Source organism: Gavia stellata, chromosome 1, assembly GCF_030936135.1.
Source record: "Gavia stellata isolate bGavSte3 chromosome 1, bGavSte3.hap2, whole genome shotgun sequence".
In the NCBI taxonomy this organism is placed as follows: Eukaryota; Metazoa; Chordata; class Aves; order Gaviiformes; family Gaviidae; genus Gavia; species Gavia stellata.
In genome coordinates, this window is record NC_082594.1 from 84,858,802 (window position 1) to 84,930,741 (window position 71,940).

Genomic DNA, 71,940 nt, shown 5'->3' on the forward strand with positions numbered 1-71,940 from the left:
GAAGCATGTCTGGTTACTTACCAGCGCACTGCCAAGCAACAGCAGCCACATCAGGCCCTCAGTCCATGTGCTGGATCTGGAGTCTAGTTGTATGATTACAGTGTCGAGAACAACACTAATAATGGTCGGGGTTTCGACTCGGCAGAAGTTTCGAAGAAAGAGGTACTGTATGGCATGATACTATATGTCGTAGTAAGCGCTGACTGGTATGTTTATAAAAACAACCGCATAGTAGCCTAGCCTTAAATGATGTTATACATACTACATTTTTGTCCCGTGCTACTAAATTTTTTTTTCCTTTGTTTTAAACATCAGGATTTTTTTTTAGATCAGTGTTCCAATTTTTTAAACAAAATGGTAACAGTGAATTAATTTCTTGCTATATTTTCTTTGCATTATATTGAAGTTAATTATTTCAGAAAATAACAATTCCTACAAAACATCAGAAGATGTGCATGGCTTCATTTTCTTCTCAGTATAGCCCAGTATTGGCTCTCTATATGTACATATGAAGACCATGCATATATAGAAATGCAAAATCACATCTACTAGTGTGTCCAAATACATTTAAAAAATCACAATGTACTTTTCCTTTTCAGATGTTACTTTTCAGTAGATACCATTGTGAGAGGACGAGCAACCAAAATAATTATCATTAGTTTGTCACTCTATCATTTTTAATGAGACAGCGCTCTGTAGAAATTAGCTTGAAGAATCAATCACTTGCTTCATTTCATAAAAGCCTGGTTTTCATTACGGCACAGGTTGGGAACATTTTCCTTTGCTAATTCAGGGATTCATGAAGCTATGACAAACCTCTCCAGATACACTTGGGAGGTATGCTTAATCCAAAACTACATGGGCAGAAACTTTCCTTTTCCTCAGTGGAAGTGGTCCTGACAAAGTAGGGAAAGACAGAAGAAAAATGCAGTGGGTTAAGGATTATATGTAAAATTAAAAGAATAAAAATTTGATGCCTGCTTTGATATACGATGCTCTAAAGAAAACAATGTTCAGTGTGGGGTTTTTTTAATTGTATGCATGCATAAAACCTTACTGCTGCAGTTGCTTTGATTTATTTGTTCTCTTAGCTATGGTTTCCATACTCAAACATGAAGGTTTCAGAGCCAGATAAAGCTACTGTTTCTCTGCGTTTCCTATCCTTCCCGAGGAGAAATGAGCCAGATTTACCTCACAGTCCAATAGATTGATTACACCCAGCTTCTTGTCCCATTTATTTCAGAAATGTTTTAATGCTGGCCATGGGCCCTTTTGTGACTTTGATGCCTTCAATTTAAACATCAAACAGTTTTGCTTCTGCTGTATCATCACTGCCGCGCATCCTGTACCACGTGTAACAAGACTTTCAAGCCCATCATGTGTTGGGTGGATGAAAAGTGCTGCTGTAAGAGCATTACTGAGGTGGAGAGGAGCCTCTGCAGACATTTAGTATGGATGTGGAAACAACACTCTCTCTTGGTGGGATGTGGTGTCAAAGAATTAGTGGGCCTGTGAATGAAAAAGCTGAAACCATTGCCTAAGCAGGCAAAAATACTGGCGCATAGGATCTTTCAGGTGGAGAAACTGGTGTATCAGACACTCTTCGGGTCTCTCTGGCTAGGGATATACTAATCAACGGATGTGTCCGAGCATGTGTTGAAAACTGAATGCCTATAAACGGTTAGAAAGACCCCTAAAAACGTTTCCCCTGAGCCAGCTAGCAATCTCTCCATCGGCTCCTGGCCAACGAGTTATTCCCAGTGGAGCTGGCGAGCAAGCCAGCTTTGAAGGCTGAGCGCGGAGGGGTACAGTAAGGAATGGTCTGCATCCCCTTGGTCTGGATGCCAGAGGACAATGGCCAGCAGATTTAACTCATGACCACAAGCACAGCCTCTGGCTTGGGTGTCCTGCCTCCAGTCCTGGCTGGGGTAAACAAGGACACGAGCAGCTTTAGGGTAAGCAGCGCCAGGTTCATCGGAGCCCTCCACTGACCACCTGCCTCATCAGGGTGAGCCAAGGCTCGCCTTCAGACCCTGGTGGCTGGTAGCCGAATTCTCTTTCAAAGTACGTTTGCATGAACCTGTCACTGGCAATTGTACTTATCCATACAAATGTCCAGTTCCTTTTTTAATCTAGTTCATTACTTCGTTGGTATTGTGGGGTAATTAATTTCTTGATGTGTGAAGGAGAAAACCTTTTTCTTGGTTTTGAATTTGCCGCTTTGCAATTTAGCTGAACAGTGTGTGACATAGGAAAACAGAAGAACCTGACTTTGCTGCCTTTTCATCACGTCCCACGTGTTGTTTTCCTGAGCCAAACAAGTTATTTCAGACTTTTCACTCTTGTCACATTTTAATGGGGGCATTTTTCCATATACCCAGTAACTTGTGACAGCTTTCCTGAGAGCTCTTTTACCTTTGGAGTTCATTTCCTAGGAGGGAGGTGTGACATGTGCAACAAGCACGTAGGAGAACACACCACCCAGCTGACACATACTGGTTTCATTTTCTTTATCACTCCTCATCCCATTCCATGTGTACTCAGTGTCTTGTTTGGTTTTTATTTGTAGGTGTATGTTCAGCCAGTATGTGTTTGCAATATTGTCCGCATTGGGCCCCAGGCAATTTCCCTAGTAGCCGTCATTTAATTTTAGGATCCTGTAAAGTAGAAGAGTGGTGAGTTGGGTCTTTCTTTTGGTTTGTTTGTATTTTTCTGTTTCTCTCCTGCATTCATTTTCATTTTTGATTGGTCATTCTGTGAAAAGTAACATTGGAAGTATTACAGTTCATACTCAGTACGAGGGGGAAGTGTTCCAAGAAAAATTCTGGTAGTCCAGAGCTTCTTAAAAATTTTGCTGAAAGCAATCATGATAGTAATCATGATGAAAAGGACAAAATTAAATTTGGTGCTGCATTTCAATAGTTTCCTGACTGCCTTGTATGTTGTAACAATGCTGTAAGAAAAGAAATACTATCTTTATTTCATAGTTTCTCAGTTGTCATTGTTTAGAGTTCTAAACATCTTATTCTAGTTGTCTCCAGTATTCTTACTGATGTGTTAAAAAAAAAAATATCGAAGGAACACTTTTTTCACCAAGTTGCCCAGAAGTCCCCACCCCAATGAAGGCAATGAAGTACTCAAGAGAGGTATCAAACTGACCGGTTAGGAGTACAGGGTTCATGAAGTTAGACTACTCTTGAGTATGGTAATAACCACATAACTTGGATGTAATTTGTAAAAACAGATTACCCTGAAAATTTATAAAAAGTTGATGACTAGAGATTTTTACCAATGGATGCTTAGTTATATTGTAAATAATAATAACAAAAAAGAACTAATTTTCCTAAAATTTCAGCTTCTTGCCTGTCAAAACATGAGGCCACTACTTTTTGTGCCCAATAATTAAGCAACTTCTTGGCAATGGCCATTTGGGTGGAATATCTATTTGGCTGCTCCTAGTGTATAGTCCATGATGGTTCCTCCCTTGAATGAGCAATCTCCAGAAGGATCATTAACAGGGCACAACTGCAGATATGTTCTCATCCTCCTGTCAGTACGTGCATTTACTTGCAGGAGTAGAATATGAATTTCCAATGCTGTTGATATGCACTTTGCTGGTAAGTGCATTTTTCAAGGAAAACAATTCACCAAAACCAACAGAGAGACATAAGGAGAGAACCATAAATGTAATTGAAAATACTAAAAAGTAGTTATTTTGTTTGATTTCACATTTGTGTTCTTCAGAGGACAATAGCACAGCAAGGAATCGGTGCACCGCAGAACTGTGACTGAGTTTGGAAGCTGATGGTACTTCTCTCACTACGCCTGCAGCAGCTATCCTCAAAAAACCCTAAACTTCTGTAAAAACTGACTTAGTAGGAAGCAGTATCTTTCTTCACAAAACTATTAGAATTGCTCTGTGTCACTGTGTCAGCGCAAAAAAAAAACCCTGTCAGTTCAAGTGTGAAAAGAATTACTGCTGGAAATATATTCTCTAACATCTGGTAGTTTTTGAAGAAAACTTTGTCCCCCTTGACAGAACGGCCTCATGCCCGCTTCTGCTGCACAATATGTGCTAACCTCTCTGGCACCCAAATTCACCAAAACAGGCCTTATAATGAAGTTTATTATAGTAGAGGCTTACAGCCAGCAAGAGCTCTGGGCTTCTTTATTCCGTTCTCTCTCAAAGTAGCTCATATTTGTAATTAATCATCCTTCTACTCCAAAAAGTGCCTATCTGGGGGAGGGGAAGGACGGCACAAGAGTAATTTATGTTTTACTACATATATATACTTTCAAACAATGCTTGGGAGAAATTAAAAGTAGTCTTAAAAGCGCTTTTCAAGGATTACACGAGCCCTCCTGGGATCAACCGTAGCCTATTTGTATGGATCTCTTGCTACTCTCAACTGGAAGGGATGCATGGGACAAATCTTACAGCATCTAAATTCCGCTGAGGGAGAGGAGGGGCCCTTTTTTCTTTTTGCAAGAATTGTATCGGTATTATGCATGTTTGTAAAAGAACAAGTGTTATTTTGAGGGAGAAAAACTCCATCTAAAGATCAGGACGATACCCAAAAATGTAATTTTTTTTTTTTTTTTTGTCTTGAAATTAGCTATTGAATAGTTCTGGTAAGTATAGATTTAGGATGTAAGGACAAAATAAGCAGGTACTGCCTCACAGAAGCTACTTTATTCAACACAAATATCCACTCTACCTATTCTCTGAAGTAGTAAGTGTTCAGGGAGGTTTAGAGTGATACTTTTATTCAGTAACTACATGAAAGAACTTCAAGGTTCCCGTTCTATTATGAAGAGGTTAAGTATATTTCCCTGGAAAGCAGGAACATACATATTTCCAAGATGTTTGCTTGCGTCAGCTTTAAGTTACTCTACAGCAGTCCACCAGAAGACCAAAGCCCGTGAAACTGATTGTGGGTTCAAATGATTGCATGTATGCCTCGGCACCTTCATTCTTTCCTTCAGCATATGTTGTCATCCTTTCTTTCGAGGAGCAGGTGTTCAAAAAACGTGTAGATGTGGCACTTCGGGACATGGTTTAGTGGGCATGGTGGTGTCGGGTTGATGGTTGGACTTGATGATCTTACAGGTCTTGTCCAACCTGAATGATTCTGCGTGTGTGAAACCCACAGCAGCCTTCCCGCCAGCAGGAGCCATGTGGAGAGGAGAAGGGCTTGGTTACGGTGAGCGCTGTAGCACTCCACCGTGTTCACAAGATGGGCTCAAGACTCCAAGTGGTTTCTCCAGCCGTGCCGGCCTAGGAAGATACTCCATCTGCAGTCCCGGCCTCAGCTACACGTGCAAAGCAATTTGTGGCAAAGCGGCCTTGTGCAACGCTGTTTCCCGACAGACAGACGTCCTACTTTTTCTTCAGGAAGCGTGTCCGCCGACCACAGCCGCCAGCCCCGGAGGGCCCGCGGGCACCACCTCACGCTCGGCCCCCTGTCACGGCCACGCCGCTGAGCTGGCCGCGTCTTCAGAGCGATGACAAATGCACTAATAGCTACAAGGAAGGCGAAGCAAAGCTCGAGGCAGGGAGGGGGCAAAGTTTCCTTCGGTGACCGGCCGTTAATGACGCTGCATGGCTGTGGCCGCTCCCGCACCTCCCGCCGCCCCTCGGCCCCAGCCGGCGGGACTACATCTCCCGGCAGCCCCCGCGGCAGACCTGACTGCCGCTCCCGGCAGGCCCTGCTCAAGCCTGAGCGCAGGGGAGCCGCGCAGTGCATGCTGGGGCCGGGCGGCTGCGTCGCTGCGCAGAGCGCGCTGGGAAGCGCAGTCCGCCTCTCTCCGGGGAGCCCACGAGTGACTCCGCCACCCCGCCCGCCCCGGCAGCGCCTGGGGGAACGGCGGGCTGGACGGGTGCAAACCTCCCACGTGGGCCAGAGGGCTGCACTGCGATTGGCTGTTGTCGGGAGAAGGGGCGGGCCCGCAGGAAGAGCTTCCGGTGTCCCTCCGTTCGGCAGCTTGTTTGGATGCTGCCGTCACATCATGGCGACGCGCGGAGCGGAGGCAGCGCGCGGAGGAGGCAGTAGCGGCAGCGCGGCGGCGGCGGGACGGAGCCGGCGCCAGAGCAGCGAGGAGGCGGCGGCGGCCCCGAGCGGCAGCTCGGAGGTGAGGGCGGCGCGCAGACGGGCCCGGGGGGAGCGCGCTCCCCCTCCCCGCCCCGCCGGCTTGTGGCGCCTCGTTCCCCTCCTCCCCCGTCCCCATGCGGCCTCCGCGCTCCGGGGCCGGCCCGCGCGGGCGCTCGGGGCTGGGCCGGGCAGCGCCCCCGCCGCTCCCCCGCTTTCGGGAGCCTGCGCCGGGCAGGCCGAGCTCCGCTTCGCTTCCCCCGGGACCGGCCCCGTCGCTGCAGCCGCGGGTGTGTGTCGGGGGGCGTCTCGGCATCGCCCCCGGGGAGCCGCGCTCGCTTCGCGGGGGTCGGGGGTGGCTCTCGGCTCCTCCGCCGGCCCGCGGGGAGTGCGGCGGGGGCGGGGCGGCCCCTGCATCGCGCGCGCGGCGGGCCGTTGGGGGTGGTGGCACGTGGCGGGGCCCGGGGTGGGGGGTCGCCCTGCCTCCGCGCCCGCCGCTGCGCGGGCCGGGGCCTGGCCGGCCCTTGCCGGCCTCCCCGGGAGGCTCCGCCGGGCGGCCTCGCGTGTCCCCCGCCGGCGGAGGGGCCGCGGCCCGGCGGTGTCGGGCGGCCCCGGCGCCGCTGCCGGCACTTGGCGCTCGCCGGTGCGAGCGGCGTGGCTGAGGTGCGAGGCGCGCCTGGCGGGAGCGGAGGCTTTGCCTGCCGGCCTGCCTCCCTGCCTGCGGCGCGGGGGGGGTGTTTCCTTACCCTCCGAAACAGATAAAAACGGCCTTCTCTTTCTTTTCCTCTGCCGAAACAAGACTGAAAGCAACGGTGTCCTGGTGTCCTCGGTGACTTTACAGTAATTTCTGGTTCCATGTCCGTGTAGGAAAAGCCTAAAATACGTGTACTTGCGCACCAAACAGCAAAGACTTAAAACCTGCTGTAATTCAGCTACTGTATGTGGTATCACCAACAGTGTTTTATGTGACAGAACTGTCTTGGTGATCTCATGTGTCACTTTAGTGGCTCATCCTGTGTCCTTACATAAATTCAGATGGCTTTCTTGGGGTAACTTTTTTCTGTGGTATAAAGATAATAACATTCCAGAAGTAGTAACTGTGGTGGTGGTTGTTTATTTTGGCTGTTGGAGAGTGATTTAGGAGGCTATGGAGCTAGTTTTTCCTCAATGAAAAACCATCTCTTTTGCAGTGTGTTTTTTACTAGGAAGTGGCTTGTAAGTAACTTTAGTGTCTGCTATGAAAGCAGATGATGATGATGTTTTTTTTTAAAAAAAAAAAACACCACCCAAACAAACTAGCATCTCCATATTATTTCATATACCCACAGTCAAATGGAATTTAATTTTTAAAAAAGGTCAAATATGGCAGGGAGTATTAAGCAAATTTTACTTTGAACTTTTTTTGTGAATTAAAATTTCTTCAGCAGTCTCTTGCAGATTTCCCTCCCCCTGCCTTGGTACACGGGAGCTCCTTTATTTTTAGGTTCCTTGTGACCTGTTTGCATTGGGAATTCAGAACTTGTCTACCCTGCTTTTTCCAGAAATGTACTGTGGATGACTAGAAGACTATTAGGTTTATAATAAAGAGGAAGTGAAACCTCATTGGTGGAAGTGATTCATGCTATATTAAATGTTTTCTTAATTAGCACCTGTCTCAGATGCTTGCATTAAAAAAGGGATGGTGAAATGCGCAGCGCTTTGTCCTGCATGTAAATGCACTGAAAGTTTCCACTTAAGATTTGGGTTCCTCCAGTGAAATTTTTGCTAGAATTACAGGAAGTGGGTTTTTAATATTTTAAGCTAAAACAGGGAAGAGATCTTTCTAATCTTTTTTTCAGAGCACAGAGAAGAAAAATGATATAAACCCAACCTCTTTTTTTTTTTTTTTTTCCTTTGAGCTTATGTTTGAGGTAAATAAAAAAACCTGTTTTTAAAAGCAGGAGTGTCTTCTGTGTCATGAGGCCACTGAAAGGCAGAGCAAGAAGCATAGAAACAGTAACAGAAAAAAGTAAGGACCATAAGCAGGGGTCATGTGAGAATATAAGTGTCTGAACCAGTATCAAAGACTGTGTCTTGAATGTAAGGTCAGCAGTATTAATAGTGGTATTCTATTAACATTGACTCTGTATTGACTTGTATAAAGATAAAATACAGATTTCCAAAGCAGATATTTCTTAATCGTCCTCCTGCTGTGTTAGGACTTAACCTTGCAATGCTTTGAAACTAATGATGAGCAATACTGCAGGTGCCTCATTCCAGTATTTTGAAAGTCGACAGATGAGTGCATAGAACATAATTTTTAATGTAGACACAGGGTGAAATGTTTGTTTGAAATTACTTTCTGATCTCACAACTAAGATCTTAGTTCAGTGGGGAAGCCACCTCAGAGACCATCAGGGTTTCAGAAAGGTATAATTAGACTGCATGATCATTTAGGTCAGTGAGCACAGTATAGAGAAGTATTGCATGGAGAAATAACGTTAATAATCTAGCCTTGTGGTCACAAGCACCTGAATTATTTTGTCTAGACCAGTGGATGAAAGTGCACCTGCTATAAAATTCAAATCCAAATTTTGTGACATCCTAAAATGCTAGGTTTTATGGAGAAGTCATGAATAAAATTACTACCAAGAATGACTGATTTTTTTTCAGCACAATACAGTTGTGTTAAATGAAGTCTTCTTGAGTATCTGTGCTGAGGAAAAGTATATTACACCCATGTTTTCAAAATAAGTTTTCCTGTGTTACCAGGTAAAAGTAAATTGCTGGGATGCAGAAAGCTAAAAATCTGTTATAAACCATAAACATTTATGATAAACATGAGATACTTTTTGCTAAGTTTGAAAGTGTAGTCAGCTGAACGATGTTATTAAAATGGTCTTTTCTGGAGCCTGATGCTGAGCAAATGATTATGTATTTGCTTGTATATTTAGGTTGTCTTACAGCTGTGAAAATCTGTTTTATGTACATATGTTTGTTCCAAAGCTTCCAGGATATTTTTTGAAAGTATTAGCAATTCCCAAGGCTACGGTTGTAAGAGTCTTGCCACAGTACAGGCCAGCTGCTACTGTGGGCGATGTAGGAGGTATTTTGATAGATTAATGCTAGTGCTTACTGGTTTTTAGGGTGATTTGCTAACATCTAGGAGAAAAAGGATATTGGTGTAGCTACTAATTATGGTTTGTTTTAATTAGAGGTACAGAGAGGTGTTTTAGGGAAAGATTGAGTATGTGTATGCGCAGGAGTATAAAAGACAGGTACTTTAGTACACATAGTACCAATAAAAAGCACAGTATTTTAGGTAGCACTGTATGTTACAGACTTTTGTAGGTACTAGAACAAGAAAATAAGTCCGTTCGTGATACCTTTTGGCATGGTAGGTTAAGTTTTGCCTAGGTGTCTGTTTTGTCCTTATGTGCAGCACATGTTACTGAAGCAGTGCTGTTTGAAGTAAAGTTGGCTTAGGCTCTTGTGATCATAGCCAGTTTCATAAATAGGATGCCTGTCTTGTACTCTCATCTTTTAGGTATGAATTACTTCATACCTAACGGGTAGAGTTTTCCTGATGTGCACCTTTTTTGATCAAGGTACAAGCTGAGAGAACAGAGGAGAAGACTGAACAAAAACTTTAGGGTGAGCAGGAGCGATGTTACCAATAATTTTCCTTGAGGCATCCTCAAGTTGTTTGGGCTGTAACTCTTACCTTAAATAGTTTGAAGTTGATAGGCTTATTGAGAGATGTCAGTGTCTTTTAACAGCTGGTTTCACAGCTAGGTAGGTAGCAAGTATCTTTTTTTTAATGGTAGAGTTTTGAATTTTGATAAATAATTTTGTGATCTTATGAAGTGGCACATTATCTGTGCAACGTACTCTTCTTGTCTCTTGCCGAAAATCTTTCTAGGTATGTCACAATCTTAATTGTGGTCAGTGGGGTGGATTGAAAACTGGCTGATAGATAGAGCTCAGAGGGTTAGTGGCACAGAGTCTAGCTGGAGGTGTGTAACAAGTGGTGTTCCCCAGGGGTCAGTACTTAGTCCAGTCCTGTTCAATATATTCATCAGTGACCTGGATGAAGGGATAGGGTGTGCCCTCAGCAAGTTTGCTGATGACACAAAACCGGGAGGAGTGGCTGACACACTGGAAGGCTGTGCTGCCATTCATCGTGACCTGAACGGCTGGAGAATTGGGCAGAGACGAACATTATGAAATTCAACAAAGGCAAGTGTAGGGTACTGCACCTGGGGAGGAATAACAGTTAGGGGCTGACCTGCTGGAGAGCAGCTCTGTGGAAAGGGACCTGGGAGTCTGGTGGACAACAGGATGACTATGAGCCAGCAATGTGCCCTTGTGGCCAAGAAGGCCAATGGCATCCTGGGGTGCATCCAGAAGTGTGGCAAGCAGGTCGAGGGAGGTTATCCTCCCCCTCTACTCTGCCCTGCTGAGGCTGCATCTGGAGTACTGTGTCCAGTTCTGGGCTCCCCGGTTCAAGAAGGACAGGGAACTGCTGGAGAGGGGACAGCAAAGGGCTACAAAGATGATTAAGGGACTGGAACATCTTTCTTATGAGGAAAGGCTGAGGGACTTGGGTCTTTTTAGTCTGGGGAAGAGAAGACTGAGGGGGGGGTCTTACTAATGCTTATAAATACTTAAGGGGTGGGTGCCAGGAGGATGGGGCCAGTCTTCTTTCAGTGGTGCCCAGTGACAGGACAAGAGGTAACGGGCACAAACTTGGTCGTAGGAAGTTCATTTAAACATGAGGAGGAACTTCTTGACTTTGAGGGTGGCAGAGCACTGGAACAAGCTGCCCGGAGAAGGTTGTGGAGTCTTCTTCTCTGGAGATATTCAAAACTCACCTGGATGCATTCCTGTGCAATCTGCTCTAGGTGAACCTGCCCTGGCAGGGGGGTTGGACTAGATGATCTCCAGAGGTCCCTTCCAACCCCTGTCATTCTGTGTGATCTGTGTCTGGGTGGTCTGTCAGATTATAAGTCACCTATCATTAAAGCTGGTTGGAAGCCAGCCGGAAGCTGCTAGAGCATGGTAGCAGCTAGAAAAGGTAGTGGTGATTTCAGTAGAAGGTCTCTAGTGGGGGGTTTTGTTTTGTTTTTATTCAGTCAGTACTGAATCAGCACTATTACACAATGTGCTGTTGGAAGTGCTCTGTTCTGGCTGGAATGTTAAACTGAGAAGTTCACTTGTCTGATGCATTTGAAAAGATAGAGGTAATAATTGGGGTTGTTCTGACCATTGTCTGGGGTTGGGGGGGGGGGGGGGCGGGACACGACACAATTTCAGTGGTACTAATATGGTTTAGTACTTAACATTCTCAATGTGACGTTTATTATTGCTATACTCACAGTTGAAGCTTGATACAGATCAAATCTGAAACTATATGTAGTTAAAGTGTTTTCAGAATAAAATTGAGTGTAAGAAGGGTATTTAGACTTCTGGTTATGTTTTTAATATCTAAAGTGAGAGCTAATGTAGTCATAATCAGGAAGTCATCTAGCTATTAATGTTTGTGGCCCCTGTGAGGCAATAGCAAACTTCTCTGTTTATAATGAAAAAGAAATGCTTTATAATCTAGGTTAAATACATTAGAATTTTAGTATGTCGTGCCACTACTGTCAGTTTTGCTAGAATTTATGGACTACAACTTGACAGAATTTAACTATTTTTTTTTTAGTTATTTTTTGTATGTTATCAGGTTGTTCTAGGTACTGGTAGAACCACTTCTTTAAATACAGTATTGTAGCCTGTGGTCACCAATTTTTAATTGTATTTAAGCTAAGAAAATAAGATATTATTACAAAAGCAGTCTACTGCCACACTGAGCTTTGGTTTTGCAGGGATTATGCTTGCTTGTCAGTAAGCTTGGATTTGTTCCATATTAACAGGAAAACCAAAATAACATTGACAAGTTCTGTAGTTTTTTCACTATTGCTATTATTTTCAAATATATTTGAGATGTACAAGACACTTGTACACAAACTTTTTTCTTCAATTCAGTATTCTGATAGGTTATTTTTACCTTCTCTGTTAGACTTCAGATAATGAGTCTGAAGTTCTGAAAATCCTTGTGGGCTTTTGTTGAAGGATAGAGAATACTCAGAGTTGAGAAATTATTACTGTCAGTAAAGAATTGGACTGACACCTAATTTGACTTCTACAAAAAGCTCTGCTGTATTAACAAGGTGGCGGTGTTCACTCCGTGAAACTTCCAGATGCTTTGGAATATGCATGTTAATTGCCAGCTCTGAATTGACAGGTGTTTAGGTTACTACGATGGTTTGCTAGTAGAGGTGGGCCCCTGCCAGCAGTTGTTCTTTTTTCCCCAGAAATGGCAGAATTTTCTCAGATGAAAACCAGTGAAAATTTCTGGGTTGTCTAAACTTGAAGCAGCACTTCTTGTGTATGTCGTCTTGCTGACAATGTTCCAGGACCACAGTAGTCAGTGCTAACTACATACCTGTGGTGAGGATAAGGTATTTTTTGTTTAGTTCCTTGTGCTCTGGCTGTGATTAAATGACTTTTTTTAGTAACTCTTGTGCTTTGGCTTCTTTCCAACCATCGTGCTAGCACTTCTGCTTGGCAGGATTGGCTATTGCTGTGCAGTGAACTGGGTTGAGGTACTCTCTGGCTATAGACTCTGTTAGAACAAGTTGCATGAGTGTTGTTGCTAGCACAACAGAGGCGGGTATGAAAAAGGGGAGTGAAATGATAGCGAGAGAGCTGTTTGAGCACTGCTGATGTTCAATGCGTAACCACAGCCACAGCTAGTCAGGCCTTTTCAGCTGCTTGTTGGAGTTCCTAGCAATTCTGTGCTCTGCTTTCAAAAAGAAAATTTTGAGTCTGTATATGGATTTCAGAAAGTCTGGAAATACCGTGCCAAACCAGAAACTTTAAGTTTAGAGCAGACTTTCCCTATCGTTTGCCAGGCTTCTTGGGCACAAGGACCTGAATCAGAAGTTCACGTTCTATTTGATGGAAAAACAGCAAATTTCAGCTGTTGTGTTGGTACTGCAGTTCTCCTCTGGTATCGTGTTGTGTTCAGATACCTCTGATCTTTCCTGTGCTGTCAATGTGATGTGACACAGTATCTTCAGCTTCTGTATGAACTACGGTTTTTAGAGATGATCTGTGGCATGGTTTCAACCATTGGTACCTACAAAAAGGTTAAGTGAGCTCTCTTGTTTTCACATCTCTTGTCCTTCTTTTAAGAAGCATCTCTTGTTTGTTTAGCTGACCCTAAACTTGGAGGTGTAAGCCTTTCCCATGCCGATGGAAGCCCTATGGTTTAAGACAATCTAAGGAAAAAAAAATATGCATTTTACACCTCTGAAGTAAACTGTTAAATGTTGGGGTTGATTATTTGTTACAGCAATTTTATTACTGCATTACCTTTTCAGGCATTTATCAAGCACGTTGTCTGACATGATTGGAGAATGGTAAAACTGCAGTGTGTTTATGTTCGTCTATAAAGCAGGTGCATCATTTCCACACTTGTAAAGAGCAGCGCAAAGTGAATCTTCCTTGATAAGTCAGAAGTTGTTCCTGAATGTCTATGCAGATTATTTGCAGTTAAAAAACTTACTGTCTTTTGTGTAAGGTATTGTATGAATTCCATCTTCTCAAGAATGAATCTGCCTTGAGATAAGGTCTAAAGGAAGGGACTTGCTTTAAGTATAGAGAACAACTAAGCTGTTATGTATTTTTTACAATATTAATGCATATTTGTTTAATGATTTTTAAATAACTCTTCCAAGCATGCTGAACAAATTGGGAGTTGAAATATATCCCACAATATATTATTAGTGTTGGCTGTGTTCCTTTGATGTTGGCTGATTCCTTTTGAAGAGTAAAACGGGCCATCTGTGCAGAATATAAAACCCAGTCCAAACTCCTGGCTTTAAGAATTAGCTCACTTTAATATTAAAATATAAATAATCTGAAATTAATTTGTGCTTAAACATCATAACTCTGCATATATACAAGCCCTGTTTTTATAATTCTTTGTGACTTCTTAAGGACATTTACTTTCACTGAAAATAAATGAGAATGATGACTTTACTTTGGCAGTGAAGTGAGTTCAGCTCTGCTTATCATACTTCTAACTATGTATCCACGTTGTATAGTAGGATTGCAAATGGACAGAAAAGAAATATCCAGTCACTTCCAAGTATTGTCCTGAGTCCCAGCCTCCCTACTGTAACAAAACAAGCAAAACAAAAAAACACCCAACCAAACACCCTTGAGATTCTCATTAGCCTTAAATGTTTCTAGAAATTGAGAATGTTGTTCTGGTGATTGAGAGGAGTCTGGTAGCTGCTTAATAAGCTATAGAGTGGTATCATCAGGTGCTCTACTCCAAAATATAGACATTATCACAGCAGTGTTAAAAAAACTGGTGAAGTTTAACTTTTTGGTTAAATGATTAAACATTTTGGGGTTTTAAGAAATCTTTCGAGAAAGTTCTGTTTAACTGAGCAGAAATAATATACTGTTAAAAATCACAGGTAGTAGGACTTCAAATCTGAAGCCAGTTAATATTCACTTTTTTGATGATTTCATAGATGTGAATTTTAACATTTCAAAAATGGATGTGCTCCTGGTCCTGTTTATCATTCTTGTTATAACAACAGATTTTCTCCAGTCATGAGCTGACAATTGTATTTGGCATTCTGATTGAAGTAGTTTAAACTCTTATTCTATGTATGTTATTGAAACAATGTATTTCTCTGTATTTCTTTAGACTTCATAGCAGGTTAATTTTTCCCTCCTCTTTCTTGCAGTTTGTCTTTCGAATTATTTTAAATAATGGTATCTGGTATCTTCCAGTTTTCTGAAACTAATATGTAATAAAGTTGTTTTTAATAATGGTGTCCTCCTGTTTTAATTTCTGTACCTTATTTTTCAAATAACAGTACATAAAGCTAGTTAAACTCTTGCTGAATTTTAGATTTAATACACTTAGTGTTGATTTGTGAGATACATTTTTAAGAACTATGAGGGAGAAATGTTTTCATTTAAGGCTGTGTGCTTTAACAGCTGAGATGGTAGCCAATTAGTTTTGGAGCTTTTAAGAACAGATTTCCATGTGAACTTTTAATTTCTAGAGTATAAACATTTGTGCAATGACAAGGCATAAAAGTTGTTTCTTAATAGAGTAATTAATATTTTGGGTTGTTCTGTGCTGTTTTCTTCATCACTCTTTAGGCTCATTCTGTGTACAGTTATTTATATACCTGTCTTAACAACAGTGAGTATCAACTTGAACAACAATGGAATTTTACTCTTATTTGTCCATGCAAAAGAAAGGTGGAAGTTTCCATTCTGAATACAGTTGCTTGACTGTTTACTTCCACTTCTTCCTTTCCCTTTTGAAGTTGGTTGGTGGTGCAATGGAAGAAGCTGGATCTCAGGAGATGGTGATGAATAACCAGGATCAGCTGGTGAACAGCAAGTGCAATGAATTGTCTGATACAGCGTTGCAGCATGTGCAGTCCAACTGTTACGGCCTGGAAAACACGGGCGCATTGGAAGAAGCTGAGTATATCACAAAGAACAGAAAGCACCCAGGGTCCACGTGCTGCTCTCAAGAGTCTCGTGAGGAGACTCCTGGGAGAGAAGAAGCTCGTACTGATCCACCTGATGGCCAGCAAGATCCAGAGAGTGAAAAACACAAAGAGAAAACTTTGGGTATGTTCTCTTTTTGATTTTTAAATGGTTTTAATATTTTTATAAAATAGCTGTGCATTTTCTTCGTCTCAAGTTTACTTTGTAGCCAAAACTTGTCATCTTTAACAGGGTATTCTGAGAGAATGTGTACTTCTGCTTAGGAAAAGGCAGTTCTTAATGCATATGTAAGAATCCTTCTGCTGGTAATGCTATTTTTACAGGAACTTTAATAATAATAATAATAATAATGTGGTAATCACTAATCAGCTTTTTTAACTTTCTGGTTGTCGGATTAACTTTCAAATTTGGGATTGTGGTGTTCAATGCTGCCAAAGCACTGCTGATATTTACATTCCAAAGGCTTATTAAAAACACTTGTGTGAATATGCTTTATTAGCAAAACTTAACCTTTCAAATTTCACTCTTTCAGATTTTCCTTTTTATCTGTGCTATTATAAATTATAAAACAAAAATATTTTTGTGGTTTTAAGATTAAAGTAACTTTTGCTATCCAAGTTGTGTAATGGCACGTAGGCAAGACAAATTTATTCTTACTGCGATGACTTCCCATTTGTCATCTCTTCGGATTATGCAGCTATCAAACCAGAGAACAACTTAACTCACACTAATTTCTCATGGTTCTGTATTGTACTTCTAAAGGCAGGCTGCTTTTCTGGTATGTTTTTTTTCTCAATATGGTTGTCTTTCATCCATTTCATAGGAAAAGAAGTGCTATTATTAATGCAAGCCTTGAACACACTTTCGACTCCAGAGGAAAAGCTGGCAGCTTTGTGCAAGAAGTATGCTGATCTGGTACGTAATTCGTAAAGATAGCAGGAGTTATTCATGTGTTAATATTAACTGTGGAATGCAGGAGCTTCTAATACAGGACAGTTAACAACTTTGAATGTCTTACAGTGTTGGTAGGGGGAAAAAAAGAACGCTGAGGCTTATTATGAGTATTGCTTCAGCCAAACTTGCATGTAGTTGTTTCACTTCCACATGACTGCCTAAATCCAAATTAAAAATAGGTTATGATAACTTTTTGATAACTTGGTGCTGAAGCATAACATTAGGATTAACAGAAAAGCTAAGAGTTTCTTTTGGGGCTCATTACTTTCTTAGGTTTTGTCTTTTAATAATGCTTTTGTGCTAGCATTTTATAATTATACCCTTTAGAATAAAGGGAAAGAATGTACTGTGGTAATGAGACTTGGGGAAAAAATTTCAGTTACACTTTACAGTGATTTTTTTTTGGGGGGTGGTAGGGGAAGTTGGAAAGATCTAGGTTTAATTTTGCTTTGTGCTTTCTGATCATGCAAAGGAATGGATAGAAAAGTATACATTTCTTCAGTAACAAACCAGAAAGGCAAAATGTTAGCAGTAATTGATCATAAAGTGCATTCCCACCCCAAGTAGGACAAAGTAACTTATTTTCGAAATTAACTGATGGCAAGATTGGAGGGGGGAAGGCTCGTAAGTTGACTTTTCAGAATGTGCCTGGAGACAAAAATGCTTCACTTCTTCATCTTGAGACAGGGACAGACAGGAAAGGAAAGACTGGAAATACCATGTGTACATGTTTTCCCACCATATTTGTAGATATAAAATGAATGCAAAGCTAAAGAGATAACTTAATAGCTTGAAAAAAAGCATAAGATTTACCTTCTGTGGATGTCAAGTGTATTATATATGAAAATGTTTCTGAAAATGACATAATGGCTGCACAACATGGCATTAGTTTTCTGAAATAAATTTATTTTTCCCTTGAGATTAATAATGCCTCTAGAGCTTTAAGGATGAGCTAGTAGGTAATCTTTTTACTCACAGAGGCAATACTAATTACTTAGGAATAGACTTAGATTAGTTCTGTTTAGGAAATCCTGAGTCCTCCTTGGAGGCCTGTTAATGTTTTTTGCTTTGTTTTCTTTGCTCTCTCTCACATGCACACTCTTGTTCACATGAGTGAATTTCCTTCAAAACCAGCAGCTTCTCTAAGAAGTCACTTTCATTTAAATGAGAAACAATAATACTTCCATAGTGCAACTCAAGGATGGGGAGCTGACCTAAAAATTAGCTTTGCTATTGTGAGAGAAAAATGCAGTAAATGAGTTATTTCTTATGAGCAATTGCTTGTGCATGTGATGCCTTTTCTATCTGAGTGAACAGCTCCCATGTCAGATCACAGTGGTGATGATGATTGCCTGCATGAGGAGCTAGGTTGGCATGAATTCCTTGCTTCTGCAGAAAGAAGACAGTCTGCACCATCTTCACTTTGACTTTTCTTGTTGAAGGAAAGATCTCAAAACAATTAGGGAACAGCTAGACCAAATGAATTGTAATTTCCTTCAAGAAGCCTGGCAATCAGGAGAGACGTGTTCATGTTACCTTTTTTTCCCCCTCCCAGGAGAGGATCCATAGTCCATAGGTAGAGTAAGCATTCACAGTCCATAGATAGTCACCATCCTAGAAAACCAGTTGCTTTCCCCGTAATGCTCAGAACTGCTGGGAAGTTGGGTGGGAGCTTGTCCAGGTGTAACAGTAGCTCCATTTTAGCTGAATGAGTCTTAGAGGTACTCGGGTCCCCTTAAAGTTTAGGTTGGATCTGGTTGTATTCCTTTTAAGATGCATTCTTTTCTTCATGATAGTGGTGGTGAACCACTGGCATAGGTGTCAGCTTTAGTGCCAGCAGAGGTTTGAACTGTTTATGACAGTGCACCTACAATGCTTTTTTTCTTTTTTTAAAGATTCATCATCTTTAAAGCTCACTGTCAGGTTTTTCAGTGGTGTCTCATGAAAAGGACTGTACAATAAAGGTAGGAATGCCTCTCTCCTGGCAAAAGATCTTCCACAATTTTTTTTTCCTAATTTGGAATCTATCAGGAGATCAGTTTGTGATGCTGGAAGGTTTGCATCCTTGGTGATATGGCTCACATTGGCATATTTTTACAGACCTGAAGTTTCGTAGGTATGCAAACAGCACAGCCGCTTGAAGTGTTTTTTCTGACCACCCAAGAAAAGGGCTTTTTATGTTTGGATATCAAAACATTTCCTTAATATGCCTTTTCTCTAAACTAGATTAAATATACATTTAATGTACTGTTGTCATGGAGGTCCTTAATTTTATTTATTCTTTCTTCTGTACTTCAGCATTATTTTGAGCTCTTTCAGAAAACCAGCATTTCATTCTTCTCTGCCATGGTGATGTTCCTCATTGACAGCCTTCTTTTCCTGTGGTGTCCCAAGGCTGAGACACTGTCTAACAAGGCGCAGTGTTACACTTAACATTGTTACCTTCTTTACAACACAACAGACTCTAAATAATATGGTTTCTTGGGGAGCCCAAAAATCATGTGTAATGGAACTTACTCTTAACTAGGTAATGCAAGAAACTTCCATTCATTGGGTATTCATAGAATAGATTTTGAAGTCAGCACTTTGTATAAAGCTTAACACTGTCATCTACCATCTAAACAGCCTAAAGGAAATAAAATAAAAATTTTGTTTCAAATGGTTGAGACTACAGATCTCGTAAGTCATCAAAGCCTGGGCTGTGCAGCTTTAATAGCATTTTACTTGATTTGTCAGGGCTGCTGGTTGTATCTGTTCCTTTCTGAAATACCTTAGCATTTTACAAACTTGTATCAATTACTGCTTCCTTTGGTAGGAGCTCCTGCTGACAAGCAAGAACTCTGTACACAGTTCAGTGGGTTTTTCTTTTTGATAGTAAAAACAAGACCTGTTGGATAAACAGCTGTGTGTGCCTTACAGATAAGACAGTGGAAAAAAGTTGTGACTTGTTGAAAAGCCAGTCTCAGTTGGCTTTTTATTGTATCTGCCACATCCTCCTTTCTCAGGGCTAGTCCTACCCCTGTAGCTGAATGCAAGTTGATATCCCGTGGTCAAGAGGTCCATGGTCCCTGTTCCTCAAAGGCGAATACTTGTTACGTTGGAATTTGTATATTTTCGTCTTCTGTCTTTACACATTTAGAATTGTCTGTAGGATGATGGGAGTTTCACTTTAAGATCAACTTGGGGGTGTTAATGAAATTACTTTACTTCCTTGCTTTCATCTGAAATGTTTAAAAGTTTGTTCAGTCTGCTCATCTAGATGCATAAAGATAGTTTCACCTATGTTTATTTAATAAATTACTCTCTAATATTAGTTGGAGGAGAGTCGGAATGTTCAAAAGCAGATGAAGATACTGCAGAAGAAGCAAGCACAAGTTGTGAAGGAAAAAGTCCACTTGCAGAGTGAGCATAGCAAGGCCATTTTGGCACGTAGCAAACTGGAATCTCTCTGTCGGGAGCTTCAGCGTCATAATAAGACTTTGAAGGTTAGTTTATTTACATAAATTACAGTGTCAGTGGTGATGGACATCTTCTTGATTACTGCTTAAAATCAGGACTGCTGCTTTTTCTTACCACTTTGCCCATTACCCGTACCTGCAGAAGATGAGTGGCATGTGGCATAAGTGTCCCCGATTTTAAGGTAAAGAATATGGGGATAGTTCAATGCACTAATTTTTTTACTCCCCTCAAACTGGTTCATAGATCATAGTACTTGCAGTATGTGATCTTGCCGTATTTGTTTCTGGGAGCAGTGCTGATGACTGCTGAAAAAAATAGCACCAGTGAAATAACAGCAGAATGAAATGGCAGGGTATCAAAAGAGATTTAATTCTGTCAGAATATAATGGATGGGAGTGAAATGGAAGAGAGTGAAGAGATTCTTATCTGTAATCACTGTAGGAAATTTCATTATAGTATCAATGCTGTTTTTAACATCTGGGTAATTCTTACGCTTGCAAAGGTATTCATGTAGCATCTTATAATACCAGCCTCTGAGTAATGTTGGTAGCGGTAAGGACAAGATTCTCTAAATGTTTTGGAATTTCTAGATTCTTCCTTCCATATGCTTAATATGCTATGCTGACTACCCATATGATGATTGTGGCTTATATTAACTCTAGTACCCTAGAACTTGAAACTGTCCAGAAGTGAATTATTACCATTGTTTCTGACTAAAAAAAAAATTAAGAGAAATGTGCCTGGTTTGGCTTGAACATGTTAATATTCTCTCATAAAAGGAAGAAAACATGCAGCAAGCGCGTGAAGAAGAAGAAAGACGGAAAGAAGCAACTGCACACTTCCAGATTACACTGAATGAAATTCAGGCTCAGCTGGAACAGCATGATATACATAATGCCAAGCTCCGTCAGGAAAATATTGAACTGGGGGAAAAACTGAAGAAACTCATTGAGCAGTATGCATTGCGAGAAGAGGTGCTTACATTATGCTTCTAATGGGATTCTGTTAGTTCCTTGACCTTATGGATCAGATAATTATTTAAAGGGGAAGAAAAACTCCTAATACTTTACAATGATCGTATATAGATGCTAAATTATTCTTTTTACTTCACCACTGTGAAAAATTAAGTAGCTGTTTGGCCCACTATCTGCCTTTCCTGTCTGGTTTTGCATATCTAAATTGAAGATGTGTTGAAAAAATCTTTCACAGTGAAAGCGGTTGAATAGAAATTAGTTGTACAGAGATTGTGGAATCTCTTTTAGAGGTATTCAGAACTCAACTGGCAAGGTGTGAGCAACCTGATAGGACTTTGAAGTTGACCCTGGCTTGAGTGGACTAAATGGCTTCCAAAGGTTATTTCCAACATAAATATGTATTAATATTTAGAGTTCTTCTAAACTATAGTTTCACATTATGATGGGAGGGGGTATAAGAGTTATTTTCTATTTTTGGTTCATTAAGGTTGGGGGGTTTTGGCAAGCTCCTTCGTGTATGTAGCTCTTGTTGGCATAGGATTAAAATAAGCTATCATGCTTTAAGAATATATTTGGACTGGTGTCATGGAAATGACTGTATTTTAGGGCTAACGGAGCTAGCTTTAATTGGCGCCAGTATGTGAGCTAGTCAGTCTAAGCTACAGTAATGGAAAACAGCCAATTCTCCTTGTCAAAGAGAGAACTAAGCTTCAAGGAGTTCTACAGCTAAGATTAGTTAGTTCTTAGTTGGCATAGGAGGTTTGGAATATAATTTTTCAGCTGGTTTTGTGGTTTTTTTTTTTTAAATCTGGATCAGTTAGAAAGCTCTCTGTAGACTCTAGTTCTCCACCTCTTGTGCTCATGGAGTATTTGTATCTACCATGAGATAATTTGGGGAAGAGAAAAGGTAGGAAGCTGCCTTGTGCTACTTTACAGGTGGAAGTAAGACTGCAAAATTCAATTATTTGTGGAATTTCATCAGCCAAATAAACTATTGTTTCAAACCTTGCTCGTTTTGAGCTTTTTTTAATTATGAGTAGAACTTTTAGATGTAACAAAATACAATTAGGATTAGAGGTAGATACGCCAACTTTAGAAGAAAGGATGTAGGCTACTTGTTACAGGATTTTTGAAATGCCTGATATGAAGTGACTGACAGTATTGTACCAATTTAATAAAATATGCATCTGGCTTCCGTGAAAGACAAAAAATGTGTAGCTGTAATGTATGGCAATAAGGGGAGAAAAAAACCCATGTAAAACAGTCTTTTGCCACTTTTTCTTTTGCATGAAACTTCTAAACAATACGCATCTCCCCATACACGTACACTTACCTTAATTGACCAGTGCACTGTTTATATTTGACTAGTAAGAGTTTCTTTCATCTTTTAGCATATTGATAAAGTGTTCAAACATAAAGAACTGCAGCAGCAACTTGTGGATGCCAAGCTTCAGCAAACTACCCAACTTATTAAAGAAGCAGAGGAAAAACATCAGCGAGAGAGAGAGTTTGTAAGTGAATTCTGTGTATGTTAAGAGAAATAACAAAACCCACGAAACCAGACTTGTCGTTATTTATTTAAAGCACATACAGCAAACTGAGGGGACCGTCTTTTGAAAGTTAGGATAGATTTCAACATCAAGACTGAGATTTATGTTTTGTGTACGTGTGTATGAGGCCTACAATATTAATGTCCATATTCACAGGTAAGTAATATTACTGTTGGCATTTTCTCAGCAAATGTGTTGGATATAATTTAGATTTCTTAGTCTGGGAAATGTCTTGAGCTGAAACACCAAAGGTACATTCTTGCTGTCTTGTAGTTATAACTTCTATTTTTATGCTATAAGAAATAACAAATGCAGAATAAAGCATATGCTTTTCTGAACTATCTGTCCCCATAACTATGCCTGATGTTTTATTTGTACATTAATAATCAGCAATTTACTTGCAGTCCTCCAAGAAGTTAAGCTTCCAATTAAAAAATAATACTTAGGTGAAGATTTTTTTGTGCTCCTTACGTATCTAACTTCTAGGCATAGCCTTGCTTTTCCCATATAATCTTAAAATGATCATCCAGTGTTGGATTGTTCTATATTATTAAAACACAATTTTGGAATCATAAGCTGATGAAAATCTCTTCAAAGATGAATCTACAAAATAGCATCAAGTTGAAGCAAAACTGAACTAGTCTGTAAAGGTAATACTAGTGACTGGAGAACTGAGGTGGAAAATAGGTTACAAAACAGTTATGAATCACAGTTCATTAATGAACTACTCATAAATTTAGAAGTTCAAAACTTGCTACAGAAATAGAAACATTGACTCATTCTACCAATTAGAAAAATGCCTCAATAAAAATAATTTCTGCATGCCAGCACGTGCTTTAAGTCGTATATATGAACGTATAGTATAGTAATGAAAAACCCATGTGAGAAAACATGGTGGAACGGCCCTTTGGTGATGTTAACCTTTGTTCATTTTTCATTATAGATCAAGTTCTTTAAGCCATTCTTAGGACTACGTTCTTCATTATGTGGCTTTTTGCATTTTTTTTAGCTGCTAAAAGAAGCTACTGAGTCCAGACACAAATGTGAACAGATGAAGCAACAGGAAGCTCAGCTGAAGCAGCAGGTATTTTTTTTTTATAATGGAGTGCTCTTCAATAATAGTTGTTCTGGAAAAAAAAAAATACCAAGAGATTTGTGATTGTAGTGAACTTAACATGACATATGAAAAAACCTACATGTTATGAGTCATCAGATGCAATATACTACCTCTGAAAAGTACTTGGTATTTTTTTAATTAAGTCTTAAATTTAATGACCAGTAGGGAACTCTTCAGTAGTGAAGTGTGAAGTATAAATTGTAAAGACTTGACATTTTGTACTTGCTGTTTAGTACATCTGGAGAGTACTGTTAGTGGAAGGTGCTAAACATTGAATTGCTGGAGTTAGTATCCTTTTAACTTAATAGTGTTGAATATTACAAAGACTAGAATATATGAAAGCTTAAGAATCTATTCATTGTGGCTACTTCTTTACCATTCCTTGGCTTCTCTGAAACTGTTGTTCTCTCTTTCAGAGGTATTTTTATCTTTTTTTTTTAATAGCTGTTCAGGCCCAGAGAGGCCCTTGTGACTATAGAGCTGGGTGGGGATTTTTGCCCATGCAGGTTTTAGAAATTGTTCCTTACCATTTCCATCCTGTCCTGTTGTGGAAGATCGGGAGCAAGCAATGTCAGTTTATCCTTGTAGTTATTCGGGTTTAGTAGCCTAAAACCGAGTGTCTCTGTCCACAAAAAATTACCATCTTCAAATTTGTTTTCTTGCTGTAAATGCTACAGCGAAATCCTCTCTGAGAGTGGAGAGATGGTCTCCACTTTTTGTGCTGTGGTTTTGGATCACCTGCAGTCATTGGCCACACATGAGCTAAGGCAAAGGGAAATGGTAGGTTCAGCTAATATTGTAGCATCTGAGAAGCAGTAGCTATTCCGTTTGTCGTATACCCCTCTTACTGCTTCAGTTTTGTGAGGTTCTATATTAAGTCTCCCTGCAAGTTCTGTTTCATGACCTTTTTTCACACTTACTGTACCTAATTCTTTTCCAGGCTTTGCAACAGTTACATTTGAAGTGTGTGTATGTGTGTAGTTAAATGTAATCACATGCACGCACACATTCCTCCTTGGGGCATCCAGTGACTTGGACTCATTCATATCTAGATTCTCCCAAATAGGTTTTTTTGCTGCACTTAATCTTTCATGATTTTTTTTTCAAGTTGGTTACCCTCTATTTAAAATCCCACTGCCTTTTTGTTATGCTTTTTAATAGTAACACTGGGTATAGTTTGTGGTTTCCTGGGGCCAACAGATTTTTTGTAGAATAAGATGAGCTAGAAAGTTCAGCCACAATAATGGCAGAGTCATGATCTACTGTTGACAAGGTAGGCTAATATCTGTTATGAAATTTCCTCTACTATTAGAGGAAAATACAGTATTTCTGTGCTCTGAATTGTATTGTCCTGCAACCCCCAATGTAAGAATTGAGATAAATAACTGATTACTCTTCAGATGGAGTAAGAAGTTACTATAAATGGTCATGTATTCTCACAACATCAAATCACAACACTGATAATATGAGTTCTTTTAATAAGAAGCATAACCTAATTTTTTTGTGAAAAACTGTGTTAATTAACCTATTTTGCAGTTCCGTCTTGATGATTGACCTTGTGGTGCAGGGCAAGAAAATTTTCTGTCATCGAATGCTAATGCTCTTCACTTGTTAAAACGTAATGTTTTTCACTATTAAATTAATTCCTTGTCAGTATTGACTTTCCATGATTTTTGCTTACTGGGCAGATTTCATAGGTTGTGAATGTTTTTTTTTTTATTTCTGGAATCAATCATGTCTATTTTGTCCCAGCCTTGGTTGTTAGCTTTGGCTGGTTGAGGTGGAAAGGTAGGTCTTTTCTAAGTTTAATCTCACTAACCATGTGCTGAATTTCCTGTATACTAAAGTCCACAGACTTTTCTTTTCAGTGGGGAAGGCAAAATGAGATAGTGATGAACTGTGATGTCTTCCAACATTTTATTAAACATAATATCCTTTTTTCTTTAGAATATATTACTGTTCTATAAACATAGAACTCTTCTTTCATACGTAATTTGAATAGCATGTTTTCAGACAAGTTCTGCATGCTCCTCAAATGGAAATAGTAGGATAGTATAAAAAAGATAAAGAAGTTCATCTTCTACTATTTTGAGTTTAATTTTCCCTTGTACCTTAATATTTTTGTATTTATATACAACTATTCAAATTAATGTTCCTGCCTCTTTCCCAACAGCTTTCTCTTTACATGGATAAGTTTGAAGAATTCCAGACCACCATGGCAAAAAGTAATGAACTCTTTACAACCTTCAGGCAAGAAATGGAGAAGGTACTTATAGGATTACTTAGAGTTTCATAAAAAGTAATATAAAAATTCACGCTTGGAGTGGGGTGAATTTTAGATTTTATAACAGTGTTTGCCTTCTGAAAATATATGGAGTATTTTGACATTTAATTTGGATCATGCGATAGAGCATAAGAATTTGTCATATTATGGAAAGAAATGTAATTTTTTCCTGGTTTTTGACATACTTGTATAATATCCAAATCACAATTTCAGTTTTCTGTCAAAGACATACCATACTTCTCGGTCTTTTTGGCTGTGCTTATGTTTAAAAACTTACTTTCCTGGAGCTTTTTATTAGTTGTACTTGAAGGTTGCTACTCTGTTTCTTTTAGGAATCAATATTGTTTTCTTTGAATGCAGAATCAATTTGTGTTTGTGCGGTTGATTTTGTGCAGAAAGACGTTTCTGTAAAATAACTTGTTCAAACTGGACTTGGAAAGTAACACTAAGAAGTCTAATTACTCATTTAAACCTACTTATGTTGCAAAGCAAGGCACAAAATTAAGTCTTTTATTTATCTTTTGTAGATGACAAAGAAGATTAAGAAACTGGAAAAGGAAACCATAGTGTGGCGTACAAAATGGGAAAACAACAACAAGGCTCTTCTGCAAATGGCTGAAGAGGTAATTATCTTTCAAGCAGCAGTATGGCTAAACTAGAGTCTGTATCCTAGAGAACTTCATACAGTTTTTTCAGTTTTAGAGAATCGCAAATAATACACAGTAGCTTCTTGGGTTGTCTGCCTTATGTTTTCTGTTGTGTAAATGGTACTGTTTTCCTCAGACATGGAAAGTAAGAAGCTGCTATATAAATCTAAACTCATGACACAAAAAAAATTCAGCCTCATCTTCCCTTGCTTACTGTTCAATTGGTGGGATAATGTGTATGAAATCATACAAGCTGAATGAATTGACTGTATTTTAATATGCTGAGCAAAGCTCAGTCAGTGCTGCAATAGAAATCTATTTTAAATATACAAGACTGACATGAAGAAAATAACGTGTGCATAAAGGATCAGTTAGTTTCCTGCATTGCTGCTGCTTTTGAGGTCTTAAGGTGCCATTACTTAATTGTAGTCCAGCAAGAGAGAAGTTAAAACAGTTTTCACATAGGCCATAGGCATACAGTTCTGCCTATACTGTCTAATGTCTAATTCCAGTATATTAGGTATGATCTTGCTAAACCATGCTAGGTCATATAGGTTCTGCTATAGCATTCCTTATCTTTCTCTGTTCTTTTAAGGAGCTAGTTGAAGACCCATGAGTATGGTATCTTCTGAGCTGGGTTCTGCTGCTGGATTGTAGATTTCCCGCTTGTATGCCCTTCTGCTCCCTATAGTTGCCATTCTTTGGGTTGTAATTGACTGTTTTATGGGATTTCATATCAGGATCCTCACTGATACTTAGCCCTCGCTTACAATTAGTGTTATGTAGTTACATACTTCTTGTTGCTTCTTTCTAATGGTGTCTGTTGCCACTCCAGCTTAGACAAACCATCTGAAGTGTAGTGGTCAAGTATGCTGAGCAAATTTGCTCTAGTGTAGCTGGAATTTGACCTACTGGATTAATTAAGGCTTAATATTCAGGATTAAATAGTGGTGATTTTTTTTCATTAATTGAAGGAAAAAAAAAATCTGTTGGATCACAGAGCTTTTATTTTCTTTTGTCCTTCAGAAAACAGTAAGAGATAAAGAATACAAGGGCTTTCAAATAAAACTGGAGCGTTTGGAGAAGCTATGCAGGGCCCTTCAGACAGAAAGGAACGAGCTGAATGAGAAGGTGGAGGTCCTTAAGGAGCAGGTTTCTCTCAGAGAAGCAGATGTGGATCTAGCTGTGCAGGTGTTGCAGTCCTGCACGCTCAATTCCCATGAGGAGCTGGGAACTCCCACTGACATGGAACCAGGAATCCAACCCCATGTGGAATACCGCACGGCAAATAGTTCCGAAAAGACTGTCTCAACAAGTCCTGTTCCTGGCACTGAATCTGTAGACTAAAATGAAGTGTAAACACTGTATTGAGAGATATATTTTGTGTATAACTTTCTCTGTTGGTGGTAACTATTTGGTTTTGTGGTGAAAATTTTCTTACTTTTTCTACCATATCTGTATTTTCTTAGAACTACTGGACTTATGTGGTACAGGAAGCTGCATAGCAGCTTTAAATAGCTTAAACTATAAATTTTCCACAACTGTGTTGCACATCTGCCTCATTTTTTAAAAGAAAATATTTTTCCATAAAAGGATGCATGTGCGTCTCCTCCCCACAACACAAATCACTGTCATGGAAGACCGTGTACAGATATAACAGCGTTCCGGGGAAAATAGTGACAGCATGTCACTTTCTTGGCTTAAAGAACAGCATTCTGGTTTTGTTCATGGATTTGCCACTCAGTATACTAAAGATTACCAATTTTTCCAGTAAATTTATCTACATAAGGATGTCTAATGGCCAGTAAAAAATATCAGCTTTTCCCTCTAGTATGTTTTCATATGTATGAATGAAAAAGTAAAGGTCCAGAATATAGTAAAAGATATGTTTAAAGGGGTTTTTGTGGTATGAAAAAACAGCCTTGAAATACATTAATTTGCAGCTGGTGAAACAGGGTGTAGAACTTTTTGCAGACTTCTCAGGGTTGTGTTTTAAAGGTTAGTTAGGACTATTTGCCCTACCTGTGAACGTGTTAAATATAAATGTGTGAGAAAATGTACAGCAACGTTACTGAGTGGAATTTTGGAGTTGTGTAGCCTGTTGCACAGGTGTTGGTCATGTTCTTCCCTCTTAGCTGCAGTGTGTCCATCACGTGGTTATCATGACTAGAAACATCCATTACTGTCTAGACAAATCTCTGGATTATCTGAAGGGCTGGAAAAGAGACATCTACTGCCGTAGGTATGGAAGATGCGAGTCTGTGGCATGTGGGCTTTCACTAATAGTCTTGTATACAATGTATTTAAGTGTCAGTTAAGCGTATACTGATTATAATTGAACATGTAGATTCAAATACTTCTGAAGTACCACGTGGAATTTCGTGCACACTCAACCGTGAAGCTGTACCAGTTGGCAGAGTGCCTTCCCAGTTAGGTTATCTGGTAAAGATGGTACTTCAAATTCTTACGCTAACATACCACAAGCAAAGCTCCCTTGTTAACCTTAAACCATGTAGTCTTTTCCCAGAAAATTTGATATCCACATCCTGACTTCTTTTCCTGAGAGAAACTAGGACCAATGTTTTTATTCTTTGGCAAGACAATGTGTGAAATAACTGCAAATGACCCTTAACTTCAGTTCCCATGTATTTACTTCTAGTTTTGGCTGCTGTTGTTTTAAGAAATACCAACATGTGTAGCCTTTTCTGGTACTTAAAGTTCTTTGCACTTACTTGGGAGGGGATTTCTGAATCAAGCACATCTCTCAATGAGCTTCCCGCCCTCGTTGCCCTTGACAGTTTAGTGGCTAAATTACTTGAATGTTCAGGCTGCACTGAGCTCCTGATCCTTTTCCTGTAGTAATGTACATTGAAATAATGTAGCTGTCTCTGAAAGAGAGTGAGGTTATGTAAGGCCTGATAAATGTGTTTTAGCTCATACCACTGAGAGGAACTGTGCACAACTGACATTTCTTAAATGGTCGAGCAAATGGGAAGCTGAACATCTTTCTCAGTTTTGTGCGGTGTTTGTGGTCCAAGCACAATGCAGGAATGAAAAGAAGGTAGCAGTGAGCAGTCAGTCAAGTTAGACTCAGAGCTCTGAAATGTTAATCATGCTAACCATATGGCATAAAAAATACTGGAGAGAAGTATTTCAGACTTGCTTTTCAAATTACTTGCTTTATAGAATCAAACTGTTTAAAAAATAGTTGTTGCAAGAACTGGTTTTCAGCTAACACTAAGCATGAAGTAATTTTCCTGAGGAAAAGTGAAAAACTTTGTATCTGATGCATCATACCCTTGGCAAGGTAGGACATGCAGTTTTCTATTTTTTTACAATTTATTATTTGGACATTTGTATCTTAACAATTCTTTCTATAGTGCTTGTTCTATATGGAGGCAAGAGTGAATTTTTGGACCCTGCTGCAAGAATATTTTAAAGGGCTTTTAGAGACATGACAGATGTATAGAACAGCAATACAAATATATTTGTTACTGACTTAATATGTAAATGAAGCAGAATGCCCTAAGTGAAAGGCTTTTAAAATGGGGATCTCTTTTTCTCTTTCCTACCCTTAACATACCCATATCATATCAACTTATCTGGCCAAGGTGAGCTATACTTTGCTTCCTGAAACCAGTCAATAGTTTCATGCATTGCTTAGAGTGTTGTTTTTAAAAAAAAAAAATTTATATAAGGGATAAGCTCAGCACTCTTAACTGATCTGCTATACAGCAGGCTCTTGCACTGCCAGTCTGCAGCCAAATCGGCTCCAGTAGGGTTTTTAAGTAAACTTGTATTAATGCCTTTCTCCCACTACCATAAACTGTTTAACCTGGGCTGTAAACTGATGTAGCCTGAAATAAGTATGTCTAATTGTCAGAACTCTGGGGCCTGATTGGCAGTTTCACCATGATTAAGCTGCAAAAAGCTAAATTGTATGTGATGCAAGACCCAAATACGTGTATACATACACAAGTAAGTTAGGGCTGTATCTCTAATGTTTTGTCCTTCCTTTCATTACACCTGGTTACATTACAGTTCAATTCTCAGGTGTTGCAGAAAATCTACCTCTTTGGACTGTAGATGGAAATAACTGTGAAAAAAGTGATGCAGAAATCTAGTTTGTGCTAAACACACTGCTTTATTTTTACAACCCATGTCTGCTTTCATGAGGAAAATGATAAATGAACAGGCAGTCTTTGTTTTGCTTTTCAAAAACATTTTGTAGAGATTTTTCACTAATGTGAATCTGAAATTTTATCTACTCGATTCTGTATAGATTAAGTAAATAAGTATGCTTAATAAATTGGACTCTGAGTTTTTCTTTAACATCATATTCATGTCTTCTGACTGGATCTACTGAGCTCATTGTATTTGTTTGAAGACTCAGGAATGAAAATTAAAAGACGTGGAATTTGAGTTCGAGTGTATTGTTCAAGTGAAATGCCCTAAGAAGGGTGGGTGCCATTACAGGGTGATGCATGTTACTAGTGGTAGCCAGTACAAGCTGCACAGGCAGAGTATGGTAAGTAAAGTGCTGTACCTGCTACAGGTGCCCAGCAGGCTCCAGTTTGGGGGCAACATAAGGTGGAGGGCATGTGGGGACTACGGACAGCAGGGGCTCTGGCTGAACCTGTGGCTGCCTGCTCTGAATTCTTGTGCCTCTGTCTCTGAAAGGCTACCTACCATAGTTCAGTTGGATGCAGTGTGAAAAATGTCGGCTTTTCTGTTGAAAGTCAGGTTGTCTAGTGACTTCATCAAGTGCTCCCCATTCTGTCTTAACGAATGTGAGGTCATTTGTTATTAATGTACAAGTCTCTCCCAGTTTCCTAATAATGCTAAGTGTTCCGTTTGCCTTTTTTGGCATATTCCCTAACATTTGGCAGCTTCCCTGAATTTGGTTTTGAGTTCAGTTTTCCTTTGTGTATACTTTTTTCCACATAGCCCATAGAATTTTAAACAATATACTACGGTGCTCTGTGCCTTTGAATACAGTATTAATTCACTTTTTTGAAGATACTGATTTTATAAAAGCTGAGCAATTTAGGTCTTACCCCTGAGCCTTTTCTAGAGCTGTGTCAAGTGTTTTGGAAATCCAAGTACACTGCCTGCTCTCAGTTGCTGTCCTTGCTGTACTTGTTTGCTCCTTCAGTGTATTGCCTCACATCTGAGATTTCCCTCCACAAAAGGCGCTGCCTCTGCCTCTACTATTTCTGTCTTTTCTTATGGTGCATAATGATGCATAAGTCAAAGCTACTGTTAGTAGTTCCATGGATCTCCCCAGTCTTCCTAAATTCCTTACAGAAACTGGTCAAATTTGCAAGCTTTTGCTAGAGAGAAATGTGGTCCTACATCACAGTTAATAGCTGCGGAATTTTGCCCTTTTTAGGTGCTAAGTCTCTTCTGTTATCATCCATGTGCACACACGTTTGAGGCTGTACTTTACTCTTCACAAGAAAAGAGTTTCTCTGATGTGAGAACCCTTTTCACCAGCTGCATTCTGTGCCCTTGAGTCCACTGCTGCTGGGGCTTCATATCCCTGGCAGACTGGCAAGTGTGTTTGATGTACTTGAAATCAAGATAACTTGCTTTTAGGCCTTTAGCTTACTAAAGTTATTCCTCACAGGTACTGTTTTTGCTCCTTTCTGAGTATTTTTTTTTTTTTACATTTAAATTTCCTGTTACGACCTTTTTTCATCTTGTTCTGAAATGTCTTCTTGAAAGAAGGCTATATTTTCTTCTAGCAGCCTAACTCAATCTCATCTAACTATTGCCTGTTCATAAAAACTTTTGCTGGCTTTGACTGTACTTCTGCTCTTTCCAGTGAGAAGGTTACTTTCTGACTCTTTTCCTAACCCTTGTATCTGGGACGTGGTTTTCATGCAGGCTTGATGTTTAAAGTAGAGATTCATTGCCTTTTAAAGGGGAAGAGTAGTTCACTCTCAAATATCAGGTTATCACTTGTTATGCATGTTTGGCTGTCCATAACATGCAAATGCATGCAGGTTTGGGTTTGGAAGTCATTTATCTGAAGTACCAACTCACAGGACAGAAGCTGACTTTGAGACAATCTACCACATTGGACTTTCTAGTGGCTGGAAAGCAGAAGGTCAAATGAGGTGTTGATTAAGTAATTCTCTGCCGAGAGTTTACACAGCCAAGAAGTGTACTTTGTTCTGCTATTTCAGTGCTGAAGTGAAAAGGTACATTGCGCACATCAATAATATAGTATGGATAAGGGCATAAACCACACAGCTATGTATCAAAAAGGGCCTGGTATCAAACAGTTGACACTTAAGGGTCTTGCATGCTGCAACACAAGCAAATGCAGTTCTTCATCACAGTAAAGGAAAAACCCTGAAATTGCTTTTTGTCTCACTCAAGCAAAATGCAGGAATGTTCCATATTCTCTCAGTTTTGCTGGTGTGTAGGTATCAGCCTTCTAAAATACTTCAGCATCAGTACTCTTAACCACTTGCAACTCCTCACAGAGATATTTCTGTTTTTCAAGTTTGTGTTTAGAGGAGTTGGTGATGCAAACCATCAGGTTCTTAGAGAAGGCGGCAGTGGGAACAAAAATTTGTGATGCGCACCAGTAATGTGCATTGGCTTTACTAGTAATGAACAGCCACTACACCACAGCACTGGAAGTTTGCAGGAGTGCTGCTCTCCAGCTACTGACCTCTCTCCTGAAGTGCTCAGGTGGTCTGACAAGATAGCATGGCTGAAGATTTTATCATTCAACTTCTGGCAACAGGCATGTTGAAATAAAATAGCATGTTTTCAATGTAGTTTATAGTTCCACTGTCATTTGTGCTTTATTTCAGTACAAAGGTGAAAGAATTTAGATTTCTTTGGTGCAGGCTGAAAAACTTTAGAGAGAAGATACCCTTTATGCTGAAAAACTGCATAAAATGTATAGGTGTTGAGAACAAGTAAGGAAGTTGCCCTTAGTAGGCAATTTTTTCACTTTAAATTACCTTCTGTAGTTTTCGCTATGCCTGCACTTCCGGAAATAAGTAATTAAAAAAAAAAAATCAATTCTATATGCAGTTCCTTTAAAAAGAAAGGCCAGGGGTGGGAAAGTGTGCTGGTTTTTCTTCTCCCCAGCATGTACCAACCTGCAGGAGTAAATTACTGAATTGAGTATGCTCCATAAGTACTGTGTAAGTACACCTAAAGTAACTGTTGTTTAAGGCAATAAATAAATAAATGTCTTGCTGCAGCCATTGTTCAGGTTGACTTTTTTTTTAAAAAACTTCAAATTCCTTTATTTTTACTATGAGCTGCAGTACATAAACAGTATCTACTTGCTATGGAGGTAACCAGTTTTTAAAATCAAAATATTAAGGTACTTCAATAGACAAAGAGGCTTAAAAATTATGACCTTCCAATGTTTCAAAAATATTCTACTCAGGCAACAAAAAAAGGACTTGCAAATTAAAAACCATAATGGTACCAGCAGCACATCCTCACTCACTAACAAAAAGGTTTAAGTCAATGAGATGTAGGCTAACTCTTAAATTAAATACTGGCCCAGTGACCTGGCTGTGGGACCAAGCTGTCCTATAGCTACCTAAATAAGGCTTGTGCAAGGTTGCCACTATTGAAGGAAGGTATGTGTGCACACATATATTGTGAAAGACAATTTGGACTTGGGGAAAAGAAATCAGTATAGAGGTTGTATTTACTGCAGCACTTTGAACTACATTAATGATAATGAAATTATGCTCTCCTTTTGTTCCATAATACATCATCCCATCCTGCTGCCTTTCAGCTGTACAAGAGGGGGGGCTGAGTGCATCCCTAAGCCCCAGCTAGCCGACTCTTCGATCCTCTACAGGGAAGCGTCAGGGCTTCCTGGGATGTTGAAGGTATCCACCAGTGACTGACTCACAGAGCTCCACCTTGGAGCTCTTGGCATTTCAGTAAAGGAAATCAGGAACCATGTCAACCACCTTTTTTTTTTTAAAAAAAAAGTTAAGGGGGGGTTCTGTACAATAGGATTGTATCAGCACCAAAATTTCTCTGCACAGTATGCTGCTAATCAGGTAGGAAACTTTTGCAATAATTTAACTTTATCCAGTTAACTGGAATGCAAAACAAGGTCATTAAAAAACCAGAATGGCTTTAGGCTTTTATGAGTGTAGAAGTGGCAATCTGTCTGGGTCTTGCCAGACACAGCAGTGCTTCAGCAGGCATTCTGCCTTCTGCAGGAGACCCTGTTTCCAACAGAAATGAATTCAGAGAAGCCATAGTAAAAGTTACAGGGCCAGTCTATCATGAGGGCCTCTAACACTGAGTCACCAGCTTCCTGAGGGGGCCCAAGATGTTTCTGGAGCCAGTTACCAAGTTCAGCAGTCAGGGACAGAAACTGCTAGCACAATCAGGCCAGATTGCTCCCTTCAGCAGGCAGACCCCACCCCACTGTGTACCTGTTAGTCAAACCAAAACCACGCTTAGAGAATGCATTCATTTCCACTTCCCGGATGTGGCATTTTAGTGTTTTTACACCCACGAACACCAGCTCTTTTCCTACTTTTCAAGAGCTGCGTATGTCAAAATGAATGTCAAAAGGAAGTCGGACCTGACCAAAATCCATCCCCAAGTTCAGTATGGTTAATGCTTATCATTGCTGCCACTTGCAAATTAAATTAGCATCCAGAGCATCTAGAGTTCCCCTTAGATATCATTGTGAGGCCTTCCTGTGAGGTAAGGAAGAGAAAACTGCTGACCTGCTTACACATACCAAGACTTTGCCAACAGATGTTGACTCTTTTAGGTGAATGACCCTTAGCCAAACAGTAAAGTTCTCAACACCTTCACTCCACAGCTTCATTACCATTCCCTCACAGCACCAGCACAGGGGTAGTCTGCTGTAGGTAATGACCAGAGAGGGCATGCTCGAAGGAAGTTGGTCCTCTCAGTGACATACAGGTGAGCACTTTCCTGAGGAACAAAATGCTGAACCACAGACATCTGGAGTCAAGTTCCAGCTAACAACTGCCACCTCTGTCCTGGAAAGGGCTAGCTTTGGCTGAACATTCATCAATACTACAGCACTAGTAAATGGTACTAGTCTCATGAAAGTGAATTAGCTCCCTTGTCAAAACACCTTTTGTTTGTTCCCGCTCTGCTCCCAAGTATCAATGCTTTTAAGAATGGAATGTAACATTACGCCGGTCTACTAGACCTAGGGAGTATCCTGCCTACCAAACTCCCACACAGAACGTGAAAGGAGCTAAATCAAAACTCTTACTTATTCAACTCTGACCCCTAAAAAATGGAAATATTTACCTCAAATAGCAGTTTTCTGTTCATGAATGGTTCACCCTGGCCAGCAGCTAAACACACACTCAGCTGCTCGCCTACACCTCCCCGCAGCAAGACGGGAAAGAATAGGAAGAAAATCTCATGGGTAGACATCAAAGACAGTTTAACTGGTGGGTGAGAGAAGGGGAAAAAAAAAAAAAGAGACTTAAATCACTTGCCACCTCCCAGAAGCAGGCTGATGCCCTGCCAGCCTCCAAAGCAACGGCCACCATGAAAGACCCCTTCTTCCTCTACCTCATTTTTCATTGCTGAGCATGACATATGGTAAGGAATATTCCCCTCTGGCCAGTTCGTGTCAGCCATCCTGGCTGTGTTCCCTCCCCACCTTGTGCCCACCCCCAGCCAAGGTGGTGTGCAAGCACTGCCCAGCAATAGCCAAAACATGGGTGCATTGTCAACACCCTTCTAGCCGTAAATCCAAAACAGCACCATATCCACTTCTTGGATTGAAGTGAACTCCATCCCAGCCAGACCCAGTACAGGTACCTTAAGATACGCAGCTTGATCCCCATAGCCTACTGACTTGTTAAACTTCAAGTAAAGACAAAAGGAAGAAAGATATGCATTACGGGAAGTAACATTTTCAGCATTAAAAAAAAAAAAAAAAAAAAAAAAGGGGATGGGGTATCCACAACTTCTCTGGGCAAGCTGCTCCAGTCCTCACCACCCTCAAGGTGAAGAATTTCTTCCTTATATCTAATCTAAATCTACCCTCTTTCAGTTTAAAGCCATTACCCCTTGTTTCCTATCACTACATGCCCTTGTAAAAAGTCCCTCTCCAGCTCTCTTGTAGGCCCCCTTCAGATACTGGAAGGCTGCTGTAAGGTCTCCCCAGAGCCTTCTCTTCTGCAGGCTGAACAACCCCAACTGTCTCAGCCTGTCTTCATAGGAGAGGTGCTCCAGCCCTCTGATCATCTTCATGGCCCTCCTCTCAACTCGCTCCAACAGGTCCATGTCCTTATGTTGGGGGCCCCAGAGCTGGGTGCAGTATTCCAGGTGGGGTCTAACAAGAGCAGAGTAGAGGGGCAGAAATCACCTCCCTTGACCTGCTGGTCATGCTTCTTTTGATGCAGCCCAGGATACAGCTGGCTTTCTGGGCTGCAAGTGCCCATTGCCGGCTCATATTGAGCTTCTTGTCAACTAACACACCTAAGTCCTTCTCCTCAGGGCTGCTCTCAATCCATTCTCTGCCCAGCCTGTATTTGTGCTTGGGATTGCCCCAACCCAGGTGCAGGACCTTGCCCTTGGCCTTGTTGAACTTCATGAGTTTTGCATGGGTCCACCTCTCGAGCCTGTCAAGGCCCCTCTGGATGGCATCCCTTCTCTCCAGCGTGTCGACCTCTCCACACAGCTTGGTGTCATCAGCAAACTTGCTGACGGTGCACTCAATCCCACTGTCCATGTCACCGACAAAAGATGTTAAACAGCATCGGTCCCAATAGCGACACCTGAGGAACGCTACTCGTCACTGGTTGCCACTTGGACTTGGAGGCATTGACCACAACTCTTTGAGTGTGATGATCCAGCTAATTCCTTATCTACCAAGTGGTCCATCCATCAAATCCATGTCTCTCCAATTTAGAGACAAGGATGTTGTGCAAGACAGTGTCAAATGCTTTGCACAGTCACCAAAGTCTTCTATTTTTTTGAGTTTCAGCAGAATGATCAGGACAACCAATGCTTCATTTAATTGAGGCCTGTCTTAGGTAACTAAAAGCTTTAAACTCAAGTTAGACACCAACTTAGATTTGTCTGACTGACAGCTGCTAAGGTGATCCATAACTTATCTGTAGAACCATGATAAATACAGAGATACTTTACTTCTACATGGTCCAAATTCTCCAGCTTTTCAGTCAGCCAGAGGTTTAAAAGCAAACTGTATGTTTGTCTTAAATACATTAATATCTGAACTAATATTAGACACCTGCCTGATTGCCTCACATCATTGTAATCACAAAAAGCTACAGGAGGGCTCTTACTAAACACAGGTGATACCAATTCACTGAGACCACATTGCCATCTTAGCACCTAAGAGAAGAAAATGTTAAAGGACAGTGCTTCCACCACCACTCCAAAAAAAACCCACAAAAAACAACACCCAAACCCCACCCACTCAAAACGAAAACCCAACTCAACAGTTACTTGAGTCTGCTGGTCATCCCCATGTATTCCCAAAACCTCTTTCTATACCAATTGTTTGTGAAGAATCCAAGTTACCTATTCCAAATTTTTAACATCAAGACAACTCTCATCTCCCCAGACCTTTAATTGTGGGATAAGTTATAAAGTAAGAACTACATATCTCTATTTACCATGCAGGAATTAAATTATATTCAGGCAAGAAGGCATTCACCTTATGTCAATGGACATTAAACACACCAAATATTTTATTTAATAAAATTTATTTATGCAAAGCCAATCCAAAAGTGTTGTGTAAAAGTGAAAAGCTCTTTTTACATATCAACAAATTTTTTTTTGCGCACTTTCTGTGTGGGAAGAGTGAGGATTTGACTGTTTTATTTACAGGAACCCACTAAGTTTGTTTAAAAATATAGACATAGGTATTAAGTAATTTTTATTTTCTCTAAAAGCTAATTGCTGTACAGTATACAATAGCTCAAAGTGCCCAAATAACCAAGGGTATCCCATGACAACTTAACTATACAAGTTTTTTGTGCCCGATTAAGAATAGTCTCGTTTTGATGTAATGCTTCTGCCCAGTGCTTGGTTTTTTTGGGTTGTTTTGGGGTTTTTTTTCATTGTTGTGGGGTTTTTTCCTTTTTTTTTTTTTTTTTTAGGGGCTTTTTTTTTTTTATAATGTATATAGTAGTCAAATTATATTACTATGTCACACCCAATATTTCCTTAAGGAAGAAAAGTTACGTTCCTTGACCCTCCAGTTCGGCTGCTGCTATATCTGGTTCTTCATCATTGTAAATGTTTTCTGCCTAAAGATACAAAATATTACATTACAAATGGTAGACACAATTGTTTTTGAACAATCTTCTACACTTTATATAGAAAACACATGATAATACCAAGAAGGTACAGACATTATCCTGTCCTTAAAGGGACCTTCTCCCTGCCTTTTCTTAAAGGGCAGCCAAATTTAGGCATGTGCACACAGTGGCTAGACTTCGGCAGTTGTCTTCTTGCATTGTTTTATTTCAGCAGCATAAGCATTAGCCACTTAACCATTAGCTTTACCATGAACATTTTATTCGGACTTATTACAACCTCAGTCCGAACACACAAAACAGTTAAAGAACGAGTATAAAAAACCCAAAAACCTGACCTGTGATGCACATTTAAGCCTGTTACCTTTCTTTTACCTTAAATTATTCCCATGTGACTTTACTGCATATTTACAAGATAACTGATCAAATTCCTGTAATGTAAAATAATATGAACTAACTGGAGAGTTAAAAGGCATCTTACTCCACAGTCAACATGCGGAGGAGCAGGGGAAAGGGTAAGTCTTGGCTAGTATTGGATATAAGTTCACAACTGCCACATTTATTCTTAATATTAACTAGCACCTAAGACTTGGAGTCAAGAATTAGCTAGCAATTGCATTTATTCAGGTTGTTTTAGTCTTTGTTTTCTTTTGCAAGTCTTACTCTCCAGTCAAACAGTGTAAGTAGTACAGGGGATAGACTACTTTCAGTCACTGAAGGTACAAGCTGCCTAAGAACAAAAAGCCATTCCAATTTCATTTATGCAACAAGCTTCAGAACAACTCAAGAGCTGTTGTGACACTCACCATTTGCCATATCTGCATTATGTTGTCCTCCGATACAGAACAGATTACCCAAGGCTCGTTAGGATTCCAGCTGAAGTCTGAAATTTTGGCAGTGTGTCCTCCATGAATAAACTGTTAAAAAAACCACATGCTTCAGTGAGCCATTTCATCTCTAGAGAGAAATCTGTTAAAACCCAAGATTCACTAGCTAAATTCATCATGCTGATGACCACACAAAGAAGAAAAGCTTGCTACTAGAGATTCACAATACAGATGTAATGAAGGTGTGCGTGAAACAGAGCATTGTATTTATTGATTATGGACAGGGATGCAATTGCTGAGACAGCATTAAAGATGACAGTTCATATTATTACAGCAACAACTGACTGACATGCTCAAAATGGTGCTACTTCACACGAGGTTGGGCTGTGAAATCCAGCCATATTTTATATCCATTACCTCATCTAATTATATGAGCACTTACACAGTTACACAGGAAATGGGAAAACCAAACTATAAGCATTTTTAATTGTTTGTTTCCTAAGAAAGCAAAACAAAACATAAGCCTTTGTACATCAGTAAGGTTAGCTATATGGGACCTAACTGGTCTAATGCAAGATAAATGATTTGAGGTGAGGCCTTCGCTTTACACACATTTAGTTATAAAAGAGTACCGACAAGCACATGGCCGAACTGTAAACATGTTCAACAGTAAAGATGTGTAAATCATGTCCAGGACAGCTTTGAAGAAAATCACTGCCTTCAGAATTGAACAAAGGAAGCCTACTGCAAGTTAGGGCAATGGATTGAAAACTGTGGAGCTGAAAAGACTTAAGAACTGCTGCAGTTTTAGTAGCACAGTCGTAAGGCATCATACTGCCATGCAGCATGTCAGCAGATTGAAACCTGAACAAAAGCATACCAGCAGCTCAGGAGGCCCATCTTCTGCATCCTCTGCAGACTGCTCTTCTCCGATTTTACTGTAAAAAAGTAGTTTATACTTTTTATTAATAATGAAAATTGCATCCTATATCAGCTCAACTTAACAGTTCCTAGCCTTTGTTTCCAGTACTTGCTTTTGCTATTAATTTTTCCTCACTGTCAAATAACTATAAGCCTCAGGTATAAAACATCAACTGTTTGGCATTATCATTACTGAAATAGAATCTAACTTGTGAAGCACATGGAGGCAGAAATCACTTATTACTAAAGACAACAGAAAACAATTCTATCAGCAAGAAATCCTTACAGAGAAGTAACATTAGAAGTACTGTGCTGCTTCTGCTGTATACCAAAAAGACCAGGTCCGAGCTAAGCAAGCAAGGCTAGAGAACAGCACAAATCAAGTCTACCAAATAAAGCGGGTCTGCAGCATTTTTTTCCCCTACCATCTGTTAATATATACTAAAAGAAAGGAATTGCTCTTCACCTTAGATCCCATACATTAAGCCGACGATCAGTACCACTTGAAGCAAGAATTGTTTCATTATGAGGAGACCAGTGAACCTATTGAAAGAAAACAACTTGACTGAAGCAGTTACCGATTTCTGAAGTATATCCTGAATAACCATCACCAGGCCACCAATTTTCAACAACTATACTCAGTAATTTCTTCCAGCACAAAAGATATCCTATAGCTCAAATAGAGTGCTTTAAAGTGTTAAGATTTCTCAAATTGAGCAGCTAACATTATTCCACTGTTACAGATTTACCATATCATGAAATTCAATTGTCTAAAATTCACTGTTACTTGCACCTACTAAATAGGCAGAGTTCACAGTATTACATTTGAACCCAAATCCTCTCTACAGCAGGACATTTTAGAGAAACCTTCTACCTGTACTGAAAGTACTTGCAAACTCCTAGTATCTTTTTAGCAGTAAGTTGACTACTTGCTTTGGAGTCAAGTGGGGAAAGGCAGAAAGAAACTATTACGTGCTGTCTGTATTTGTTGAACCAAAATTCACTATTTAATGTTGTGGTTGGTCACTGTATGAAAATCTACATGTTCTTGTCCAAGTCAGTACTCTTCTGGTATTTTCTACAGCTTGTGAGAGAAGTTTTACCCACCTGAAAAATTTCATCTTTATGAGACTCAAAAGAATGGAGTTTCAATTTTAAGTTTCGAAGATCCCATAAAGCCACTGTCTGGAAGAATTAACAAGAAATTGTTTTCACTATAATGGCTAAAGAACTATCATCCAGAATACTTAACAATTTGAAGTATACATAAGTAGAAACCTTGTCAGCAGAACCAGTTGCTAGAATGAACTCGCTGTAAGGATTGAAGGACAGACAGTTGACCTCGGCTGTATGAGCATCTACAGAATGACTTGGCTTGGATGTGGTATTAGATCTTGTGTCCCAACTGTTGCAATGAAGCATTTGGGGAAGGAGGAGAGAGCAAGAGTGAACAAACATAAGTTTTTACAGGAGGCTCTTTTTCACTACACCACACATTAGTTTCAGAGACTACATTATTACTAAGTCTGAAGCTACAGCTTTTATTCCATAAGCTTTCAGTATTTTGTGTCTGTTGTACACGAGCAGTTCGCACCAGGAAGCTGACATACATATTAGTTACATCCTATTTTCAATTGATGTGAACACAGTAAATAACATGCAGATGACAGCGCCTCTGCAGCATTACTATAGTTGATTGCACTAAAGAGCTACATGAGATTATTACAGAATTCAGATTTTTTTATCCAAGTGGTCTGGACACCGCAGGCACTATCCAGAAACCACTTAACCCCAACTTACATCATAAGCTTCTGATCATCCGCCACGGATCCAAACAGAGATTCATGGAGCAGATGCCATGCCACATCTTCTACTACTGCAGAGTGCCCAGTAAAGATTGCTTTCGCATCAACAATTTTGCCTTCTTTTGGTCCAGCACTTATATCCCATAAACACACAGTCTGTAAATAAGAGTCATATTCTATTGTTACGTGGACTCTGACTGTATTATCTTTCAAATAAATAATCACATTCTACATATAAACAGAGAGATGACACTCCTGATACAGTTCTTTGTTTTTGAAAAGGAACACTTAATAACCCATAAGTCAGAAGTGAGCTAAGTTATCAAGCAGTTTTCTGCAAATTCAAGGCCCAAGGATTACTTACAATGTCACAAAAGCAATTTTACACTTTTAAAGCCCACAAAGAAATTTATAAGCTATTAGTTCAACTGATCTTTGAGAGTCTTACTAATTTATGGTCTCAGACCAAAGCCAGTTTAAAGGGTTGTTACACAACAATTTCTTCCAGCAGACAACTATAAAAACATTCTGTTCTTACTTCATCAGGAACGTTATGAAGAACTGGTTGTTGATTATGGCCTAAAGTCAACTGACAGCCTCTAGAAATATAATTACAGTATGTGAGAGCTTCCCCACATAACAATATACAGCTACACTAACCCAGTTTTTCCTCTGATTATCTATTACAGCATAAATTAGGAGGGTTTGGTTGGTTGGGGCTTTTTCTTGTTATGTTTTGGTTTTTAAATAGGGGAAAAGATGTGTTTTTTACATGATCATCTGATGCACTGAGAAGATGTCCACTCAAATTTGAGTTCCATGATAAGCCATAGCCTTCCTTCTGGTGCCCTCTTAATCTAAGGTCAGGATTACACTCTCCACTTGGGTCTGAAAGAGAGGAAATTCCTTCCATTTAGCTTCATCTTGCACATCAATCCATAAGAGCATCATTATCACCTAAGAACTTTGTTTCCATTGCAATAATCATGTTTTATAAACCAGCCTCTTAGGAGAATGCTGCTTCTATCAAGATTCTTGTATGATATTGAGCATAACCACGCAGTTAAAGTCACCAAAGGCATGGGCCTTCTTATTCGGATTCCAGAGCCCATCACATCTCCTCCCAATTACAGTTAAATACAAGTTTACCACCCCTTAATGACAAGGGGCATTTTGCTTAACTTCAAGGAGTCTGACCCACCTGGTTTTGAAGGATGTTTAGTGTAGTCAAATACCAACACATCAGCAGATGGTGTTTTTGTAGCAATGATGCAGGGATTCTGCGGCATGTAACGAGCACGGTTTACTTCACCTTCATGGTTAATTTTAATCTCCGTTTCAATTTTGCCAGTCACAGATCCAAAGCCACCAAACTCTACGTTTGCCAGAAAGAGGTCAGTTTATCACATCAACCATTTTAAATGGGTGAAACAGCATTTCATGCTATTTCCCCCACTCCAAGAAACAGTGGTAAGCATTTTACCGTAATACAGTAAAACCTAGGAAAGACTAGCACCATGTGACACAACAGCATTAACGCTTTAGAAATTTTGAAACCTCTATGATACAAACTCTTTCAGAGCTTTAGTCTCTACTTGAGGTAGATGTGTATCAGTTTTCACCACAACTGACAGAGCTGGTAGAAATGCTAGTAGGGACTGTATGTCATAATGTTACCCAAGTTCTTCTGAAGTAAGAAGTTTCCTTTTTTTAGTCACAATTAATGATCTAGAATTAGTGTGAACTGATAAGTATATGTCAGCTTTAGTATTTAACAGAAAGTTAGAATACCGTTAGACAGAACAATTAGTAATGCTACTGCTAAAACGTAATCTAAGAATGCAACGCATGCCCACCTCCTTTCTCACTGTCATATTGCGAAGCATCGAACTGATCATCATTGGGAATCTGGACTCTTGCAACAACCAGGTGGTTCTGTTCATCGGACGTGTGTGTTCCCAAAACCAGCCAGTGTAGAGCATAATCCTTTCCTTCTGGCCTGTTTAGAATAATAAATGCATGGAATAAAATTATGTGCTCAGTTCCATAAGTTTGATAGTTAGCATCAATAACACTGAAGGTCCAAAGTTCTTCAGGGAGCTAGAAAAGAGAGACTCACATAAGAGATCTTTTCCTTTGTCACAAGAGACTTGTGCAATAAAGTGAACTAGACTCTGACATAAGCAAGCCAAAGATACAACCATCAAGGCTAGAGTGACAATACAGGTCAGTAAACATTGCCACTATGACTTGAAAGGGATAATTACAATTTGCACAGTAGTTAAAGGTAACACTAATACCTACTTCTGTCTTTAATTCCCCTAGCAGTTGCACAATATTGATTTAGAAAACAATCAATACTACTTTCTACAAAACACAAGTACTGAGGACAAGTGGCAACCTATTTTAGTTAGTTCTCTTAGAAGCTTTTACCAGTTACTATTTTATTTCAGGAGCTCATTTTTAAACACTGCATGAATCCTAGCTAACTAGAAGCAAATTTCTCTTCTGGTGGTTAAATGCAACATTTAGTAATAAGCGAAACGCTGGATGGACAGTGCCATTTATCTCTGAAACAAAAAATTTGAACAGTCAAAACCAAGCAACTTTTGCATTCTTGAGAGCAATAAACTACACTGCCTGAATCCAGGCAAACAGGAATCATTTGGGCAATCATAAACCACTGTAGGTATTACTACACCACTTCCAAGGCATCATCGTACATTCTGAGGAGGAAAGAAAAATACAAAACAAAACACACACAATGCACACACACTTACTTGCATCAGGAACAGGTGTCCCATCACGCCAGGTGCCATACAAAGAGACAGTCCTTGCCTTAAATGGCTTACATATTTTGACACTGGATAATTGGAAATACCAGGTTTTAAACTGAATATTAAGTCAATCTGCAAAATACGAGGCAAGCAGAAGTGTTCCTCATAAGGGCTCCACACCCTCACATCCCCACTTCATTTTCTCCATGCCATGACTAATTAGCTCACATCTCTCAATATCCTCTCCAAACATTCTGGTATACAGAACTAAGTGACCGTCTAACCACCCAGTATAACATCACATATGAATTAAAGAGGGAAGAGACCATCCTCTGATTATTGCATGAATTTTACACATAAGATATTTTAAAACCTAGCTGTATCCAGTTTACAACAACATGAGGGACCCGGTCCTTGTCCACTACCACAACGGAGCCCTGAGTGGCTACTGTGGCAATTTAAGTTCTACAGTAGCTGACGCATGAACAGAATCTATCCCCATCTCCAAAATTAACCAGTGAGCCCACAAGTTTCAGGGAGAGGTGGAATAACGGGAAAATTAAAATATGTGAAGTCAACAGCAAGCCAGGGACAGAACCAGGCCGCGAAGCACCAGTCTTAGAACAATATCCTCTCAAATAAGTACAGACTTAAAACAAAAAAAAATGGAAACAGATACTATAGCTTCTACAGAATAGTAATCTGTAGTGAACATGAGGAAAAACAGTCTTTAATAAAAAGCTAATTTAGTACATAGATTTCTCTGATCAGAATTAACTATAGAAGAGTATTAGGTCTCATATATCAGTAAATTGAGAAAGATTTCTCTCCTCACACCTCTTGACATCTTCTCATCAAAGCTTCTGCATACCCAAAACATTTTTAAAGTTGTAAGCAAAATAAAGTGTTACAAGCTCACAAAGAGGAGTCTAATCCAAGTCATACTCAGCTTGCATGTTTTTCATCCTGAAGTTACTTAGCAGACATGGTTAGCAGAAACAGAAAGAGCAGTGAAACAAGCAACTGCACACAGCCTCAGCTCCTGCTTCGCAAACTAAGCAAATCGGCAGCTGAGCCCTGTGCCTGGCACCTTGGAGGCCTCCCCTCCCTTCTCTCACCTGGTCACATCAGGCAACCACTGCACGGTAAGGCTGGGCCACTCCAGAGCGTGTGTCATCACCAGGTCGTACAAGAAGGGGGTGTTTTTCTTCCAGATCTTGTACTCCTCGCTGATGACGCGCTCCTCCACCGTGTCCTCCAGCACTGTGGGAAGGGAGGGAGATGAACCAGGGGCTCGGCGCCTGCCGCCGCTGAACCGGGGCGCGGAGGCGGGACAGGCACAGCCACGGGCCGGGGCTACACCAGGGAGGCGGCGGGGTAGAAGAGGGGGTCCCGAAGCGCCCTGAGACGGCCGGCGGGAGGACATCTGCAACCGCCCCACCCCCGCTACCTCGCCGTCGGCAGCTCCTCGGAGAAGCAGCCCGGAGCGCCTCAGCCCCGCCACACCACCCGCGCCCCCCCGGCACACGCGTCCTCACCCCATCGCCCAGCCGGGGAGAGGGAGGAGGGGGTCTCCTACCTTCCTTGCTCGCCATTTTGGGTGTGGGTACGCGCGTGCGCGCACAGGCAAGACGCAGCGCAGGAAGCAACAGCTAACGGCGCCGAAGGGGGAGAGGGGGAGAGGGGGAGAGGGGGAGAGGAGGAGGGCGGGAGCGAGGGCCGCCGGTGAGGGCCCCGAAGGTCCCAACGCCGCCGCCGCCGCAGAGCGCGCGGGCTTGCCGACTTCCAACCCGCGCCTCGCGCCACCGCACATGCGCCACCAGCGAGCCCGCCGCACCACCGCCCACAGCGGCAGCCAATGCAGTGGGCGGAAGGGCCGCGAGGGCGCGCGCGCGCGCGGGGCGGCCGGAGCGCTCCAATCAGGCGCTGGCGCGCGCTAGCCCACGCGGGGCGGGGCCGGGCCGGGCCGCCCTCACGGCCGGGAGCGCGCGGGAGCCCCCTCACCGCGCTGGCGGGCGGGGAGCGGGAGGTACTGGGGAGGTGGCCGGTGCAGCGGGGCCTTCCCTGCCCCGAGAGCGCCGGGACTCGGCCCTGAGGGGGCTGACGCTATACCCGGGTGCGTCTGTGCGGCTGCCCTGGGATTATGGGGTGGGGCGGAGCGGAGGGGGCGAGGAGGAGCCAGGCGGCCGGAGACGCGGGCGGTTTGCGGGCGGGGGGAAGGCAGGCCGGCCTGGCCGCGCTGTTGCCGCGAGGTGGGGCTGTAGGTAAAGCAGCTCCGCCGAGGGTACCGCAGTGGGAGCTGGCAAACGGGCCTCCTGCTGCTTTCGCCCCGGTTCAAGGGCGCTACGGAGCAACCAGCCCGCCCGTTCCAGAAGCTGCCTCACAGCACCGGGAGGAAGCTCAGCTCGTACGGCAGAGGCGCAGGCGTGGGATTTGCTTTAGACTTACGGGTTTGATGAGCGAGACGTGCTCACCAAAATTTTGCCGTTGCCCCAAAATCCTGGCTTAGCAGGAGGGCGTCATTGCCGCTGAGCGGCCGCTACACAGGCTGTGCGGAGCCACGCACACCACAGCGGGCTTAATAACTAGTTTCTCTGCTTGGACCGTACCCCCTGGCCACACGGTGTCGCCGGCGGCAGGCACGCTCGCCGCAGAGAGCACTGGTGCTCCTCCCCGCCCCGGTAATAACAGAGGCGGTGGTGCCACAAATACGGTGCCGCCAAAAGCCAAACTGGGAAGCACTCCCGTCGGTACTGCTGTGGAAGATCAGAGTGCCAAAAGGCTGTCCATGAGTATCATTCACACTCGTCTTCCTCGCAGAGGGATAAAATAAAAATTCAAAATTCTAGAGGTGTTAAATAAAATCCCCCAAACACTTAGGAGTGGGTGAAGAACAAAAATATTCTTCTGGCCCTCCTCTTTAACCTATCCTTAGTGCTGCTCTAAGGCAGATTTATCAAATAGGGCATCAGTCATTGCACGCTGGAAGTAGAAACTGGGAAACAGGAGTAGTTTTACTTAAATCATTCATTAGTTTTCATGAACAGAACCCAGGGTACATTCAGAAAGGAGGGACAGTGTAGTCAACAAGAGGGAAATGAGAACAAATTACTTTTTCTGCAGAAGTATCCAAAATACAAAATGCAAGATCTCCATTGCCACCAATCAAATTACAATAATTTAGCCATTGAAAGAGAAAAGAACAGCCGACATCTTTAACATCAGTTAAAAAATGATGCCAGCACGAATGAAGACTAGAGATTAGCCTCGTGGAAACAAGCAGAGGCAGCTACACCCAGGAGACTTTGGGGAACCCAGAGGGGCCAGGGGGATCGGGGGTGCATGGTGCTGCAGCCGACCACCGGCCACGGAGCAAGCTGCGCAGTGCAGGGCACCGCTCAGCTCCTGGCGCAGGAGCTGCGGAGGCTCTCATCACCACAGCATGTTTCTCTGATCTGTGCTCTGTGGTATATAGAGGTTTCTGGGCTTTGGCAGAAAGATGGAAATTTCTTGGAGAACCAGCAGCTACCAGGTGGCCTGTCTGCAATTAAAACAAACTTAGATTTAGCAGCAAAGAATGGCAGTTGACCTGTATTTCGTATGTCTTAACTAATAAACCCTAAATTATATTACAAACTTAGATATTAAGCCCACTTTACAACTAGAAAAATGTAAGTAAAAATGGTTACAAAGGCCACAGATGGTTACTTTTTTTCGGCAACGGTGCTGAAGATAACAATGTTGTTTAATTTTGTGGGAGAAATGACTGTTGGAACTATTCATTAGTTGCAGTTAGGGCATGGAAGACACTGAACTGCATTATTGAATCCTCAGTCACGTAGTATCAGTCAGTCTTACAAGAGTTTTAAATCCTATTGTTGGCTAATAGGGTCAGTAGTTTTGTCTGACTACTGTGGCGAGTGACACAGCTTCTTTTAAGCAGTCACATACAAATTGAACGTATGGTGTTGCTACCACACTCGCTCAGCCTTTCCGTTCACCTCTGTTTCGGCTATCACTAACGAAAAGACCATTTAATTTAACTGCTTAAACAGTGCTTGCCACAAGTAACAGCCTTAACCAGGGTAGATGCCTTAACCAGGCAGCTAATAACACTTTCCAGCAGAATAATGGAAATAGAGGCAGTTAGGAATCAGGTTAGATTCTCCCAAATCCCCCTAAAGAGTCAAAGGAATCTTTTGCCTCCAAATTGCATGGTTTTTCTTACCATGTTGTGACTTAGAGTCTTAAGATGAATTCTTGCCCCTGTGTTTAACTTGGGGAGATGAATCCTGTATCAGTAAGGCTCATATGCCTTGAGTCCCAGAAGGGGAGGAAATTAGCTCTGTAGTGGAGCTCACTGTGCTCAGCTAGAGATAGTGGTAGGAGAGAGGGGAACACACAGCCAAATAAGAGCCGGTGTTTTTTAATCTCCCTCTGTGAGGACACTCTTTCTGGGCTGAGCCTTCTATGGTCTGGACTCCAGTTTTTCAAACAAGGAATCCAGTTATGGAAAATGTTTATGTCTGGGAGAGGCTGGAGTGTCAGAAGCTGGTAATAGCAGCCGAAGGTTGTAGCATGGGAATCGGGGAAGAAGGCTGGGGTGGGCAGCCAGCTCCTCAAACAGGAAGCCTTCCCTAATGAACCATTGCTTTTTTGGCCAGAGTGTTGAAAAATGGAAATCTTTTGGTGAAGAAGTTAAATAACTATATATTAATTTTCCCCTTAAACCTGCACAAACTGGAATTAAAGCTATGCATGGCTTGCTTACTCAAAACGGGAATCTTGTTAAGTTAATTGGAAGCTGTACAATAATCTGCTACGTAGGAGTGCACAAGTGCGTGTGTTAACACAAACACAGAACCTTGATCATACAAGATGTGTTACCAGTTTGCCTTTGGCAATGCTTACTAGTTGTTTTGGTATTTGCTGCCAACTATATGTCTACTCCTATGAAGTGCTGAGGCCGTCCTAAAATGTTGGAGAGTAAAGACTGAACCTTTCAGAGTCTGTGTGTTGTTACAGAGCGTTGATCACTTAAAGTTCAGTTACTGGATAAAGGAAATCTCTTGTCAGGCTTCCTGGCTTTAAGTGACCTCTGTTAGCTCTGACTGAAGGGTGATTACATGGCCCCTTGCAAGATCAAGTCTGCATGAGCATTTGGGAGGGTGCTGTTTGTGCCTTTTGCTGTAAACAGCAGTATTTGTTGCCACAGTTTACCTGGTATATGATGGAGAAAATGTGAATTAGTTTTGGAAAACAATAAACAAAATTGTCCTTCAATGATGTCATGTAGGGCTCGGCTGAACTGTAAGTGAAAAGAGGAATTGCTTCCTGACCCTCCACAAATTTTTGCAGACTCTGTTTAGGATCTGCAAATTGAGTTGGATTCTAATGGTCTGCCAGGACTAGTACTAGCTTTGGTGAACAAAACCTGCGATGCCTATATATCAAAATAGTTGGTAAGTGACCAGCACAGTTCTCTTCTCCTTGTTAGCAATTATACTTGCACACAGCTACACTTTCCTTTAATTTAAATCCACACACCAAAAATACTATTATTAAGTGCTTTTCTCCCATTGAGATTGTCGTGGAAAAGACAATTTTATAAACAGTACAGCTATCAAAGAAGGCACATCATCGACTCTTAGGTTGGTTATTTGCAATTCATCAGCATGGTCATATCTGTGACCACACATCTAAAACATATCCTTTTATTCCCACACTTTGTAAGGAAAGTAATTATCCAAGGCCATTGTTCATCACTTGCAGTACGTGTAAAATATACGATAAATTAGTTTTGAAGTAAAAGAATGACTTGAATCATAAGCTTTGTTTTATTAAGCTATACTTCCTTCAAACCTAAGCATGAAATATTGCATTTTTATGTCAGTAAAAAAAATGTCTCCTGCATCCTCAGTTGTATGTGCTGCATTGTGCTTCAAATTGCCAGATACACTTATGAAGAATTATATGCACTTACAAATTTTCAGCGTGAAGACATGTATGCTGATTTATTACTCTGCAAAGAATTAGCTGGCTTGCTGATGCTTATGTCTCTTACACATTAAGCAGAGCTGATGGATGTTCAGAGCACAACTCAGTCAGGAGGTGTAGGTATTCCTGTGAATGACCATCTCGATCAGAAAATTGTTTAAAGAAAATCAAGTTTGCACAAAAACTCAAAATTGCCCGTTGGAAAAGTAAAGTAGCAGCCTCAGCATTTATTATTCTCTAATATATTAGCTGTTACTGCATAGTCTCAGTAGCCTGTTTGAAATAAAGCATCATTTTCATCAAACATGCAGATAAGAAAAGCACACCTCAGTTAATTGATGAAAACATCCATTCAGAATTTCTTGAAATGTGACCGTGTTTATTTTTCCCACCACTCATGCAATATGTCTTTGTATTTATCCAGCAATTATTATCTCCCCAGTACAGATCACACCTAACCAATACCCTGGTGTCACAGAAAATCTTGAGCTGTAGCAGTGTAGCAGTGTCTTGGACTTTCTTGTTCTCTGTGACATGCGGTTTGGTATTTGTCTAATGACAGCATGTCTTTGGCGGTTCACTTCTAAATAGGCTTGGCTGTGTTTTATCCTGATAACACAACATATGTATGCTGCATAGCCATGTGTAAATGATAGCTTTCGCTTTAGCAGCAAATAAAGTACATTTGTAGGAATGTCAGTACTTATGGGAAGGCATGACTCACTCGGATTGTATCCAACATTGCAGACAAATGCTCCTCTTGCACCTTCTAGGTGGGATTGTTCCCACTATTGGGATGCTGTAGTGGGAACTCATGATCTGCATGTTTTGGATAACTAGCACCATTTGTCACACTTTCAGCTAACCATTGTAGATTGTATTCATGCTGCAAATGAGAAGGAATCCTATGGCAGTCTTGTGCATTCCTTCAGTATTCAGGAATATACAGTGTTTTACCTTTGATGTAGAATATGTTTATGTTGGAATGTACAAACGAAGCTTGTTCTCATATAACAAGCCCCCCCTTCCCCTCCCAAAATAAAATTGACACTGCACTAAGCCCAGACTAATAAATCCAACCCTGCTGAACAGTTTTTTGTTGCTTGCCATGGGCATGGCAGGATTCCCTTAACACCCAGGCTTGCTGGGCTAATTCTGTGCTCTGCAGCATTTGCTTAGCATTTTCTATGCATTTTTTTTAATAATTCCATATAGAATGGCAAGTAAATTATTTGAGACATAGATATCGACATTTACCTAACTGGCTTGGTACACTTTTATTAATTTTGCACAGAGTAGTGGAATTGGTGGAATTACTGAGGTGCAGGGGAATATGTGAGTAGTTTTTAACAGGTCATCTTATGAAACGGTGCTGCAGTATGTGCTGGTTTGCATGCTATACATTTCCAAGAGGACGTCAGATGTACTTTCATTCTATAGTCTGCTGTAGATCTGCAGCCTACTGGCCTGGACAGACTATTGCCCATATGTGGAGTTCGCAGACCTGTAGGGATATTAAAAGAAATGGCAGAGAATATTTTGCTCGACAGAAAATACTTTGGCATTTTGATAGAAGTAACAGATGTGCAAATTTGTACAACAAACAATCTATTTTCCTAAAAGTATAAATGCTTAAATGACTGCCAACAGGGGGATTTTCAGTAAAATGGAAGGACACATCTGACTTCTGAAGCTTTCAGCATTTGGCTCAGTGGAGTTCCTCGTTGCTTGTTGCCCTGGCCTCCCACCTTGTGATCTCGGAGGAACCTGGGGAGCAGGAACAGGGTAGTTCCAAACCTGTGTCTGGGTCACAGGAATCAGAGGAGATTGTAATCAGAGGAGACTGTAATCCAGAAGCTGCTGTTTTCAGTTATATGTAAAGGACTTGAGGCAAACTGCTGCTCTCAACAATGTGCTGAAGCATCGTGAAGCACAGGAAAGTCTAAGCCTTCTGTGCCAAAGAAGGTGAAAGGGAGATGTTTTTTATAATCCATTTCCTCTTCATCTTCCACTCTAGGGCTTAAAAGCCTCTACAAGTATTCAGTGCAGGAATGTGATCTCTGCTTTTACTTTCTAATCTTTGGGAATGTCTCTCCCCACCTGAGCTGCCCAGCCTTCTTTTTCAGAGACTTCTCTGAGGTCACCATATGGTTTCTTTCTTTGTTCTTCACTCTTATTCTTTTGAGACTTGAAGCAATTAATAACAGCATTATCTTCAAGGTTCTGGATATCTCAGAGGTGAATCCACTGAGACAGGAACCATGCCAAGCTGTTTTAGCTCACTGATCAGTTTCTGTGGTAATAAAGATTTTTATTTGTTCTGTTTGATTTACTCAGTCATTATGGCAGATCACCCTCAGGTGCAGTATTCAGAAGCTCGAGGGATCTTGAATTTTATATCCTCTCTTCTTCCCAAGTGTTTTGAATACTGAGAACCACAGTACTGCACAGAGTGTGTAGTAATGGATAGGTGTTATGTCAGATGGCCGTACAGTTTTTTACTTTGGGAGGCAGAGGCTGGGGCCAGATTGACTATGGATTCCCAGTGTGTAAGGGACATCATATAAGGGAAGAAGGAACAGGCAGAGAGAAGATCTGCTGAGACCAGGTTGGTGCCTGCTTACATTTCTGTAGTCAGTTCTAAAACTGGTGGGTACCCGAGCATCTTAGGAGTATCCAGCAAATAAACTTTGCTGCTCTTTGCGCTAGTTACACCCAGTGGTGTCTGCAGCTAAACTGGCATAGCCACGTGTTCAGAAATGGGGGAAAAGATAGCCGCACTGCCCTGTCAGGTCAGACCTGTACTTGAACATGTTCTGCAATTAGCACTCTGTCTTACATTCCCTGTGGCCCAGTTCAAAGTTCATCATGCTGTTAATGCCATTTTGCGATAAGTTTCAGAGTATGTTTTTATGAGCAGCTCATGCCAATCTAAGGCCATAATAATGCTAAAAGGAACAGACCTGATCTCCCCTCTTGGTAGCCACTCTTCTGCCCCTGTCCTTGTGTCAGCACTAACATTCACGTGGTCAATGGGCACCTGAATGAGGTCCTCAGTCTAGTTGATTTATTTTTTTTAACAGAGTTGGTTTTCAGCCAGATGATCAAGTTGAGCATACTCACTGCGTGTCTTCCTGGTCTTAAACCCGGTACGATGGGGAGCACATGGCCAAGGGCAAGAGCAGGGACAGCTTCATTCAGGCTCTGGTTTCGGATTAGTTTGTACCAGTTGTGAGATTGCACCACAGGCCATGCAAGTCAATAGTGTTAGCACTTTACTGCTAGTTCACTGCTGTGTCTGGAGTGTTCAGTTCCCTGAACAGCCAGCTAGTGGTATTGTCTCTCTGCCACTTGTCTGTCTTCTGCAGATAAGGAAACTAAGAAAGAAGGTGAAAACTCCATTCACATGCTTTCATTTGCTGGCATGGGAGGAAAGCTTTAAAATTTCTATTTAGTTACTGGTATAAATGGGATATGTAACTAGGACTTCAGTGGGAGACAACTGAGCTAAATATGAGTACGGGGACTCCCAGTATCATGGGACACCATTAAGACCTTATTTGACATGCATTTAAAATATTCTTCAAAGAGGTTTTTTAAAGGAAAAAGGTTTTAACAAAATTGCTGCTTTGATGAGAGGTAGTACAACTGGATCAAATTAAATAAAACCTGAATTTTAAAAGTATCTTGTGATTTGAGATACTGCAGAAGGCCTCTTTAAAAGGTGTCTGAGACTGAGCATCCATCAACTGAGGAAATCCCTAACACTAGGGGCTTTAGAAAAATCTAAGCTTTCATATTTGAACTATATCTCCATACAGCTGGAAATCTAATGTAAACAGGGCCTAAGCAACTTGGCCAAAGTAATTTAGGGAATCAGAACTGCTGACTGCTAAGCCTAGCTCAGGTTTCTAGCCACATGCCCAGAATGCTAACGTTTGGCTTTATTGTTTTCTGTTTTTGCTTTAGTCTCTGCTGGGAGGTACATTGGGGGAACAGTAGAGCAGTGATGACTGTTAAAATAACACCTCTGCCCTCTTTCTTAAGAAGAACCTGGTTTTTGCTGAAGCTTAGGGAGACAAGTACAGACTACATGATAACATATTTCTGTGTTAGAAGTAATTTTTGGCTATCTCTCACTTTATAAAACATTGCATATGGGAGGTTAAGGAGGCTGTGAATAACCTGGTTTCTTTTTTGGAAGAGTGATGCAGATGCAGTACATTGGATGCCAGGGTGACTTTGTTATTAGTTATGTGTTGTCATTACATCTGCATACCACAGTTACAGGTCAGCACCTGATTCTGTCAACACTCTACAGACACCGTAGGAAGATGTCAGTTATTGACCTGAAGATCTGTCTTCCTCCGAGATTTTGAGAATAAGACAGTTGGATACAGGAAGATGGGACTGTGCAAGGTGACAATTATTGGTTCTCATGGTTGCAACCTCCCTGGTAGCACAGATAATACAGAAAGAGAATTTGAAAGAGACACTAAGTGGCTTTGTGAATGCTTACGGGAGAGCTGTGCCCAGGTGAAACAAGCAATTAGGAAAAAAAAGGGATAGGTAACTTTTCAGCTAATGCTTTTTTTTTTTTTTTTTTAAATATAGGTTACCTCCCGAAAGAGTTGCTCCAGAACCCTGATTGTAAGTCTTCTGGGGTTAACATTAGCATTTTAGTTTAGACCAGGAGTGAACTTCTGAAGTAAACCTTCTGATTGCCCCCACTTAGTGCACATTGGTTTACGCTGCAGACTGGTCACAAAGCACATGAATTGGATTCATTTGAGTGAAACTACATCAGAAATATCTTCCATTTGCCAATGAGGGGGTCAGACATACAGAACCAGACAAGAGATAATCTAAAATAATTTAAAAAACCCCCACAAATACATTTAGCATGGAACCAAGGTCCTCAAAACCAATTGCTTTACTCTACAGATGCACTCCTATTGCATGGTACTACTTGCTTGTGTAGACATAAATTATCTTGTTTCTTTTAAATTTTTTGTTGAAAGGAATACAGCTTTTTGAAAGACTTTTAAGTGCTCTTTGCTTATATTTCTTAAGTATGCTGATATCCTATCATCTGTAATGCCTCAGTGGCATTTGCTCAGGTATCATTATAAGCTTTGCTTAGTATTTGCAGTGAAATTGCACCTATTTCAGGACAAAGTTTCTAGATTCACAGTAAGCACCTTGTAAGTTAAAAGGGTGTATTGAAGGTAAATCTCAAATGTCTACTCAGCATTTTGGTAGTGGCACATATGGAAACAAACAGTTAAAGATAGTGTAGGTCAGAAATTCTCTCTCAGGAGATTTTGACTTGAAATGTGAGCATTTTAAAAAATACATTACAGGTTTTAACAGAACATTTGGAAACACTTTTTCCTCTTTCCCATGTGTGGCCATAGAGTCATTCATCAGTCTCTCCTCCCCACTAACTTGGCTCTGCAATGGAAATATCTAGGGGCAGTATACTGTTGATCTTGTATGTGTTTTATTAAGGCCTAGCGCATTTTCAGATCCTACAGAAGAGTTTGGAAGAGAAACATTCTGGTAACACGTGGAACACAAAGAGATGAGGTGGTGGGCAGAAATGTGGAAACATTCCCTTGTCTCCATACACTCAGGGAAAGGGAAGGGAAGAATTTACCACTAGTTGTTAAGGGGTAATGTAGCACACTCTCACAATCAGCCACAGGGAAAAGGAGGGCCCCAGAGAAGTGAAACCTGGTTCTTCCCTCAGACTTTACTTGGACTGGTACAGCTATCAACAGCCTCACCCGTAGTGCTGTGTCTTAGGGCTTATATATGGTTGAGATGGTGGTCAGAGAGGGTGGTCACAGAAGAATCCCAGTTTCAGTGGGACTGAACTCCTACAAGAATTAAGGACAATAAATTTCACTACCTCTCACCACAAATCCCAGGCACATTTATTCACCAAAGCCTTTGTAATACAATATAAATAAGTAGCAACATACGTACTTAACAGCAAGGGAAAAAAAAAAAGTCATGCTAAAATTAAAAGCACAGAACCTTCCTCATAAGAAGCGATAAAAGAATACTAAACTGCATGTTACAAGTGTCAGGTCACACTTGTAATTCATTCTTAAAAGGACTTCAAAAACGTGCTATGAAGACAATGAAACTATTTTAATAGAACAGAATCCTCAAAATACATTATATGTGAGTAGTATTCTTCTAAGCAACTGATAATGGCATTAAGTGCGTTGTTCACATAACAATACAAAATTAAGTCTGTAAAGACCTATTCCGAGTGGGGTGGGGCAGCTTGTGGCAATATGCCATGATGCCTTTTTTTTTTCAAACATCAGCTTGCCCCTTTTTTTCTGGGATGACAGCAGCTTGCACGAAGCCTGAAGAAGTACCGTAGTAGCTACTGTCTCAGAGGAAAGCAAGCAATCAGCTGCTGCTACTGAAGTTTTGCAAGTGCTGGGCAGCAAGCTGGTTTGGGAGTTGGTGCCATACAGGAAAATTCAATACTATTCAGGATTCTCATTTCTTTGTGTTTAGGCTGCAGCAGGACCTTGATAACACCTACTAGGTGATCTTTCTGCATAAGGCACAGACTTCCAATGAGTCTTGGACCAGACCCCTGCTAACAGGGTCATGTTTGATCGCTTCAGAAATTCTAACTAGCAGAGAGACTTTGTGTTAAAAGAAAAGAGAAAAAACCCAAACCCTTTTTGGCACAGTTGTTGCTGCTGAGCTAAGAGAAAAGACAAAGAGGAGGAGACTCCTTACAAATGTTAGTGCATGCTGCATAGCAACTAACGTTTGGTTTATTGCATAGAGTAATGCTGAAATACACATAGGGGTTACAGTATGCTGCAAACTAGTTTTCTCATGGAAAACTGAAGGCTAACAGCACTCAGAGTATATCTGTGCCTGCAGCTAAGCGAAGACATATCTATCTAAGCTTTACACCAGGAAGTGTTGTGGAGTTCTGTAGAAGTGGGCAATTGGCTATATTTCTAGATTTTTTTTAAAGTTATGAAATATCTGGGTTTGTGTGTGTGTGTGCATGTGCACTGCTTTCCACCAAAATTGTCCATTTCTCCCCAAAAAGAAGCAGATGTGGAAAGAACAAGCAAAGGAATGTGGAAGAAAGACAGCTCCCATAGCTAAAAGATGCTGTTTCTTGTGATGTCCCAAGTTACGGTTTGTTTGCTGAAGGGTGAACTGTGAGAGAATTTCTGTGCGATTTTGCTCAAGAAAAAGACAAACCCATTAAATAAGTCCATAACACAATATCGCACAAGATAGCAATGCTTCCTACCAGCATTTAGATAAGCAAGTAGAGGGAGGAAAGCAGTGTAGCAGAAAGATGAGGCAAAAGATTGATGTAATCACTGTGTTTTTCCCAGTCATCTTGTTTGGTAGCTTTCAGGCCAGCAAAGGTTATCCTCTTTATGACTGATCCTGCAACAGGGACTAACAGTACTGGGAGTCTGATGTTAAAGCAAGTGATATCCACTGCAGATACTGCCTGTCAGGTTGTCAACAATTGATACAGTTAGTTCATTTTCTCTTGGTCTTCTGCTCTTGTTCTTCTCTATATCCCTTTCAGTAAGGACTCTTCCCTCCCTGGTTCTGGCAGAGGGTTTCAGGTACATCCAGGGACTCTATCCTTCAGCGCCTTTAATTAGACATTAAGGGGTGTTCTTTTACTTAGGGACATGCAGATGAAGTTACTCCTTGTTTTGACAAAGCAAAGACAAATTAAATGAAGAATTAGGTTAAAAATGTGAAATTTATACTTTCCATGAACCAAATCAGGTGCAATCTTTTAATCTTAAATATAGACTATAATGGCTTTTATCAGTGACAGTATCACCAGAATCAGTACCGTGACAGTGTCATGTCTGTCCCTTCTGGATTACCAAGTGACACAAAGTGGCTATACCCCCTCTAGCCAAACTCTCCTGTGCATTACTTTATTAAGTATTGCCTTTAAGTTCCTGTTCACACAAGAATGGTTATCTTTAGTTGTACTGAAACTTTTAACTCAAGTGGTCTGACCTAGCAGAAAGTAAAGCATAAAGCTCACAGGAATGCATGTCTTCAGCTATTTGTACAGCCATTTTGCCATACACAGCTGTATGATAATATCATCCCAAACTGGTCACAGCAATTAGGATATTGATTTGCAAGGGACCAACAGAGTTACCAGAGCCAGCTCTTACTCTGCATAAGCAATCATGCCATACATTTCCACCCGAATTTATCAGATTTCACTTTCAAAACCATTGGCTAAGTTTGTCTTGCTATTTATATTGGAAAACCTCCATTTTCCCACAATTATCCAAATTTGAAATTGCTGAACGAAGTGTTGGGAGAACAGAATCAGAGTTTCTGAGCCGTTCTGCTCAAGAGAATGGCAAACCCATTAAGAAAGTCCATAACATAGAATTACAGAACAGGAGATACATGGTCCTTGTAGGTTGTTAGTGCAACAAAAGACAATACAGAATCACAGAATCACAGGGTTGGAAGGGACCTCTGGACATCATCTAGTCCAACCCCCCTGCCAGGGCAGGTTCACCTACAGCAGATTGCAAAGGAATGTGTCCAGGCGAGTTTTGAGTATCTCCAGAGAAGGAGACTCCACAGCCTCTCTGGGCAGCTTGTTCCAGTGCTCTACAACCCTCAAAGTCAAGAAGTTCCTCCTCATGTTTGAATGGAACTTCCTATGATCAAGTTTGTGCCCGTTACCTTTCGTCCTGTCTCTGGGCACCACTGAAAGAAGACTGGCCCCATCCTCCTGGCACCCACCCCTTCAGTATTTATAAGCATTGATAAGATCCTCCCTCAGTCTTCTCTTCCCCAGACTAAAAAGACCCAAGTCCCTCAGCCTTCCTTCATAAGAAAGATGTTCCAGTCCCCTAATCATCTTTGTAGCCCTTAGGCTACAAGACCTTAGGCAGGAGGAACATGATTTCAATTTACAATCCACTAAGTAAGTTGATTCTACCCATTCAAACTCTCATGCCCACATACCTGCAAACACTAAGACATGTGCATGCTCTAGCAATTTTGCCGGGATCAACTATATGCCATATAGATGGCAACAGCAAATAGCTTTCAGGTCCTCACTACATCTCTTGGGTTCCTCTTCATTGGTGACGATAAACTGGTTTTGAACAGGTTTTTATACTCTTTAGGAGTCAACAGTTATTATGGGACAATATTTTTGCCTCAGAACCTTGTTTATTTTATCCTCCATAAATCTTCAACAAGGTTGCTGCCCTTTCTGTTTGCTTCTTCATTTCACATATCTATGATTATGGTATGTCTTAATGCTGAGATAACAGGAAGAGGAATGGCTTTTCCACTGTGATGTAGCTTTGGTGCTTTGCTCCATTGTTTCTTCAGGTGCTTTTGTATGTATGTCTCCATCCAGACCTATTCTAGTAATTGTTACACATCTTTACACTCTGTAATGGCAAACAAGTTTTTCCACCATTCACTATAAAGAAACTCACAGTACATCTCAGCTTACTAGACTACTGAGAAGCCAGGGGTATGGCCCCAGAAACCTTGATGCTACATGCAAGTGTGGCTTTCAAGTGCATTACCTCAAGGGACATCAGTTGACTGTAAATAATTATCACTCTGCGATGAAGTCAACTGAAGGCCATTTCACATGCCTGGATACTTGCCTTTGACCCCAGGCTACTACTCCTGCTTTCCAACCATTATTTCTCCCACTATCACAAAGAGGAAATTGGGGGAATGCCTCACAGCTTATATGAAGTTACAAAGCTTATATGAAGAATTAATACTTTTGTTAGTGTAACAGGAAAAAAAAGACAAGCATTCAAGCTCAAAGTTCTTCCAGCAGGTCACTCACAGAATCACAGAATCACTAAGGTTGGAAAAGACCTGTAAGATCATCAAGTCCAACCAAAAAACAAAACAAAACAAAACAAAAAAAACCACCAAAAAACACCCACAAAAAACAAACCACAACACACCAAAAACCAACCCACCCAACACCACACAGCACCATGCCCATCAAGCCACATCCCACAATGCCACATCCACACGCTCCTTGAATACCTCCAGGGAGAGTGACTCTACCACCTCCCTGGGCAGCCTATTCCAATGTTTCACTACTCTCTCAGTAAAGAAATTTTTCCTAATATCCAGACTGAACCTCCCCTGGCGCAACTTGAGGCCATTTCCTCTAGTCCTGTCACTAGTCACTTGGGAGAAGAGACCAACACCCACCTCTCTGCAACCTCCTTTCAGGTAATTGTAGAGAGCGATAAGGTCTCCCCTCAGCCTCCTCTTCTCCAGACTGAACAACCCCAGCTCCCTCAGCCGCTCCTCATAAGACTTGTGTTCCAGACCCCTCACCAGCTTCGTCGCCCTTCTCTGGACACGCTCCAGCACCTCAGTGTCCTTCTTGTAGTGAGGGGCCCAACACTGAACACAGTATTCGAGGTGCGGCCTCACCAGCGCCGAGTACAGAGGCACGATCACCTCCCTGCTCCTGCTGGCCACACCATTTCTGATACAAGCCAGGATGCCATTGGCCTTCTTGGCCACCTGGGCACACTGCTGGCTCATATTCAGCCAGGCGTCGATCAACACCCCCAGGTCCTTTTCTGCAGGGGAGCTTTCCAGCCACTCGTCCCCAAGCCTGTAGCGTTGCCTGGGGTTGTTGTGACCCAAGTGCAGGACCCGGCACTTGGCCTTATTGAACTTCATCCGGTTGGCCTCAGCCCATCGATCCAGCCTGTCCAGATCCCTCTGCAGAGCCTTCCGACCCTCAAGCAGATCAACACTCCCTCCCAACTTGGTGTCGTCTGCAAACTTGCTGAGGGTGCACTCTATCCCCTCATCCAGATCATCAATAAAGACATTAAACAAGACCAGTCCCAAATCTGAGCCCGGGGGGACTCCGCTTGTGACCATCCGCCAGCTGGATTTCACCCCATTCACCACAACTCTCTGGGCTCGGCCATCCAGCCAGTTTTTTACCCAGCGAAGAGCGTACCTGTCTAAACCACGAGTCGCCAGCTTCTCCAGGAGAATACTGTGGGGAACAGTGTCAAAGGCTTTACTAAAGTCCAGGTAGACTATATCCACAGCCTTTCCCTCACCCACTAGGCGGGTCACCTGGTCATAGAAGGAGATCAGGTTGGTCAAGCAGGACCTGCCTTTCATGAACCCGTGCTGGCTGGGCCTGATCCCTTGGTTGTCCTGCACGTGTCCTGTGAGCGCCCTCAAGATGAGCCTCTCCATAACCTTCCCCGGCACCGAGGTCAGGCTGACAGGCCTGTAGTTCCCTGGATCCTCCTTCCGACCCTTCTTGTGGATGGGCGTCACGTTGGCAAGCCTCCAGTCGTCCGGGACCTCCCCCGTTGACCAGGACTGTTGATAAATGATGGAGAGTGGCTTGGCAAGCTCCTCCGCCAGCTCCCTCAGCACCCTTGGCTGGATGCCATCAGGCCCCATAGACTTATGAGTGTCCAGGTGGCATAGCAGGTCGTTAACTGCTTCCTCCTGGATCATGGGGAGCCTATTTTGCTCTCCATCCCTGTCATCCAGCTCAGGGAAATGGATACCCTGAGGATACCTGGTGTGGCGAAGGGCTCCGGAGCAGAGGATCGCGACAGGGGACCCTTCCTAGGGCGGCTAATGGCGAAGGCGAAAGCTCAGGGAGAGAGAGGGTGCCCCAGCCCGCTCCCCACTCAGGGTACAAAACCACTCTAATGATGATTAATATAAGTCTTGCAAATACTTAGTATTCCAAGCTGTTTCTCCTTGTTGCATATATTCAGGGGTGCAGATGTCAGATCAGCTGCAGAATAAAGTCCAACCTTTCATACCTTTTTCTGAGTTGTCCAATTTTAGTGCATGTGAAGAAATTTTGATAATGGCCTTGTAAAATCTATCACTTATTATTTTCTCCTAACTTTAAGCACACTAGGTATTGACACTTTTTCAGTCGTAACAGGTTATTGACAAGCTCAAACCAACACTCTGAAAGTAAAGAGTATTCAGTTCAAATTCCAACAAATTACAGTCACAAGACTGGATTCACCAATATGGAAGAGATCTATCTCCGAAAGATAATTACTTTCTTTTTTTAAAAAAATTTCTTTGCCTGATGGAAAATATTTTGTCATCTGGAATATGGAATTTGTCATCCTGGCTTGAATCAGTCTAGTAGAGCTCTGTCTTCAGCAAATGCATCTAGCCAAGTAATGGAGAACTGTGGAGCCAAAGGGAATGGTTTTTCTTTTATGACTCTTAAGAATGATTGGTTTATTTGATTAGGTTTATCAGAGTGGCTTGCAACCAATTAGTAGTCATGAAAATTACATAGCACTCAAAAAAAATATTGCTGCAGTAATTAACTTGGTGATCAGCTGCAGAGTTTAACTCTGCATTTATTCCCTTTGGTTTTGCAAAATTGTAGTTTAGGTCTTAGGTACACATTCAGTAAAGAAATAGCTGCAATAATATAAATTGCTATTGACTAACTCTTTGTTGTCCTTCTGCCAGAGATGAACACAACCACATTTTCCACATTCTCCCCTGTTGAATCAGTAAAGCAAAATGGTCCTTCATCCAGTTTGATGTGAAATCTAGTAGTCTAGTAACAGAACCCAAAATATTGTGAAAGGCTGTTGATGCTGAGCTTCCAGATTTCATATGATATTGGCTTAGGGACACTTAAATATTACTTGTGAGAGGTTTGGAAGGGGTAACTGGGGCTGGGCAGGGAGGGGAGTAAAGACTGGCAACATCTTAAATCACTGCAGCTGTTTCTTAAATGAAAAAGCACACCAGCCTTGGAATTCTAGTCTGCCATCACAGTAATTACTGTACCACAGCTTTTTGTTGTCCTTTACAAACCCCTTCGAAGTGCTGGTAAGAGTGTTCAGAATAGATAGGCTGCTCACTTATATCCGTTCCAGAAGTATGGCCATCAGTCACTCAGGAGACAGTATAAGAAAAAATTTGGCTTTTCCACTGTATCGAAAGGGAGATGCTATTGATTTTTGGCTTGAAATGCAGCTTTCAAAATGTTGAGTTAGAAAATCTACTGGAAGAATGCAAGGCTAGAAGTTCACTGATTCCAAAATTTAACATGCTATCTTTTTGTCCCATAAATCGTCAGTTGTTCTCAATGAGAGGTAAAAGAATATGTGAACGCCTTCCTAGGATTTAATAAATTGTAATTGATAGCATGCTAAGGCCATGAAACACCTTCACAGAAATGTAGTTAGGAGCAAAAACATTCACCAACAAAAAGGCACCAGACCAAAGAAGTTTTGAGCTTGAGTGAAAAAAAGGTGCTATACTTCCCATTCAGTACTATATATGTACAGCATAAAATCCACAGAAAACTGAAGAGGAAAACTCTCACGAAAAAACTAGCCATTGTCTTCCACTGTATTTTTAGCATGGGAACATCGCCAGACAGCATCACTCAGCAGCCTCCCGTAGCGTACTTCGCTGCCACCAGACAATCTGAAAACCCAAGGAATGACTTTGCACTCATGCTTGTACCAAGGAAGCTGCAGGAAGTTTTCCGTCCTTGCTTAGCGCAGTCAGTGGTACTAAAAGCTGTATTTGTCAACAGCTTTGCATTGCTCTTTGTACCGTGTCAGTTATCCTTGCTCCTGAGGTTTCTGCTGGCAGCACCGCCCAGGCTAAAGCTGCTAACAACAGTGCAGCTGAATCACTGTGAGCAAAAGTCTTTACAGTGCACCAGACTCGAGCTGACTCAAAATACCAGTGATGCACTGTCATCAAAAAGTGTCTGCAAGTAGAAGAGATATCATTAAAGCTAGCCAAAAGCTGCCAGTGTGAACAGCTATGCTTCTTGTGTCTAGCTGGAGTAGATAGTAGAGTTCTCTTTTCAATACAGTAGCTTTGTCTAGAAGACTTCAGTTATTTGGAATGTGCACAAGTATGCACCATCAAGGGTGGAAACAGGAAAAAATATTCAGTGGGAGATTTTTAGTGGTGCTATAGTCACAGTATTTACCTTTCCTTCACCAGCTGTGGGAGCACGGTCAGGTCACATAGCTCATGGCATCTCTATCCTGAAGGCAAAGATGTAAGTATAATTTAAGTAGATATACTGAAGCTAGCTTGCGGCTAGCTAGAGAGACTATAGAAATTGTTGCCACATAGGTCAGTAGAGGCTGCAAAGTCTGTTTAAGTATCCAGGTAAAAGTTTGCATAGCTGGCCACACCAACCTGCTACAACATCTTTCTCCAAATCATCTGCCTAGAAATTAACTCCAGACTGTCCCTGCAAGCTGCAGTTACATACTGATTGCAGTATGGGCACATATTCTATTTTACTCAGTACTTTTAGTGGTAAAGCTCTCTATGTGTTCATCAGAGTTGACTGGCGATCAGAAATTATTTATTAATGAGGATTTTATATCCTCTCCCCAGAGGGCTCTATTGACACAGAATTATTCTGAAATGATGTTTGGAATAAAAGTGCCTTTTTCTGCGTTAGTATATTCAAGTTTCCTGACATTAGCAAGGCATTCGTAATTCTGTAGTAGTCGTTGTCCACACATGGAGTTCTGCTGAAGAACTAGCCTGCAAATTCTCACCCTGTTTTACTCCAGACTCATTTGCAGGTTCCCTGGTTGGAAAGAGGTAGCTCACTGTTACTTCTCAACCAGCTCCCCAAAACTTTTCCATTTCTTCATAAATACCTTGATATGGCTTCCTCCATATATGTCCCTCTTGGCAGATCCCGACTGAAGGGCTGCGCCTCTTCTGCTGGCAGTTCAGGATCATTCTTTGCTGTAGGCCCTGTCTCAGCTTTTCTGTCTGTGCAATTTATTAAATGCATCCTTTGCTACCCGATGAAGACATTTGCCTGCTCCCTTACAGCTGCCAGCAGTAACATTTCTCTGCTATACAAGCTTTAGGGGCTTTCTTGAGAGCTGAAACGTGTTTCTGGGTCGAAGCAGGCAGGTATTTTGGAGGAGAGCAGCAGGCTTTTCTCTTACTTCAGATCCCCGCAGCCTTCTCCACCTCCAGAGAAAGACCCCGCGCCTTCCATCCTCGTCCTGTGCTAGCCAGAGCCAGATTGGCACTCCTGGTCTGTGGCAATCAACTGAAGTGGCGTGTCTCATAATGCTGCCAGTGAGACCACAGCAAGGACGATAAATGCCCGCAGTTTATGCTCTGCTTCGGGCGGAACAGGAAGGCCAGGGATCTGGCTGGATCCTAACAAAGCCCTGCTCAGGCAGGTGCTTGCAACCCACAGCTCAGGAGCTGCACCACCGCAGGGCACTGGCCCTGCTGAGCCAGCTCTGGGGGGGACCCCAGGCCCCTGGCAGGGCCTCCCCAGCAGCCCCGCAGTAGCACTTGGGAGGGCATCCAGCACCACTTCATACTAAAAAAAGGATAAAATACCTCATACGCTGCAGTATGTGATTTTAGCCATCTGTGTAAACACACATAATCTGTTCTTTTTAGCTGGCCATAAGCATTTGTAATCTACATGCCTGCTGAAGTTTTTTTCCTTTGCATTACTTTCCAGAGTATTAAACCCAAGTGATTTTTATATTGAAATGATCTGAAGGGTAATAACAAACAAACGTTGCCAAATGATACCGACATTAATTTCCACCTTGCCACCAACTGTCATTATCTGGGGTCTCAAGTGGAAACAACTTTGCCTTCCTCCCCAAACCCTCTCACTGCCCTCGACAGGAGGTAATTTTATTTAATGAAGACAGCCATACTTCAGTATAAAGGTGTCAAGTGAATTATTCATGAGCTCCTTTATCTCTAAAGCATTCCAGCTGCTTTATCTCATTGTAAAATTGTAAAAGAAAATTAAAGTTTTTTGTTGAAGTGCAGCTGTTGCTTTGAAAAGCATCTGTTTACCAACTAATATTGGGAGACAGTAGCTTCTGCTGTCAAGCGGCAGAAGGAAAAGACCAACAGAACTGTGTAAACAGATACACTGGAGAGAAACGAGCATAACTGACAACATCAGTACTTGAGGAAATCTATATTCAGATATTTTTAGGTGCCTCATTTTCTGCAATTAATGTCTTGTGCAGTATTGGAAAAATGGAGCAGCTGGGCTTTTCCCCCCTCTTTATTCCCCTTTCTTTAACATATGACTGTTCTTTACTGTGAGGTATTTCATTACCGAGCAGCCCCGTCATTAGCACAGCATGTTGATATGTATCTTTACTCATAAGGAAACCAATATAATCAGCATGGCTATATGTGAGCACAACAGTCTTTGCATTTCATCTAATTTCAGAGCCGAGATGCATATACAGTGATTCAGTTACAGAGTGGAATTCAGTGCAGCAACTGTGGGCCCTATTCTTACTTCACTGGTTACATAGTTACTTAAATTTGTACAGACGTGCAAAAGCATTGCAAAAGAAAAGATGATTTTTTTTCTTGCCTTTTTTTTATTGTTGTGGAAGTACAAGTAAGCTATATTTAGAAATACAGTTAAAAAATCACCATACCTTTAGAAGGTAGACCAGACTACACATAAGCATCTTGCTGAACTTATTTATAGCACTCTAGAGGTTTGTGAGAGCAGGCGCACTGCAAGCTTTTGCCCTTTATTTCACCAACTACATCCTTCGACCTTGTGGAGAGAGTTCTGGTTTAAAAGAGAAGTTACCATGATTTATACTTTCACCTCTTCTTCTTTACAGTCTTATTGCTAAGTATTTCCTCATAATCATTTCATCATAAAGAGAGCGCACCTCTGTGCCTATGCATGCAAAGACTGCCATGAACCACATATACCACACATTCTGCATTCCGGCGAGAGAAACTGGAGCTCATCGGTTATGCTGCCTGCGAACAAAGGTACCATATTGTTGACTCATTTACAGCTGTGATACACAACCCACCTTTGCAAAGCTCAGCGCTGAATGAGTTTGGCAGAGAAGTATCACAAATCACCTGCCCAACCCTCCCTTACTTGCCCTAACTGCCAGGCTCCACTCGCGGCCCAGACTCCCTGCCTGCTCCTGTCTGGGCGCCCGCTCTATTTAGCATCGCCTTTTTCAAGGCTTGTGAACAGCAGTGCAAAACATGATTCTCTTGTGCACTGTTAGAACATCTTTTTATTGGGAAGCAAGTAAGGTTGCATCTCCCAAATAGCAGATATTCTGCTACATTCTGTCACTGTTTAGCAAGTACAGCTGAATATGAAAGAATTCATTTTTACCTTTCATTTATCAGCCTTTGTGCCCATAACAGGACAGAAATAACATTGTGCAGGCTATCTTACTTGTGACATTTCCTAATTTTGGGGCACTTTATTTTTTAATCTCAATATCTATTTTTGTGTAGGATGTTTTATCCTCAACAGTCCTAATACAATGGCACCTATCCTCAGATACCATCTTCAGTTATCAAACCAAAGTAAATGTTTAAAAATGTGATCACAATCTCAAAGGCTCAAACATAAAGATAAGAAAATGCATAATCATAAAACACCCTGCTCTCTTCAGTGCAGAAGTAGATTGCAATTACTCCTAATTAATTCTGGTGCTGCTGAGATTGGTATCTGGTTTAATATAGCTGCCTTGCCAACTGGATGCTAATTTCTTCCTCCTGAGCATGAAGATTTTTCTCAGTTTTAATTTAACTGATAACATAGGATTTGGCTAATAGCTGCTATGGCAGCTATAGTGCTTTTTCTCCCTGTTACATACGATGCTAAATTTCACAGATGATTGGGAGAAGCTACAAGCAAGTGCTTCTTGAATTTGGGCAATACCCTTCTGCCGAGCTTGTAGGACAGAACTTCAGGGAAGGAAAGAAGGATCAAGGGGCTGATTCTTTTCCATCACTAGTCATCTGGACTGCAGAAAGCAAGAGAAAACTGATGGATCTACCAAGGAAGAAAAAAAGTTTCAATAATGATGTTAGGAGATTGCTGTGCACTGGCTTGAGTGACTGCACCAAGTAGAAGGTAATGCCAATGCATTCAAATCTTTGGAAGAGAAGAATCTTTTTGACTCAGGCTTTCTGCCAGTGTTGTGAAGGTAGAGACAGACCAAAATAGTGCTCTCACTGGGGAAAGTCTGTGGTGTTCCTTCAGCCCCTTGTGAGTACCCAAGTATCTGGATGAGAGAGAACTGTGGGAAAAACACACTTCAGAAACCCTGCTTCTCACAATTTATTTTAATTTTATTAGGAATGCTGATAACTAAATTACTTTCCATCTGCATATCTCTTCTGAGTTTTCTCAGAATAAGTTATTAGGATTTCTCTGAATCTATAGGATCATCAAGGATTACTAGAGCTGACATTAAAAAAATCCACAAAAGAGAATCTGTCCTTCTTGCGAACATCAGCAGCTATAACAATTCTCATACGGTTTTGATTTGTAAGTACTCCAAGCAGCAGACTGCCTCTGAACATCTGTTCACTGAATGTCCCGGAGAGACTGGTTTTGTACTGCAAATTTCAAGCATCTCTAATATTGCCATGCAATACCATCATCTTTGCTCCTCTTGGTGAAATGTTTTAATGTGGATAACTTAGAAGAAATATATTTGTCCGAAAGCTGATAAATTCCTACATGTTTTTTAAATTCCTACATATTTTTATATTCCTACATATTTTTTAAACCTTGAAGGATTTTGCAAAACTCATACCCACTCATCCTGCTTAGCTATTCTTTCTAGCTTTCTCTTTTCTTTGTATTTAATTTTCATTCCATGGCATTCTTATAACTGGAAAAGTTGTTTGACTTTTTAGATGATGACTTTTCATTTAGATGCCTGCTCAGGATGCACTCTTTCATTAAAGCTTCAATGACAATTCACTAAAATAGAAAATTATATTTTAATGTTTGAGATCAGGCCTCATCTGGCATACTCATTTATTGCAAATCTTTGTAGTGCTATCTATCTTGCAGTAAATTTTTAGGCCATTATCCTGCACACACTTAACTTCGCAACTGTGTGTAGCCCTGTGTAAATTCAGTATTCTTTCATGGATTTTAAAGTTAGGCACGTACAAAGAGATCTGGTCCTCAGGTATGGGATTACCTGACTGTGTTTATTGTAGCAAGAGTTAGCAGAAGAAAGACTCAGTTATGCTAAAGAACGTAGTAAAATTATCCCTCAAACTCAGTATAGCCATACTCTCGTTTTGACTGTAGATCTTCATACTTTATGTACTTTTTCATATTGTTTTATCCCAATATTACAAGTTCATAAATATTACACTGATAGCATAAACCTTTCTGGAAATTCATACACTCCTCTGTAACTATGTTAGCATATAGACTTCATAAAAATTTATCTTGTTTACCCTGAAGGAGCAAAAGAAAAATAAATTATCAACCAAAAAAGAAGAAAAAAAAAAAGCCAGGCCCTCTCTAAGCAAATCTTACTCCTTCAGTTCAATTACACTTTGAGTAAGTACACTCATTAAATTATAACAGACACACTGGAAATGTTCCTCCCTTAAGCTATCCATAGTTTTAGAGAAGGCAAGACTTGCCAAATGTATATTATTTAAACTATGTGGAAAGTACAACCATGTTCAAAAATATAACTATTCAAAAATGGTTGTCTGCTTGCTAAAAAAAGGAGGGTACATATTCACTAGGAACCCGGGGATTCTACTAGCGAGAGCTTCGCTTTTGAGCTGTCCTACTTCAAAATGGTTCTTCTGTGGCTTCATCAGATCCCTTTACTGCTTCCGCAAGGCTACAAGACAGGGACACCGTTTAATTGTTCGTAAGTTAAAGCAAAACCACTTGACATCCCTAGGAGTCTTAACTTAGAGTGGCAGTATTTTGTAAAACCTTCTATCTCTAGCTGTGATTTTTTAGGACAGACTAATCCTGAGTTTCACTGCAGTGTTCTTGCACCCAAACAGGGGGATTGCAGTATCGGTGGCGAGCAGAATTGGCATGCTGTTCTAGGAAATATTTGTAAAACATCTAACTGACCAAGCACAAGAGAGTCGCTACACATCCTGTGACCCAACTTTAATTGTTTTTCTAATACCAGGGCCAGGAGCGGTTGATGTACCACACCCAGAGGAGTAAACAGGAAAGGCTGCATCTATGGCTTTGTTCCGCAGCACTGCATGACAAGGGGGGGACACAGGATACGTCCAGGCGGATCCACGCAGGCGGACATGAGCTCTTCAGTGCTATGCTCAGAGCTGGCCGAGACAGCAGACAGGAGGATGGTTGCACCAGTGTGCCTAGGCAGCTTCCTGCTCACAGCTACCTCCTCTCCAGCTAACCTGGGGGAAAGGCAGAGAGCCTGAACTCTGCCTGCACCTCTTTGCATAGATATTCTTTCAGACAGACGGCCATCCTTCCTTCCTTCCTGTGTTCCTTCCTTCCTTCCTTCCTCCCTTCCTCCCTTCCTTCCTCACAGCTGATCTCCAGTGTTACAAATTTGCTTCAATTTAGAGTTGAATATTCAAAGGTGGAATCAGCCATCAATTTCAAATGATGCACTTGGGCACAGAAGCAGGATTTTCTAATCGAAGGGGCCGTATCCTCTGATAGAAGTGGAGTGAAGAGCGTCCTTTAGCACTTGCAAAGAGAGGGAAGAGGAGGGAAGATACCTTGTGGGGGGAGGTCCAGCAAGGGAAGATAGGGAACACAGTGGTAAGTCACTAGAG

At 41.2% G+C, this 71,940-nt stretch overlaps 2 protein-coding genes across 2 annotated transcripts; one reads left to right on the plus strand and one right to left on the minus strand.

Moving 5' to 3' along the window:
• The first annotated feature begins 5,602 nt into the window (after positions 1-5,602).
• TXLNG (taxilin gamma) lies at positions 5,603-28,121 on the plus strand. Its single transcript, XM_059817099.1, has 11 exons — positions 5,603-5,679; positions 5,871-6,132; positions 15,476-15,788; positions 16,489-16,580; positions 19,934-20,104; positions 20,858-21,052; positions 22,444-22,563; positions 23,612-23,686; positions 25,893-25,985; positions 26,531-26,626; positions 27,677-28,121. The coding sequence occupies exons 1-11, from the start codon at positions 5,603-5,605 to the stop codon at positions 27,995-27,997; spliced, it is 1,815 nt and encodes a 604-aa protein (XP_059673082.1). The 3' UTR covers positions 27,998-28,121.
• Positions 28,122-38,804: 10,683 nt separating this feature from the next.
• On the minus strand, positions 38,805-46,956 carry RBBP7 (RB binding protein 7, chromatin remodeling factor). Its single transcript, XM_059818096.1, has 12 exons — positions 46,853-46,956; positions 46,392-46,536; positions 44,353-44,495; positions 43,698-43,871; positions 43,269-43,384; positions 42,492-42,652; positions 41,970-42,096; positions 41,799-41,876; positions 41,158-41,234; positions 40,651-40,708; positions 39,750-39,860; positions 38,805-38,934 (listed from the first exon to the last, which is right to left on the minus strand). The coding sequence occupies exons 1-12, from the start codon at positions 46,866-46,868 to the stop codon at positions 38,866-38,868; spliced, it is 1,275 nt and encodes a 424-aa protein (XP_059674079.1). The 5' UTR covers positions 46,869-46,956; the 3' UTR covers positions 38,805-38,865.
• Positions 46,957-71,940: the final 24,984 nt, after the last annotated feature.

What these genes read in the sequence shown, in the direction of transcription:
- TXLNG (XM_059817099.1), top strand. Translation starts at nt 5,603, where the DNA reads ATGGCTGTGGCCGCTCCCGCACCTCCCGCCGCCCCTCGGCCCCAGCCG. An exon ending in CCCCGAGCGGCAGCTCGGAG is followed by an intron (nt 6,133 to 15,475) that starts GTGAGGGCGGCG and finishes TCCCTTTTGAAG; the next exon opens with TTGGTTGGTGGTGCAATGGA. An exon ending in GCAAGAAGTATGCTGATCTG is followed by an intron (nt 16,581 to 19,933) that starts GTACGTAATTCG and finishes CTCTAATATTAG; the next exon opens with TTGGAGGAGAGTCGGAATGT.
- RBBP7 (XM_059818096.1), bottom strand. An exon ending in TCAGTGCATCAGATGATCAT is followed by an intron (nt 42,653 to 43,268) that starts GTAAAAAACACA and finishes TCTTATTTACAG; the next exon opens with ACTGTGTGTTTATGGGATAT. An exon ending in CAACTGGTTCTGCTGACAAG is followed by an intron (nt 41,877 to 41,969) that starts GTTTCTACTTAT and finishes TAATTCTTCCAG; the next exon opens with ACAGTGGCTTTATGGGATCT.